The sequence below is a fragment of the Schistocerca americana genome, chromosome 4 (assembly GCF_021461395.2).
Source record: "Schistocerca americana isolate TAMUIC-IGC-003095 chromosome 4, iqSchAmer2.1, whole genome shotgun sequence".
Taxonomy (NCBI): domain Eukaryota; kingdom Metazoa; phylum Arthropoda; class Insecta; order Orthoptera; family Acrididae; genus Schistocerca; species Schistocerca americana.
In genome coordinates, this window is record NC_060122.1 from 738,595,293 (window position 1) to 738,667,381 (window position 72,089).

Consider the following 72,089-nt stretch of genomic DNA (forward strand, 5'->3'; position numbering starts at 1 on the left):
AGAGGAACACACGAGCTCAGGCGATGTCCACCGCCCGTAAGCCAAACTTGTAATCTAAACGGAAGCTCTGCGCTTCGGTTGCCCGCTGCCTCAGCTCACTGAAACACAGACCACACCCGACAACAGGAGGCCAAAAAACTTTCTTAACTTTAACATTCAAGATTGACCACTAAATTAACACTATAAAATCATGTTTAAACGACAACTCCCTTCTTTAAGTGAAACAGTACCTGATAAACAAACGCTAAGAGTGGAAAATGAACTGGCTCACGAGAACCGCCGCTCACTAAAACTGAAAGACACACATCTTGGCCACCTTAAGTGGCCCTGCAAAGCTCAACACGGTAACCGTTAGAAATAAAAATTCAGATTTCCCGCATAGGACATACTGACATGGATTAACCGGTATCGTAATCAAATTAAGCACTTGCTAATAATAGTTAATGAAATAACATTGCCGGTCGGAGTGGCCGTGCGGTTCTAGGCGCTACAGTCTGGAGCCGAGCGACCGCTACGGTCGCAGGTTCGAATCCTGCCTTGGGCATGGATGTGTGTGATGTCCTTAGGTTAGTTAGGTTTAATTAGTTCTAAGTTCTAGTCGACTGATGACCTCAGAAGTTAAGTCGCATAGTGCTCAGAGCCATTTGAACCATTTGAAATAACATTCTGCAAATACATCATTGCTATGCGGAAGCAGAGCACACGCTTAGTAAGAGTCATCAAATGAAATCGAGCACTCATAACATCACGCGTCCGGCAACGTCTTACTGTACCAGAAGCGATCACAATTACAGTTACGTACACGCTCTTAGTAATTAGAGTACAAACTGGGTGCCTTGATGCTGGGGCGATTTTGCGAAGATGTCAGACAATCACTTCGCAAGACCTTAACAGCGTGTCCCTCCAAGGAAGCGGGCACATCCACAGCTCACGAGGTTGCCGGAGAATGCACAGCTCCGGCCAACTCCCACCGCCTCCAGTATAACCACGTGATAACCGCCGCCCGGCCTCAGGCACGCCGTCTTCGCTTCTGCCCGCCAGCCAATCGCCGACTCGCGCACCGCCGCCTTCTGTTCTCAAAGCGTTGTTATCCTTACTCGCGGTCGGCACTCGCTTATATCTCGAGCCGGCCCAAGCCCCAAGACAAACCTCTGTACTAGAAATCGATCGTACTCATGTCAGAGATACTACTGCCGCCGGTCCCACCACGGCTCAGTGTGCACATAGTCTTTGCGGGACCTTTCTGGAACACTCCTTGGTTGATTGTGATTGACTCGTATAGCAAGTTTTCTTTTGCTGTGCCAGTGAACTCGACAACGTCACGTAGCACAATTCAGGTATTGTCATCGATTTTTTGCCTCGAAGGTTATCTGAAGTAATAGTGTCAGATAAATGACCTCAGTTCACGTCAAATGAGTTTGAAACATTCTGTGAACACAATGGCATACAGCATCTAACAAGTGCACCGTTCCATCCACAGTCAAACGGCGAAGCGGGACGTTTTGTCAGAACCTACAAGCAGCAGATGGCCAATCTTCGCTGCGCTCACACCAGGGATCAAGCATTGCAACTGTTTCTCGCCTCACATCATTCGCACCCACGAGATGAACCATCGCCAACGGAATTGCCTCACGGCCGCCGCCATCGGACACGGCTAGACCTGCACCTCAGCATCCGGTGCCTAGGGAAGACTGTAAGTATCGCTTCGCGCAGCATGGTGTTGTGTTTGAAAGGGTTTTTAGCGTAAGTAGACGGTGGACGCGAGGCGAGGTCGTCCGTTGACTTGACGCTTGCATGTATTTTCTTTCAGGTCCAGATGGCTCGCAGCGCCACCACCAAAATCAACTTCGCCTTTGTCACGTACACGATGATCTTTTAGGCTGTTTTCCTCCTGAGCCGTAGTGAAGTTATCATTGAAAAGCGCGCCGTAGCGCGTAGCGTGAAGCAGTCGCCCTCCGTTTTCTGGCGGTGACGCCGTTGTCGCAGTTGAAGGCTTCAGTGTCTCCCTCTAGCGGGAAAGGGGAAAAGTGGGCTGTTCACGTGGGTTGAAGAAGTGGCTGGATGGGCTCTCGTGGAGAGTTGGCAGTCGGGGGCATCAAGAAGCGACTTCTCTGCCGGTGCTAGAGGGACAGCACGCAGATCGCGGAATCAGCGTAAGCGACGCGAGCAGTGGCTCCTTGGTATGGGGCGTTAACTGCTCGTCGCGAAAGGAATCTTCCTGAGCGTGGGTCCGCGAGGGGCCTAATTTGCAGTTCGGCCGTATGCTGTCGACTGGCGACGAGGTTCTGAAAATCGGCGCGCTTTCCTGCGTCCGTTGAAACGGCTGGCAGCGGGCGGATCGGCAGAGCATTTGGAGATGCTGCGTTGGTTCAGTTCTGGGAGTCGTAATGCACCAGAAATTGAGTATTGATTGTTAACAGATTTTATGAAGTTTTGGGGGTTTCCCGCCATTCAATCTCGTCTGCCCACCTGCGGGAAGGTGGTAATATTAGAAAGGGTGGTCCGTCTGTCCCGATTGAGGACCTACGGGTTTATTCGACTGTTAGCTTCTGCCATGTCTGTGAAGGTCTAAGGCATCAATGGCTGTACTGTTTAAAATGCAAGGCACTATGACCCGATCCAGTCTATCGCCTGTCATAACTGGTATTACTAGACACACGTGAAAAAGGTACTCTAAGAAAGAAGAAAAAATCCTTTTGCTTCGTGGTAAGAACTGGTTCATTGTATAACGAATTCCTACTCATCTCGAAGCTGTAACTTACGTAAATTTGTGTTTATGTGTGCTAGGCTATAATCAAGCAAGGTTGTTAATGTACGTCGTAGTGGATATTTTTTATATTGTTTCTATTCAGCAAAAAGTGTTGTGTGTTTCTCCAGTTCAATATCTTTTAGGGCTTTTACTCAACGTGTTTAGGTGTTTTATACAGGTAGTTGGTTGGTAGTGTGTTTTCTTGCCATGCAAAAGTTTACCATTTCATTACAGGTAGAAATTGTTGCCTTGAAAGGAGAATGTTGTAAAGGTTCGCAAGTCCTACCTTGCTAGCGTGTGTGTTTGCCGTAAGTTAACTGGCAGAAATTTGTAAAATTTGCTTTTTATGTGTTTTGGAAATGTTAATGTTATTAACTGTGAGTGCCCCCCCCCCCCCCGCCCGTGTACATGATTCATGCGTTTTGGTTTTTGTATTTTGAGAACTTTTGTAAACAGGATTATATGTTGCAGACAGGTTAGACTCTGCGCCATTTAATGAGCCTGAGTGAGGCTGTTGTGGGCGGCCGTAGCCACGGCTGTTGTAACCAAATGGGAAATTTGTCTGCCCAAAAGTGAAGCCATATATTCAAATTGTATTCATTTATTAATGGAGTGAAATTCACCTGTAATTTAGCTCAGCTTTAAATATTATACAGCGTCGCGTTGTATACGTTAAATTGCTTGCCTTTACTTGCCTTTTACTGGCGTAAAATTTTTTATAATAATTTAATAACTTAAAAGTCCTTTCCTATCGTAAATTGTGACTTATTAGTTAAATGATTGTTGGGTTTTCCTTTTAAATATCGTAAAGCCTGCACCAAATTTGAATAAAGAGTGTTACTGAAAATTGTGTGTAATTTCACCGTTTATTCTTTGGCACCTACTTCCACTTTACATTTTGTGTATTATTTGCGATTAATAACCTTTGGTGAACCAGTAGTAATCATACGGCTCACCCCCAGATTGAAGGATCCAGAGGACATCGCGGCCACAGCAGCCGCCCGTGGCTGTCCTCACGACACCGCGGGACGACACCACGGACACGCAGTCTTCGCCTCCTCCGCCTCCTCCGCCTCCTCTCGTCCTACCGATGGAGCTGGACCGGCCCACACTGAGCAGTCGCCACCTCCTCCATCTGGATCATGGCAGCAGGAGGCGGACGCGTAACCTGACGGTACGCATTTCTCCTCCTTACACGAGGCATCACAACAACGTTTCACCAGGCAACGCCGGTCAACTGCTGTTTGTGTATGAGAAATCGATGGGAAACTTTCCTCATGTCAGCACGTAGTATGTGTCGCCACCGGCGCCAACCTTGTGAGAATTCTCTGAAAAGCTAATCGTTTGCATATGACAGCATCTTCATGGTGTAGCAATCTTAATGCCCAGTAGTGTAGATTTTGTCCCATAAATGTTCGATGGGGTTCATGTCGGGCGATCTGGGAGGCGAAATGATTCGCTCGAATTTTCGAGAATGTTCATCAAACCAATCGTCAACAACTGTGGCCCAGTGACATGACGCATTGTCATCCATAAAAACTGCATCGTTGTTTGGAAATATGATGTCCATGAATGGTTGCAAATGGACTCCAAGTAGCCGAGCACAAACATTTCCAGTCAGTGATCAGTCCATTCCACATAAACACAGGGCGCACCATAATGGAGCCACCTCAACCGCGAATTTACTTTCAAAATTTTTTCTTAAAGAATTTACTTTATTTACTAGCGATTCATCAAGAACATTAACACATTTAATCACACTATGTGAGCGCGGAAGTAGTTGCCTGATAGTATCTGATAAAAACAAATTTCTTGCAACAAATGGAAATTTTATTCCTAGAAAGCCTTTCCTATTTCCGTCTCACGGCGTCGCAGCTCGCGCCGGCCGGACCGATATCGTGGGTTGACTCTTGTTGCTCGCGTGTCGACCGCGAAGCCACTACCCCTCGCTATACGGCGCGGCCCACTGGACTCACGTGGCGACCTCACATGCGCCGACGCTCAAGATGGGCAAGTCATCTTATGTCTTAGTGCCCGGCCGACCAACTGATCGATCCAACCGCCAATGACCATTGCCTGAACAAACTCGAGCACACTGACGGCCTAACACATACTAGCACTCCGGACGACAGACAGACACTGACTGCCCCACACTGACCAAGTTGACCAACTGACCAGACTCGCCCCCTAGCGAGCTCATAGCGCCCCTTAAATGCACGTGAGCAGGCTACCTTTCCCCTTTCCCACCAGAGGGAGACACCAAAGCTGCGATTGCCACAACGGCGCCACCGCCAGAAACGGAGGGCGACTGCTTCACATTACGCGCACCGGCGCGCTCTTCAAAACAGCAATTTTTACCACGGCTCACCACCACCAATTTGCACAATGCCTTTTTCACAACTAGGGTTCACAGTTTTCTGGATTCTGCACCTCACTTGAAATCTACCAGCAGCTCTTACCAGCTGAAACCGGGATTCACCTGACCAGGCCACAGTTTTCCAGTTGTCCAACGTGCAGTCGACATGGTCACGAGCCAGGAGAGTCGCTGCAGGCAATGTGTTAGCACAGGCACTCCTCATCTGCTGCCATAGCCCACTAACGTCAAATTTCGCTGCACTGACCTAACGGATACGTTCGTCGTATATCCGAAATTTATTTCAGCGGCTATTTCATGCAGTGTTGCGTGTCTGTTAGCACTGACAATTCTACCAGACGCCGCTGTTCTCGGTCGTTAAGTGAAGGTGGTCAGTCATTGCGTTCTCTGTGGTGATAGCGGTACACTTTTGACACTGTGTATCTCAGAATGTTGAATTTCCTAACGATCTCCCACGTGTCTAGCTCCAAGTACGATTCCGTGTTCAAATTCTCTTCGTGCCTGTCGTGCAGCCGTTGAAAGTCGCGAGCTCTTTCTTCTTATCTCGTGTTTTCTACTGAAAATCTCGTGCTTGTACTCTTGTTAACTTTACTATTACAGAGGTCGCCTAAACTTTATTTTTTTTTAAATTGGTCCTGAGCGCAACAAATAACTTACTTGGTCTTTCTGTTGCCACTGCTTGATCTGCTGCATTCCATTATTTAACAAAAACATAAAAAGACCTATTATTCATGTTGAGTGCAATGCATGTTCTGTATGGCGGCTCCTGCTGTTGCTGCGGCTGTTGCTGCTTACTACAACTACATATAATTCAAGAGAAGGGGTTTGGTCAAATCTAAAGTCGATAAATGATAACCCAAACAAGTAATTCCTTTTTTCAAAAACTATATTCTGAAAGCGATTCTTTCTCATTAAATTAACAAAAAGCGCTAGAAGCTCTTTGAACAATCGCTTCGTATGTAAATCTGCCTCCAGTGGCATTAAAGCAATATTACAAATTAATCAAACTCTTGAGACAGACTGAAATACTTCTCAATTAAATACACAGTGAAACAATTCCCTGACAATAACAAAAGAAATCAATGACAAAAATCAATACTTCATCTATTCGCCTAACAATGGTTTCCCTTAAGAACTCAACTCCTATCATTATCAAAATTACTGTCTGCTACCACGCACATACGCAAACGCTTTTCTTTAAATTAATAAGCGCACTGCAAATTATAAAAAATATCAACTCAATTCCAAATCCTGTGTCGCTGCAGACGGACACGGCAGTATGGCAGCTCGGCGACGACCCCTCGCTCAACACACGTGCGCACCACAGCAGGCGGGATCCTACACTGGCCTCCAAACCGCCACTAATTAATCCGTGCGCTGCGAAGCGCGACAACAATATCTTTAATTCCAGAGCTTGTGTATGCGCGCTGTAGCCAACCTTTAAATCCTACGAGAATATTGCCAACTCTCACTGTACTGGATATCATTTCACATGAACCACACAAGTGGAAATGATAGCTCAGCCAAATCACTGACCTTTTCCACTTCGTACGTGATAATCCCGCCATCTGTATATGTGCATATCGCTATCCCATGTCTCTTGTCAGCTCGGTGTAAAGTAGCATGAAGTTCATCGCTAATTGCTCTTCACGTATCCCGAACTGCTCGCTGCAGAGAGGCGCAGCAAGTGACGCAACTGGGTGGAGCGTCACGTCAAACACTGCTCCTCGGCACCACACACTTTCTTATGTGGACATCATTATACCACGTGATAACGGCCACGGGCTGTCGGTGGGGATTCCCCTACAGAAGGCCGTCGTGGTACGCGTCCCACTGTCACGTGGTGTAATATTTCTGGCTTATTCAGCCATCATATTAGGCTCCAGGAAGCTATTCCCAGGGCAGTGGAGATGCAAGAAGCATAGAGATGACCCAATGTGGGATGAGGTGCCGGTGACAAATGTTAGATTCGGTACCATTCCCGTGAGAAAGACCGCCGGCATGATGCTGCTGTGTTCGGCGGTAGGGCACCAAAACGTTAAACTTTAGTTGTTATTATTAATTAAAGCTGTCATCCAAATTACTTCATTCTTTAAATAAATATCTCCCAACAGCCAGCTATCAACCAGTCATTTCAAAATTATTAAAATCAAAGTTTACTATAACAAAAGACTGACGATATTACTGCCGATGCACTGCGGTGGCGTTCGGGTCACGACTTGCTGGCTTGGCGCGCGAAGTGTCTCGGGCAGTCCGGCTCTCCAGTTCTGACCGTTCCAGTAGACAGACATGTTGTCTGTGGCAGGATGTATTTAATGTTATTTTAGCCAGATATAATTACTGTGCAAAGATATGTTCAATACGTTGTGACCAAGAATAGTTTCTCGTGTCTATATCAATAAAAACGCGAGTGGCGTCCCAAATGAGTTATAGTTTATTCGTAGCAGCAGTTCCTTGCGAAGTTAATTTCAGCATCAAGAAAAAGAATCCACGACCTGCGTGCTGTTTTCTGCGCTGGGGACATCATCATGAAGACAGCAGGTTAGTGAAGTGTATAACAACTTATGTATTCCACATAGGGCAGTGGAAACAACTAGGCACCTCACGTGTACTGCATGCACAGAACAAATGTGCTCAGTGACACGTCATCTGCAGTAATGCAGAGGAGGTAAAGAAGGATGAAAGTATTAACTCTATCTCACTTTTATTCCTTTTTTTCTTGCCGTAGTGGGCCCCCTATTCTGTCGCGCTATGTCTCCGCCCTTACCTCGTGCTGCTCCAGTAGAATGGCATTCTTTCTAGCTGTGCTCCTTCCACGAAAATCTCCGCTATGAGCCCCTCGTCGTACTGTTTGTCACAAAAATCAAATTTCTCAGTTTCGATAAGGCTTTCAGCGAAGTGCACGTCAAGTCGTGGGCGCTCACATGAAGGTCACCCACCTACAAATACCAGGGAAAATACTCCTCTGACTTTACTCGCATCGGTGCCTTTCCTTTGGAAGGGTCTGATGTTGCTACTGGATCTGGAAAGCGCGCAAATGGCCTGGATCTCCGCGCATAGGTTCCGCAGAAGCAGAAAGTGGACTTAAAAAAATGTGTTTCTGCAAATTGGTTCACAACACAAGACGCATTCAAAGATATCTACAGCGGACGGATATGAAAACTACTGCACGGCCAGTCTATTATCACATTCGTCATGAGTTGGGAGAAGGGAAAATTGAAAGTACTTTGGGAGAGGACCAGTTTTTTTTTATAATGGGCAGTCAGATGAAAAGGAGACACATGGGAAGAAAGCAAGTAAACTCTTTATTTCGAAAGAAATCGTCATAACAATACATTTATCTCACTTTGAGACGAGACGGTCAAAGCCTTAGTGGAAAAATGTTTGCCGTTGCATGGTCTAACAATACCACCACTTGCAAAGTAGGTTTAAAATCAGATTAATAATATTGCTCACACAACATATGTTCGCTTTATAAAGCAACAACAAAGTTATTGACTGTGGATGTTATCGTCAGAATGGAAATAATGAAGTCACTGTAAAAAAGTCATTAATTTTGGCATTTATCTTGAATGGATTCCCACGTAGATTTCGTCGAAGTTGTTATGGCTCATCTTGTTGATTCTAGGGTGATTCCACTTTGACTGCTAGAAGGTCCAGATCTGTATTTTAGCAATATTTGAAGACCTAATAAATGCGTTTTTCAGGAAACTCTTAATGATCAAACAATCCCAGATCAGAACAATGGCATGGTAGAAATAATTTTTGACTTGGTGTACACGATCCACATTTTTGTTAAACTTCTTGTGAATTCACATATATTTCTTCTCAATTGTCACATCATCAAGAAAATAGTTTTGTATCAATCTTCATATACACTCCTGGAAATGGAAAAAAGAACACATTGACACCGGTGTGTCAGACCTACCATACTTGCTCCGGACACTGCGAGAGGGCTGTACAAGCAATGATCACACGCACGGCACAGCGGACACGCCAGGAACCGCGGTGTTGGCCGTCGAATGGCGCTAGCTGCGCAGGATTTGTGCACCGCCGCCGTCAGTGTCAGCCAGTTTGCCGTGGCATACGGAGCTCCATCGCAGTCTTTAACACTGGTAGCATGCCGCGACAGCGTGGACGTGAATCGTATGTGCAGTTGACGGACTTTGAGCGAGGGCGTATAGTGGGCATGCGGGAGGTCGGGTGGACGTACCGCCGAATTGCTCAACACGTGGGGCGTGAGGTCTCCACAGTACATCGATGTTGTCGCCAGTGGTCGGCGGAAGGTGCACTTGCCCGTCGACCTGGGACGGGACCGCAGCGACGCACGGATGCACGCCAAGACCGTAGGATCCTACGCAGTGCCGTAGGGGACCGCACCGCCACTTCCCAGCAAATTAGGGACACTGTTGCTCCTGGGGTATCGGCGAGGACCATTCGCAACCGTCTCCATGAAGCTGGGCTACGGTCCCGCACACCGTCAGCCCGCCTCCAGTGGTGTCGGGACAGGCGTGAATGGAGGGACGAATGGAGACGTGTCGTCTTCAGCGATAAGAGTCGCTTCTGCCTTGGTGCCAATGATGGTCGTATGCGTGTTTGGCGCCGTGCAGGTGAGCGCCACAATCAGGACTGCACACGACCAAGGCACACAGGGCCAACACCCGGCATCATGGTGTGGGGAGCGATCTCCTACACTGGCCGTACACCACTGGTGATCGTCGAGGGGACACTGAATAGTGCACGGTACATCCAAACCGTCATCGAACCCATCGTTCTACCATTCCTAGACCGGCAAGGGAACTTGCTGTTCCAACAGGACAATGCACGTCAGCGTGTATCCCGTGCCACCCAACGTGCTCTAGAAGGTGTAAGTCAACTAGCCTGGCCAGCAAGATCTCCGGATCTGTCCCCCATTGAGCATGTTTGGGACTGGATGAAGCGTCGTGTCACGCGGTCTGCACGTCCAGCACGAACGCTGGCCCAATTGAGGCGCCAGGTGGAAATGGCATGGCAAGCCGTTCCACAGGACTACATCCAGCATCTCTACGATCGTCTCCATGGGAGAATAGCAGCCTGCATTGCTGCGAAATGTGGATATACACTGTACTAGTGCCGACATTGTGCATGCTCTGTTGCCTGTGTCTATGTGCCTGTGGTTCTGTCAGTGTGATCATGTGATGTATCTGACCCCAAGAATGTGTCAATAAAGTTTCCCCTTCCTGGGACAATGAATTCACGGTGTTCTTATTTCAATTTCCAGGAGTATATTTAATTTCCACTCTAACCAAACATAAGACTTGACTGTTCTTTTATAAATCGAAATAACAACATAACTTCTGCAAAGTGAAACAAAGACTGCTATGTGCACATTTGCGCCAAAACGGTTACAAGTAAGTCAAAGATTATGACAGTCTCACAGAAATGAATACACACAAGAACCATATCACTGCAATATATCGATACATCGGAGTACCTGTACATTAACAAAACCAAATGTGAATATTGTCACAAAAATATGTCTGTTACTTCGTAGAAAAGTAGTACGATATTACTGATATCGAGAACTGGGATTGGAGTTCCGTGATGGTCACATAAATAAAGAACCATTACAATGTTCCTCACGTCACCGAGGTTGCTTCGAATACGATGCAGAAGTTTTGCTGTGAAGCCCTTATACGTCCTCAATACAGTCCTTATCTCCTCCCATGCAATTTCCGTATTTTTGGTGCCCTGAAGAAAGGTATTCGTGGCCGTCGACTTGCTTCGAACGAAGAATTGACGCCTGGGTACAATCATCGTTCCGCAGGCAACCGCTAGCATTATTCCATTAAGGCACTGATAGTCCTTTCTCACAGTGGGATAAATGTATCAATAGTTTGGGCGATTACTTTTGAAATAATAAACAGTTCACTTACTTTTTTGCATCTGTCTCGTCGCCATATGACTGCTCCTCGTAGGAGAGGTAGCTGCACTCTACATCCATTTTTAACGATGCCTTAATTTAAGAAGAAAAAGAAAACACACATTCCATTCAAGATCTTAGAGAACGATTTTGATAATAATATTTCTGTGCTTAGGCATTGTGGTATCAAGTACAGGGATATAAAAGTAAGCTACCCTCTTTATGAGAGGCAGATAACCCAGCACTGTCAGAATGGCAAGAGGTGAAAAATCAGGAAAAGTTAACGTGTGGCGTTGCTCCCGGTATTTAATTTGGTGAGGAAAGCAAACATTTATGGCGAAGTTGTTTATCGCGATAAAAAGTACAGCATCATAGGACGTGCTGATTGCATAAGCATTAAAAGTAATTTATTCGAGTGCTTAATGAAGTTGAAAATATACTAGCTGACGGCTGTAATCCAATTATAATCAAGAAGTAATGGATGTGTGCTGCAGATGGATATGCTAAACTTTGACAAGATACTCTTGAAGAAGTTGTTGAATTTTATTATGTCAGAAGTAGAGTAAAACGAGAAGGAAAATGCAAGAAAGGCATAACAAGAAGAACTGCAGACGGCTGAAGAGCTTTCCAAAAATGAATCAGCTACCAAAATACGAAATGTAACCCTTGAGGCCACTGCAAGATCCATGAGTTACGTTTGGAGCGCAATTCGTGTAGAGGCGAATCATGGATGCGAATCATGGATAACGGGGGAAGACAGAGATGAAACGATTAAAACCCTTCGAGATATCATGTTAGCAGAATTTTTTATTATTATTTTTATTTATTTATTTATTTGTGTCATCGATTTTCCGACTGGTTTGATGCGGTCCTCCGCATATTTGCTCTCCTGTACCAAGCTCTCCATCTCAGAGTAGCGCTTGTATCTTACGTCCTCAGTTATTTTCAGGATGTATTCCAATCTTTGTCTTCCGTAAGTTTTTACACTCTACAGTTACCTCTACTACGAAAGTAGTTATACTTGATGCCTTAACACATGTCCTTTGGCTTCTTCTTGCCAGTGTTTTCTTTCTTCGCCGATTCTGCTGAGCACTTCTTTATTTCCTGTCTTATCAGTCCACCTGACTTTTAACATTGTTTTGTAGCACCACAGCTCAAACGATTCAATCCTCTGCCGCTCCCGTCTTCCCACAGTTCATGATTCACTTCCACACAATTCTGTGCTCCATATGTACATTCTCAGGAATTTCTTCCTCAAATGAAGGCTTATGTTTCATACAGTGGACTTCTCTTGGCCAGGAATGCCCTCATTGCCCGCACTAGTCTGCTATATATGTCTCCCTGGCCTTGTCCATAGAGGGTTATTTTCCTTCTAAGGTAACAGAATTCATTAACTTCGTCTACTTCGTGACCAAAGATTCTGATGCTAAGTTTCTCGCTATTCTCATTTCTGCTGCATCTTATTACTTTTGTCTGTTTCAGGTTTACCCTGTCTATATTTTGTGCTCATTAGACTGTTCATTCCATTCAACACATCCTGCACATCCTGTAACTCTTCCTCTATTTGACTGAAGATAGAAATGTCTTCAGCGAATCTTGTCATCGATATTGTTTCATCCTGAATTTTAATCCCACTTTGACCCTTTTATTTTCTGTTTACTTCTTTGGTGAATAGTTTGATCAGTAGGGGGGGGGGGGGGGGGGGGCAGGATGCGTGCCTATCACATATCCTGTTTCATCCGAGCACTTGGTTCTTGTATGTCAATGTTATTGTTCCCTGACTGTTCTTTTACATTTTTTTGCTAGCCACCTTTTTCCTGTAGGTTACATCTATTTCTCTAAGAATTTCAGACCTTCCACCATTTCACATTGTCGAACTTTTTTTCTATATCGACAAATCCTGTGAGCATATCTTGATTTTTCTTCAGCCTTGCTTCCACTATAAAGCGCAAAGTCAGAACTGCCTCTCTGGTGCCATTACCTTTCCTAAGGCCGAAGTGATAGTCATCTAATAGATTCTCAGCTTTATTTTCCATCGTTTGATATATTATTCTTGTCAGTACCTTGGCTGCGTGAGCTGTTAAGCTGATTGTGCTCTAATTCTGTCATTTATCTGTCTTGCTGTCTTTGGAATTGTGTGGATAATATTTTACCGATAGTGTAATGGTACGTCGACAATCTCATAGATTCTACTCTCGACTTGAATTACTCGTTCGATTGCCACTTCTCGTAATGATTTTAAAAATTCCTATAGAATGTTATCTATTGCTTCTGCTTTATTTCATCTCAAGTCTCCCAGAGCTATCTGAAATTCTAATACTATATCCCCTATGTCTTCCTTTTCACATCCAGTTTCTTCTTCTATCGGGTCATTAGACAAGTCCTTCAATGTACTCTATCCATCGATCCGCTCGGTCCTCTGTGTTTATAAGTGAAATTTCCATTGCAGTCCTAATGCTTTTACCCTTAATTTTCGTTTTAGAAAAGGTTGTTTTGACTTTATTTCTCTAGGGAAGACTAGAAGATGAAATGGATTGGTCTTTTAAGGAGTGTAGACATGCTGCAAGGAGTCAACAAGAACAAAGTCCATAATAAATACATAGTGATAATATAGAACGTTTGAGCATGTAATATGGCATGAGTCGTTGGTGGAAAGGAAGGCGGAAGCGAAGATGTGAGTAAATAACGCAGATCAGTTGACGTCTTACTGAAATGAAGAGGATAGATAACAAGCGTTAGGACTGTAATATCCTTTGTTCTTTTTGACATTTCAGGGGTTCAACACAGGCACAGCGAAGTGTCAGAAATATGAATACGCATGTATTCAACAACATGCCATGAGTATTTTGTCGTCATGCTACTTTGACTTCTCTCCTACTTGTAAAGACTTTACTTCGTCTGATCCACGAAATACAGTAAAGGAATCTTACATATTTCGTGTATGAAAAACTGCTTGACCGTATCCATACAAGGTGCTTGGGAAAAACCTATAGTTTGGTTCTCGGAGTGGTTCAGCTAAACAACCATTCCAGCTTTTAATGTTTTTAGACTTATTTTTGTACCTTTTTGCATATCTTCATATTATTATACTTCAATTACAATTTAATATTAACTTTTTAACACCCTGCGTTAAATTATTACCGACCGATTGCCATTGATCACACTGGTGCGCGACCATAATGAAAATAACAGTAAGAAACTGCTGGGTTTTCTTTCAGTCGTACTTAAGACGGGCTGTTCGTTCTAACGCTTGAATGCTGTTTTCTTGGCAGTCCTGTACCTGCATTCGTACTGCGCTGTCACGATGCCAGAAAAAATATATAAAAAACGCCTTGCACGTGCGTTTAAGTTATTTCAGTCTACGAGCAAACGTTTACAAAACAATAGGTGACAATAATGAAGTCTGTGTCGCGATTGCTAGATTCCGACCAAGAAGATGACAACTAAGTATGAGATAAATAAGTATTACGTGAAATTGTGGATATTTTTTAGACGGCGCGGTGCTATGTTTAAACAGTAGGAGCTGCTTATAATGTAGAGCTGATGGAATTACTGACATCCCTTGATGAGCTCCAGGATCGTCGTGTCTCGCCTTGTGCCAGTCATGTCATACAGCGGATCGGTCACATAGGCACGCCTGTCAGTATTGAAAAAGGCTGTGTTAGACATATTGGTGGAAATGCTAACCTGCTGTTTGTTTACGATAAAGAATGCTTTCAAAATACTTGTAGGGCTGAATGCTGAACCCTGGTCAAGTATGTGAGAGCAGCCATAAGTCTGACTTCAGCCCTTTTAACGCAAACGACTTTCCAATCGAAATCGACAAGTGGAAATGCGTGCGCCTTTCGTGCCAACGTGTAAATCAGCAGCCGACCACATCGCAAGCGTGTCGGTGACGTCAATGATTGCGGCAAGTGTCGAGTTCTAAATTTCCGAGTGTGGTACGTGTTGCGCGTGCCCGAAAACATGGGACTGTGGTGGCGTCTGCTAAGATAGCTTATTCTTTCCAAGCTCACTCCTATTATAGAAATTAATTATGTGCTCTGGCGTCTTCTTAATCTTTATTGTGTTGTTTACTTTGTTTTCGTGACACACTGAAACGGTTGCACGAGATCCTGATAATTTTCCTAGTACCCTTATCCTAGCAGCTTGTGATGTAGTGGCTGTGACTGTGGGTCACGGAGCCTCGGGTTCGATTCCCGGCCGGGTCGTGGAGTTTCTCTGCTCCTGGGGACTGGATGTTTGCGTTATCATCAACCGGAAAAGTGGTGAGTCTGGACAGTGGAAAAGACTGGGGATTTCTACAGAGCTGATAATCACGCAACTGAGCACACAACAAACCAAATATCATTATCATCATTATCCTAGAAGAGAGCCGAAACCTCTGATAGTAGAAAGGTATTTTCGTTTTACATTGTGTATAAATAAGAACGCAAATCGATAAAATTGTTTTAATGAAAACTAGTTCAACACTGAAAATTCAAAATTATTTGACGAGAAAAGTAATTTTTTATGATAGTCGGCTCTTAGCAAGGGAACGAGATACAAAGGATAAAGGTGCTGTTAAATGCGTTATAGATATTATTTGATGTGTTGGCAAGTATATATTTCCTCGAACAAATAAGTGTATATGTTTTGAAATGTTTTTTTTTCCTTTATTGTAATTTCCATTCCTCATCAGGGGCAGCTGGCAGCAGCATTAGCGATGCTCTTCAGCCGAGAGACATAAATAGACAGGAAGACATGTATGTTACACAAAAAACACACACTAGATTAAAAGGCACCAGGCAAAGTATGGCCAGAGCATAAAGTGTGGAATGAGGAAAACAGCCACGTGATGGACGGCATAGCTCGGAACAGTCATGGACGAAAAACAGGTGGAGCTCACAATTAAAACCATGACACTAGGTGACACTGTATAACAGCACCGAAACACGACACAACTGCATCACACTGACAACGAATAAAAAACCTGGGAGGATCTGCCAGGGGGGCGGGTGGACAAGGATAAAGCGGAAAAAGCAGTCGAGGAGGAGGGGAGAAAGGGGGATGAGGTGGGGAGGGGCGTCGAAGGAGGACTGGGGAGGGAAGGGACAGGTGAGGAAAACAGCCAAGGAGAGGGTGCAGGGACTCAGGGAGGGAAGGAGGAAAATTCGCTCTGGGAGAAGGAGGGGGGAGGAAAAAGGGGGCCCTGGGGAGGGGGGGGGACAGGGCCAAGTTACAGTTGGAAGGATGGATAGATGTCAAGGTGAACTTCAACATCCAGGAGGAGAAGGGGCTGGAAATTGCCCTGATGAAGAAGACGGAGGGTGTGGAGGTGGAGAGAGGGAGGTGCAGCAGTGTGTGGGGGGATGGAGAGGAAGGAGGAAACCAAGGGATGGGGGGCTGAAGGCTGCAGACAGTATAAAGGATGCAGACATGTTGGAGGAAAAGGAGGAGGTGGGGGAAGGTGATGTGATCGTACAGGAGCCATGTGGGGGAAGGAAGGCGGATAAATGTTTGGACGATACTCTTCCTATTCTTTCAGTTTTCGGAAGAATAGAGAATTACCACACAACCTTCAGCAAAAACATCAACTATGAATTTGGCTTTGTGCATTTTGTTGCTATATTCCTATTTTTCGTAGAAAGGACAGTTCCTCATAACCTCATGTTCACCATTCAAGTGCCAAAGTGCACAGCAGACACACGTAGTTTTGGCACTGACATGCAAAAGAAATGGATCTCTCTCGACCGACGACGTACGGGAATAAAACGCCATGGGCGCTGCAGTAGGCTCACTTGGCTGGGTAATCAATTGAGACAAGATAGTTCCTCGTGTAAGATGGGCTTAAAGTAGACAGTGCGCGTCTACAAGGCACTGCAGGACGACTGTTTACAAACATCTCTCCCTCGTATGAGTAACGAGAATGCCGAAACATCTAAACTGGCGCACACTGTAGAAAAGACATTAGATCTCTTACAAAAACTTACGTAGAAAATTAGAAGGACGAGTTTTAAGGACGTACTATACAAATTTTCTCCAGAAGCTGAAATAAATATAAAATTGGAATGTCTGCAAAAAATGTGTGTGAAATCTTACGGGACTTAACTGCTAAGGTTATCAGTCCCTAAACTTACACTCTACTTAACCTAAATTATCCTAAGGAGAAACACACACACCGATGCCCGAGGAAGTACTCGAACCTCCGCCGGGACCAGCCGCACAGTCCATGACTGCAGCGCCTAGACCGCTCGGCTACTCCCGCGCGACGGATGGTCTACATCTAACAGTGCTCAAAAGCATAAAAGCCATTATGTAATGGAGATACGTTCTATGCAGAGTGCTGTCACTGAGTTTCTTTTGGTGGAAAACCAAAACATCCAGACATTTGTAGGCCCTTGCAGAATGTCTACGGAGACCCGACAGTGAAAAAAACCACGATGAGTTTTTGGGCGAGGCATCTGTCATCATCGCAACAAGGTCGCGCGAACCTATCCGATCTCCCGCTTGCTGGCCGGCCGCACACAGCTGTGACTGCTACAATAATGTAACGTGCGGACACTCTCATTCTTGGGGATCGACGGTTGACAATCAGATACCTCGCTGACGAACTGGATGTCTCTGTTGGTAGTGCTGACACACTCGTCCACCAGTTGGGGGACTCAAAGGTGTGAGCCCGCCGCCTAACAGAAAACCACAAAGAGCAACGAAGGACGGACTGTGTGGAATTGCTTGCACGCTACGAGGCTGATCGTGACAATTTTTGTCGAAAATCGTCACAGGCGTTGAAACATCGATTTGCCGCATCAAACCGAAAACAAAACGCACTCCTCCTCCGGAGAAGATGTTCGAAGCCGCGCCCTCGCCAGGTAAAGCCGTGGCGACGGTCTCCTGGAACTTTGAACGTGTTATTCTGTTTGATGTCCTTCCTAATGGTGCCACCATCAACTCTGAAGCCTACTGTTGTTCCCTCACGAAACTGAAGAAACGACTTCGGCGTGTTCGTCGCCACAAAAATGCAAGTGGACTCTTATTTCTGCGTGACAACACAAGGCGTCAAACAACTCTGCGCACCTGGGAAGAGCTCACATATCTTCACTGGACTGTTCTTCCACATCCACCTACAGCCCAGAACTCGTACCTTCCAACTTACATCTTTTTGGCACAAGGAGGGAAGCAACTCGCGAGAAGCTGAATCTGAATGATGCGGAGTGTATTGACGCACCAAGACGTTGGCACCGACGTCGATCAGTAGAGTAGTACCATGCGGGCATACAGGCTCTCCCGGGAAAATGGCGAAAGACCGTCGCATTGAATAGAGATTACGTTAAAAAGAAGATTCTGTAGCCAAAAGAGTGTGGAATAATATGGCTTATAGCAATCTTAAATGAAACAATCTGTTTTCAGGTGGGAAAAAAAGGCTGTGTTGCTTTGCTTACTGAACACCCCTCCTAGCACTGGAGACACTTACGCTAACTCTACATATGCTAATTCTGAAATGAAATTGTGAAGAGTAGTTGACTACCATCAGTTACACACATATTTTTTGTCTGTAGATTGCAGGTACTTTATATTTCACCTTTCCTTATTATGACTGTTGACGTCTGCAGCAATACATCTATAAACAAAAACTACGCATTTGCGTAGGAAGTAATATAATGCTAGTAACACGTGAAGAGAGCCAAAGGAACTGGTACACCTGCCTAATACCATATACGGCCCCCACGAGCACGCTGAAGTGCCGCAACACGACGTGGCATATAGTGCTGCAGGGAACTGACATCATGAATCCTGCAGGGCTGTCCATAAATCCGTAAGACCATGAGAGGTTGCAGATCGCTTTTGAACAGCGTGTTGCAAGGCATCCCAGATATGGTCAATAATGTTCATGTCTGGGGAGTCTGGTGGCCAGCGGAAGTGTTTAAACTCAGAATAGTGTTCCTGGAGCCGCTGTGTAGCAATTCTGGATATGTGGGGTGTCGCACTGTCCTGCTGGAATTGCCAAGTCAGTCGGAATGCACAGTGCACATGAGTGGATGCAGGTGATCAGACAGGATGCTTACGTACTTGCTACCTCTCACAGTCGTATCTAGACGTATCAGGTGTCCCATATCTCTCCAACTGCACACGCCCCACACCATTACAGAGCCTCCACAGTTTGAATAGTCCCCTGCTGAGATGCAGGTACCATGGATTCATGAGGTTGTCTCCATACTCGTACACATCCATCCGATCGATACAAATTGAAACAAAACTCGTCCGACCAAGCAACATGTTTCCAGTCATCAACAGTCCAATGCCAGTGTTGACGGTCACAGGCGAGGCGTAAAACTTTATGACGAGCAATCATTAAGGGTGCACGAGTGGACTTTCCGCTCCTGAAGCACATATCGATGATGTTTTGTTGAATGGTTCGCACGCTGACACTCGTTGTTGGCCCAGCGTTCAAATCTGCAGCAATCAGCGGAAGGATTGCACCTCTGTCACGTTGAACGATTCTCTTCAGTCGTTGTTGGTCCCATTCTTGCAGGATCTTTCTCCGTCCGCAGCAATGTCTGAGATTTGATGTTTGACAGCATTCCTGACGTTCACGGGACACTCATGAAATGGTCGTACCGTAAAATTCCCACTTCATCACTACCTCGGAGATGCTGTGTCCCACCGCTCGTGCGCCAACTATAGCACAACTTTCAAACTCACTTAAATCTTGATAACCTGCCATTGTAGGAGCAATAGCCGATCTAATAACTGCGCCAGGCACTTGTTGCCTTATTTAGGCGTTGCCGACCCTAGCGCCGTATTCTGCTTGTTTATATATATCTGCATTTGAATACGCATACCTATTCCAATTTCTTTGGCGCTTCAGTGTATAATGCACAATTCCGAATGGAAAATGGCACTCCAGACACGACCATGCAGCACAAAGGTAAGTGCCAAACTGAATACTGCGATAGATACCTAAGGTAACCGAAATCCGATGAGCATTACATAAATAAGAAAAATAATCAAATAAAATTAGAAAGAATCTCGATGTTTAATAAATCACCAACATTAGTTCTCCATTAAACAAAAAAAAGGTAGCCGAATGTCATTACGTTACAATAAATCTTTTTAATGAAAAAGTAAAGGCATTCAAATTTATAAGCTAATTATGTTGCTTGCAAAATTTGATCACAAATTAACATACAAATTTAATAAAAAACATTACCAAGTAACTCCACTTCTTGGTGAACGAAGGAAAACAGATTATTTCTTACACATTTAACTTAAAAAGAAACAGTGTACATGTAAGCATGACCCTAAAGGTAACTAAAAGAAGTAACGAAGTGGATATGTGTTACTGATTATGGGGGAAGATGAAGGATACACAGCAAAGTGTAGGGTAGATACGCAGTCGGCATCGAATTTTGTAAACATATACATAGCTTCTATAAAAAAGTACAACGACGCAAAGACATACAGACATAGATGAGAAAAAGAGAATTTCATGTTAACAATTATACATATAGGCAAGTGGGTGAATCAAGGAATGTAACATTCATCTTTTTATCAGTGAACATGAACCATCTTAAAAACCATTAAATTTGTTGCATAACACGCATGCCGTATAACGTATAGCTACATCAATAGCATGAGACATTACCCCCCTCTGTTCACGTCGTGCGTTGGGGCATTTGAGAGGGGGGAAAGCATATCACGAACTTTACCTGAATAGGCAACCCCGTGAGAGCGCAGACGTTATTGCACGTACAGTAGCTTACCTACTCGCCGGCAAAAAATGGTTCAAATGTCTCTGAGCGCTATGGGACTTAACATCTGAGGTCATCAGTCCCCTAGAACTTAGAACTACTTAAACCTAACTAACCTAAGGACATCACACACATCCATGCCCGAGGCAGGATTCGAACTTGCGACCGTAGTGGTCGCGCGGTTCCAGACTGAAGCGCCTAGAACCACTCGGCCACCCCGGCCGGCTACTCGTCAGCACTCATCGTAACAAAACTAGTTGTATGCGAGTACAGCCGTGGGTAATAGCTAGTATTTAATATAATAGAAACCTTAATTTTACAAATTTTGGTCTATTATTTGGTTGTAAACAAAAATTTCTCTGCATTTGGAGGACGCTCTAAACACTAAAACTCTAGCTACGTAGTTATAGATTTATTACGATTTTTTTTAAGAAAGTACGCCGTGAATGTTTTGTTTGGAAATATTTGATATTCCTGATGAATTTACATTTGGCTCAAAAATTATCGACCATTAAAATTACAATAACTAAATTTAACCTATATTGCTTACACAGTATAATAGGGGGAATACATGATTATATTTGTAGATAATTTGCTATATACAAGCCGCAAAATTTAGTTTACAGGCCTGCCACCTCCGGCATGGGCATCACGTCAAATTGCGCATCAATTTCTGATACTGGTACGTCATTCATTGCTGCTTCAACTTAATGCTAGAATTTATTGGTCGTAGTGGTTGGCGAGCAGTGGCATCTCAGTCTCTCGGAAACCTATGAAGATCCAGCCGCTGTGGCCGAGTGGTTCTAGGCGCTTCAGTCCGGATCCCCGCGACTGCTACGGTCTTAGGTTCGAATCCTGCCTCGGGCATACATGTGTGTGATGTCCTTAGGTTAGTTAGGTTTTAAGTAGTTCTATGTTCTAGGGGACATGACCTCAGATATTAAGTCCCATAGTGCTCAGAGCCATATGAACTATTAGAAACGTATGAAGAGAAATTTTCAATAGGAAGACATGGCGGCCGTGGCTACAGTCGAATACACTCTGTGGAGGTAGGACAGGACAGTACAGGGAGCACGCTGTCTTGGGTTATGTTACTGACGCCACGCACACATCGAATACAGGACACAGGCACCTGCCTCAACACGTCAGAACTGTAAGGCCTACCGTCGTAATTATGAGCTATGCAAACCAGAGGTGGTCCTGTTGTGTGTACAGTGGCACCTCACAACATCATGCAAGGTGCTAGACCGGCATGGTGATGACGAATGCAGTCTGACAACGTTCGCTCTTCTCGGAGCCTACACACACGGGCATGTCCATCGTGATGATGTGCAGAACCAGGACTCGTCTAAAAACACAACATGGTCCCACTCCTGCGTCCAGTGTCTCCCATCAAGGGGAGACACAAAACGGTCGCCGCGCTGACCATCCGTGACGCTCCAGACTACGTAACATTAGGTTAGAGAGCCGAAAAAGAGATGGCTATTACTGGTTACCGGTTATCAGTTGCCGACTAAGCGACAACCTAGATAAAGAGAGCACAAGAAAAATTCGAAGACAGGGCCGGAGGACAAACGGATTACAATGAATATCCAGAACGAAATTTTCACTCCGCAGCGGACTGTGCGCTGATATGAAACTTCTTGGCAGATGAAAACTGTGCGACGGACCGAGACTCGAACTCGGTACCTTTGCCTTACACGGGCAAGTGCTCTACCGACTCTTTTTTTCCTGATGTCGTTTTGTTTGTAATTGTTCGCTGGATATATTCGAGGCAGACGTTCCATGACACCTGTTAACGTTCATCGTTGATCCGTTCACTCAGTTTTTTTATTGCAGAGGGGAGCTGAACCCCTGGCCGAACACGCTGAGCTACCGTGCCGGCGGCGCCAACTACAGCTGAGCAGCCGGCCGCCTTGGAGTGTGTCTCCGTGAGAGAAGAGAGAATCTCCTGCCCCAGCCGGGAATCGAACCCGGGCCCTTTGGCATAGCATTCCGCCGTGCTGACGACTCAGCTATTGGGGGCGGACTCCGACTGAGCTACCCAAGCACGACTCACAACCCGTCCTCACAGCCCCAATTCCGCCAGTACCTCGTCTCCTCCTACCTTTCAGACTTCACAGAAGCTCTCCTGCTCGTAGAAGTTGGGAAGGTAGGAGACGAGGTACTGGCGGAGTTAGGGCTGTGAGGACGTGTCGTGATTTGTGCTTGGGTACGTCAGTCGGTAGAGCACTTGCCCGCGAAAGGCAAAGGTCCCGAGTGCGAGTCTCGGTCCGGCACACAATTTTAAGCAGCCAGGAAGTTTCAGTTACAAACACTATCTTTGAAGTAAGTCCTCGAGTCCGCTACCTTCTCCTCCAAAGGGTTCAAATGACTCTAAGCACTATGGGACTTAACATCGGAGGTCATCAGTCCCCTAGTACTTAGAACTACTTAAATCTAACTAACCTAAGGACATCACACACATCCATGCCCAAGGCAGGATTCGAACCTGCGTCCGTAGCGGTCGCACGCTTCCAGACTGAAGTGCCTAGAACCACTCAGCCACACCGGCCGGCGAACCAGAACTCGACCGACAGAGACTGTGCAGAAATACATCCGAAAATTTTGCTGCAGGAGACCCACAGTATCTGGCCGTTCTCCGTAGAGTAATAATGGAACTTTGATTTATACGGTTTCTTACTGCAATAACTTCAAAATAGTGAAGAGGCCTGTAATAAGCAATAACCAAAGGGTACAATACATAACGTAGAGTAATGCAACAGAGTCTGTTCTGTCATCGTACTGTACAGTGTGGAACAAATGCAGAATGTTTCCTTGCATGTATTTTTAAAAATTTTGACCATCATGATAACGACGGAATGCAAATCCAGGCACAATCGATTGTCTTACACGCTCAAGAATTCCGGGTGGTTGGCGTACTACTTGCACGGCTGCAACCAAATCCGTGCGAATATCCACCGGAGCCCCGTAAACTAGGCTCTTCACGTGCACCCATAAGAAAAGTCTACTGTTTTTATATCTGGTGGCCGAGTTGGCCATGGAACACGACCACTGCGACCAATCCATTGTCGTCCAAACTGTACTCCAATGTAGTTCCTAACACAGAGCGCAAAGAGTACCGACGGCTTGTTATGTTGAAGTCACGTAAACTGGGAAATTATCAGCGGCACATCCTCTAGGAACTGTGGGGAAATTGCAGCGTTATGCGCTATTTTCAGTGCAATACAGATAAAAATGTAACTGGGGCAAGAAACCAAACGAAATGCAGTAATTCTGTAACGAGTATGACAAAAATACTCAGAAGATATCCGAGGACATTTTGCGAAAGATTTTCGGTGGAGCTTTGCTTCACCCTGTATAACGACTTTGGGGCACTGCGAATCAAACATTTCCTGTGTGTCAAACGGTGCTTTAATTGCTGTGACCTAGATCTCTTACCAAAGTGGGGCAGAGAACGGTAAGTACCTTTTGCCAAGTGTGGCAAATCAGGCCACAAGAAGTCTGCTTGTAGAGAATCCGAAAGCGCAGGGTGCATATCGGAATCCACTGATGTAGCCGACAACGTAAAATTATCTTCTAGCAATCTAGATTGATTAAAAATTTGACGTACACTGAATTCCACATTACAGTCGAAGCCTTCGGGTTTAAACTCATCAGCGACGGACCGACGGGTAAACATCAGCAGTGTCTTGCGCTGACATTGACGACACATTTCAAGGTTAGTACAGGACAGCAGCGTACAGTCTGTTCAGCGTAAAATGAATGCCGTGAACTCCATTAACATTGAGGTTTTAATTCTGGTGATCATTCATTTCTTTTGCGTGATTTCAAACAGCCCGAGCCCTGTGTAGCACGACGCCGAGTCATCGCACAAGAGTGATGTCACACCTAGAGGACATCCGCTGTCGACGTCTGGACGGAAAACAGTCCGTGTCTTATGGCGGTCTGTGTCCACTTGGAATACCCGGTGACGACGGTAGCTCAGCACTGTTCGCGAGGGGCAATTAATTTACGTTATAGCGTACAACTCGTCTTCTCGCGATGTAGCGTAAAACATTAACTAATAACTGTGTGTTCGCCTGTGGGAGACTGACGCCCCAGACGGATCGTCAGTCACATGAGATGAATATAAGGACATCTATCGGAAGACGATCTAAGCGTCGGTAATAGCGGTTCGAATTGTTAGCAAATATGGCAGTAAGTTAAATTATTTTATAGTAATTGAAAATAGCTCACCCTCTCATATGATGAGGCTAATTTAAATAAAGGGTTATGAAAACTGCATATGACGAGACAAATTAGATTTTACTTCCAAACTGTGTTGCAATAAGCTAAAATCTGTAATATAATACGTAAATATTATAAATTTAGGTAATTGTAGGTACATATAAAATAAACCCATTAATTATTTATACGAAGAGAAACGTACAAGTTGCTGAAATACATAACATTTACGTAATTGATACGTTACGAATTTCGATTTACTTGTAATAGCATTCGTATGCAGAGACTAATTTGGCTCAAATTGTGCCCCTTCCACACCTCTATATTCTTATTGCGCTTTCACCTTGTTTCAATGTTTTCAAAAAACCTGTGAAAGAGGTGTTTCGGTCGTCCGCCTGCTTAGCTGCGTGGTAACGTGCTAGCCTCTCATGCACTGGACCCGGGTACGATTCCCGGCCGGGCTGGAGGTTTTCTCAGCTCGGGTACTGGGTTTTGTGTTCTTCTCATCATCATTTCATCCTCAACATCGGCCGCAAGTCGCTCAGTGTGGCGCCGCCTAAAATAAGACTTACACTTGGCGGCCAAACCCGACGGGGAGACCCCGGATGACAATGCCATAGGATCATTTCATTTTTCACCGGTTTTGGGCTAGTTTTAGGCCACCATCAGATGAAGTTGGCTATGCGTAGAACGGTCAGTTGACCTCAGTCGCTAAAACTGCTAGCAATTGATGGTGGGTGACGTCTGAAGAGGGCCTAAGCCTAGGCCGAAAACGGCCATTTTAATAAAATAACCATCGTGATCAAGACTGTTGTTTTTCACTGATTTTATATAGATTACAATATCGCTGTTTCCCCAAAGATGTTACCAAAAATTTTCAATATTTTACGCTGTGGTACAGTGACAATGTCAAAGGTACACTACTGGTCATTAAAATTACTACACAACGAAGATGACGCGCTACAGACGCAAAATTATACCGACAGGCAGAAGATGCTGTGATATGCAAATGATTAGCTTTTCAGAGCATTCACACGAAGTTGGCGCCGGTGGCGACACCTACAACGTGCTGTCATGAGGAAAAATGGTTCAAATGGCTCTGAGCACTATGGGACTTAACTGCTGTGGTCATCAATCCCTTAGAACTTAGAACTACTTAAACCTAACCAACCTAAAGACATCACACACATCCACGACCGAGACAGGATTCGAACCTGCGACCGTAGCGGTCACGCGGTTCCAGACTGTAGCGCCTAGACCCGCCCGGCCACTCCGGCCGGCTGACATGAGGAAAGTTTCCAACCAATTTCTCATACACAAAGAGCAGTTGACCGGCGTTACCTGGTGAAACGTTGTTGTGATGCCTCGTGTAAGGAAGAGAAGTGCGTACCATCACGTTTCCGACTTTCGTAAAAGTCGGATTGTAGCCTACCGCGATTGCGGTTTATCGTATCGCGACATTGCTGCTCGCGTTGGTCGAGATCTAATGACTGTTAGCAGAATATGAAATCGGTGGGTTCAGGAGGGTAATACGGAACGCCATGCTGGATCCCAACGGCCTCGTATCACTAGCAGTCGAGATGACAGGCATCTTATCCGCATGGGTGTAACGGATAGTGAAAGCCACGTCTCGATCCCTGAGTCAACAGATGGGGACGTTTGCAAGACAAGAACCATCTGCACGAACAGTTCGACGACGTTTGCAGCAGCATGGACTATCAACTCGGAGACCATGGCTGCAGGTCCCCTTGACGCTGCATCACAGACAGTAGCGCCTGCGATGGTGTACTCAACGACGAACCTGGGTGCACGAATGGCAAAACGTCATTTTTTTGGATGAATCCAGGTTCTGTTTGCAGCATCATGATGGTCGCATCCGTGTTTGGCGACATCGCGGTGAACGCACATTGGAAGCGTGTATTCGTTATCGCCATACTGGCGTATCACCCGGCCTGATGGTGTGGGATGCCATTGGTTAAACGTCTCGGTCTCCTCTTGTTCGCATTGACGGCACTTTGAACAGTGGACGTTACATTTCAGATGTGTTACAACCCGTGGCTCTACCCTTAATTCGATTCCTGCGAGACCCTACATTTCAGCAGGATAATGCACGACCGCATGTTGCAGGTCCTGCACGGGCCATTCTGGATACAGAAAATGTTCGACTGCTGCCCTGGCCAGCACATTCTCCAGATCTCTCACCAATTGAAAACGTCTGGTCGATGGTGGCCGAGCAACTGGCTTGTCATAATACGCCAGTCACTACTCTTGATGAACTGTGGTATCGTGTTAAAGCTGCATGCGCAGCTGTACCTGTACACGCCATGCAAGCTCTGTTTGACTCAATGCCCAGGCGTATCAAGGCCGTTATTACGGCCAGAGGTGGTTGTTCTGGGTACTGATTTCCCAGGATGTATGTACCCAAATTGCGTGAAAATGTAATCACATATCAGTTCTAGTATAATATATTTGTCCAATGAATACCCGTTTATCATCTGCATCTCTTCTTCTTGTAGCAATTTTAATGGCCAGTATTGTATAATACGTAAATATTATAAATTTATGTAATTGTTGGTACGTATAAAATAAACCCGTAAATTATTTATACGAAGAGAAACGTACAAGTTGCTGAAATACATAACATTTATGTTACGAATTCCGATTTGCTTGTAATAGAATTCGTATGTAGAGAATAATTTGGCTCAAATTGTGCACCTTCCGCATCTCTATACCCTTATATGCTCTTTCACCTTGCTTCAGTGTTTTATATAAAATCTGTGAAAAAGCCTGCTTAGCTGTGTGGTAACGTACTTGTACTGGGCCTGGGTTTGATTCTCGGCAGAGCTGGAGATTTTCTTCGCTCGGAGACTGGGTGTTGTGTTGTCCTCATCATGATTTCATCCTCATAATCGGCCGCAAGTCGCCCAGTGTGGCGCCGACTGAAATAAGACTTGCTCTTGGCGGCCCAACCCGACTGGGACACCCTGGGCAACAATGCCATACGATCATTTCATCTTTCACATGTTTCGGGCTATGCTTAGGCCACCATCAGACGAAGTTGACTATGCGTAGAACGGTCAGTTGACCTCAGTCGATAAAACTGCTAGCAATGATGGTGCAGTCTGAAGATGACCTAAGCCAAGTCCGAAAACGGTAATCTTAAAAAATAACCATCGTGATCAAGACTGTTTTTTTCACTGATTTTATATAGATTACAGGATCGCTGTTTTCCCAAAGATGTAACGAAAAATTTTAAATGTTTTACGCTATGGTACAGTGTCTACGTCATGTTTTACTGTATGATCTTGGCATCTCACTCTACGTACAAAATATCTTTCACCAAGGATTTCGAAAGCTCGTTAATGCGTTTGACAACGGTAGTTACCTGTAGTCAGATGACGGTCTTTTAATTAGAAAACTCTTTCACAGAGTAAATGTTTATTGTAGAACGCTACGTTGGTGCTTTCACTCTTAATCATGCAGTGGCATTTACTCTTCTTTATCTAATCATTATTAGAAGTTTGCCCGCCACATCGGAATTTCGAAGAGGAGCAGCTTTTCTCTATATTAAACAGTGAAGTGGGAGAAAGATATTTCGTGGACTTAATAAACGAACGAGTTTTTTATTTTATAGAAATCTCTATAGTTATTAAGATATTTTTTCAGTTTCGTACAAGCTTATGCTGTGACCAAGTACAGCTTACCTTGCCAATACGTAATTGAGTACTACAAAGTCTCGTTCTCAGCGCGCATCATGTGCAAGTGGAAGACGAAAAAGGGAAAACGGTAGTGGTACAAAGTACCGTTCGTAAGGTGTATTGTGGTGTAAGAAAGAAATGTGCTGAGATACCATTGCGACATCAGGTGATGGTATAATGTAAGCATTAAATGCGCCTAGACTAGCATACAAGAAACTACGCAAAAATGCGTCAATATTAGCGTCAGAGTTCAAAACGTGCGGCCGTTCCCGCACACGGAAACAGTCTGGAACATATATTACTTCGTAAAAAATAATCTAGTGAACCCTGTGTATGGTATCTGGCCGTTAGTCTGGCCGAATACAGAGTTGTGCAAGTTGTACTCTGTAAGTTAACTGGATGTGTTCGGCCCTATGGTGCGTTTACTTAAATATCCGGATGTATCATATTTCCCGTGAACATCTATGTTTACAAAACGAGGAACACCATAGGAATCTACTGTTTATTTGCACCTCTAACTTTCAAATGAATACGGTGACTTCCTAGAATTAAGATGAACTTAATGTAAAAATTACGGAACGCTAGGTGGAAGATGTGTGTTACAATGACTGGCGTCACGCGCAGGATCAAATACATTACCTTCATATCATAGCACAGCTGATCGTTTTTCATAAAGGAAATGAATTTCAAACTGCTCGTCCAGAAATGGTTCAAATGGCTCTAAGCACTATGGGACTTAACATCTGAGGTCATCAGTCCCCTAGACTTAGAACTACTTAAACCTAACTAACCCATTGACATCTCACACATCCATGCCCGAGGCAGGATTCGAACCTGCGACCGTAGCGGCAGCGCGGTTAAGGACTGAAGCGTCTAGAACCGCTAGACCAAAGCGACCGACGCTCGTCCAGACTGTTCTTCATAGCGAGGCTCAGATACTTTCAAAACCTACCGGGTACGACGACAGAAAAGGATTAGACCCAGTGAAAGAGTGTGCACCTGTACTGGAGGGAAGATCCCAGATTTAAACAGCAGAGCTTTGAAGTAAATATTTTTGCAAAGCCTGAAGCTCGCGATGTTCTAACGGACCACTTAGAAAGAGAAGAATATGCTTTCCCGGCCGATTATTCTTTTTCCTACTTACGTCTATTCATAGAGTTTCCCCTCCGTCCTGCCATAAATCGTCTTGAGTGCTGTAACAGAATCACATAACACAGAAATAAGGTCGTTCGGATGTGTGTTTACCACGATTGTAACTTCCCCATTTGTATTTTAACGGTTGTGCTGTATCCAGAAGTGCAAAAGATTTATGGCGTACACCTTGTTACTAAAATAATAAACGAACAGAACGATACCGTGCATCATGCAAAGCCATACTGAACATCCCGATATTTCTGATGATAGCTTTCCAATCCCAAAGATAGCAGGTGTTGACAGGTGTGAAAATTACCGAACTATCAGTTTAATAAGTCACGGCTGCAAAATACTAACACAAATTCTTTCAGACTAATGGAAAAACTGTTAGAAGCCGACCTCGGGGAAGATCAGTTTGGATTTCGTAGACATGTTGGAACACGTGAGGAAGTACTGACCGTACGACTTATCTTAGAAAATAGATTAAGGAAAGGCAAAGCTACTTTTCTAGTATTTGTAGACTTAGAAAAAGCTTTTCACAATGTTGACTGAAATACTCTGTTTCAAATTCTGAAGGTGCAGGGATAAAGTGCAAGGAGCGAAAGGTTATTCACAATTTGTACAGAAACCGAATGGCGGTTATAAGAGTCGAAGGGCATGAAAAGGAAGCAGTGGTTGGGAAGGGAGTGAGACAGGGTTGTAGCCTATCCTCGATGTTGTTCAATCTGTATATTGAGCAAGCAGTGAAGGAAACAAAAGAAAAATTTGGAGTAGGAATTAAAATCCATGGAGAAGAAATAAAAACTTTGAAATTCGCTGATGACATTGTAATTCTGTCAGAGACAGCAAAGGACCTGGAAGAGCAGTTCAATGGAACCGACAATGTCTTGAAAGGAGGATATAAGATGAACACCAACAAAAGCAAAACGATGATAATGGAATGTAGTCGAGTTAACTCGCGTGATGCTGAGGGAATTAGATTAGGAAATGATACACTTAAAGCAGTAAATGAGTTTTGCTATTTTGGGAACAAAGTAACTGATGATGGTCGAGGTAGAGAGGATATAAAATGTAGACTGGCATTGGCAAGGAAAGCGTTTCTGAAGAAGAGAAAATTGTTAACATCGAGTATACATTTAAGTGTCAGGAAGTCTCTGAAAGTATTTGTAAAGTATTTGTATGGAGTGTAGCCACGTATGGAAGTGAAACGTGGACGATAAATACTCGTAGTTTAGACGAGAAGAGAATAGAAGCTTTCGAAATGTGGTGGTACAGAAGAATTTGAAGATTATATGGGTAGATCACATAACTAATGAGGAGGTATTGAATAGAATTGAGAAATTTGTGGCACAATTTGACTAGAAGAAGGGATTGGTTGGTAGGACACGTTCTGTGGCAACAAGGGATCACCAATTTAGTATTGGAGGGTAGCGTGGAGGGTAAAAATTGTAGAGGGAGACCAAGAAATGAATACACTAAGCAGATTCGGAAGGATATAGGTTGCAGTATGTACTGGGAGATGAAGAAGCTTTCACAGGATAGAGTAGCATGGGGAGCTGCATCAAACCAGTCTCTGGACTGAAGACCATAACAACAACAACAGCATTATACGATGAATACTTATTGTAGTGGAGCCAAAGATTTTCGAGTAAGACGAAAATAAAAATTTAGAAATTAAGTCCAATGTGTACTAAAGTGTATCATTTGGAAAACTCAAACGTAGAAATCGGTGGCGATAATAAATAATGCACTGCCTGACATTAGAGCCGTAAATCTACGGCAGGTAATTTAGGCTTGTATTTCCATAAATAACTTGCTGTGGTTTCGAGGAAGGTTCTATAAATCAGATTAAGTCTAATTACTTTCCCAATCTTGTGTAATTGATTTTAGCGTTTGATAACCACGACGGAAAGTGCAACACGCGCAACGCGCTATAGACTTTGCGGGATGCCTGACTCCCCAGGCGTTCCCAGCGAGGGCTCCCCGGCGCTTCCGGGAAGGAAGAAGCGCGATACGGAAATGTCAGCTGCTAGCACAGACGCCTGCGTCACTCCAAGAGTTTAGAACTCGGTATAAATACATTACGCACAGTACACACAAGCAGTCTTTCCACCGTCATAAGTTCCAGCTGGACTAATTTGTCGCACGGTTAGGCAAACTATCTTCAAATCGCAGACGTACACATTGAAATTTACTTATTTTGTGGTACTTACATGCTGACAGAACAGAGGTTACGACGAACAGATTCGCCGTGATTTGAGCGTGCGCGCGCAGCCATTTGTCCTATGTCCCAACCATCAGTGGGACAAGGACAGATGTCCACTTACATTTTGTTGTGACTTGTTAAGTTCCAAACCATGCACACAGTAAGCAAAACCTTCTGCAGATAATGCACAGGCTATAGCACATTTCCTATAAAAATTACGAATCTATAGAGGCTTTTTCTGACTGGGTGATTGCTTGGCGCTGCCGAGCTATACGGAACACAGGAAAATGTATCTAATATATCTGTAGAGTAAAAACAAAGTTATTATGATTACATATTTTTAAAATTTTAATTACAGCATGAAAACTCTAAAGCATAATCTTTCAAAAATTCGCTATATCACTAATTCAGCAGGAAACCTTCTTATAAACAACATCTATAGCATCCTCATCTGGAGCTTAAATAAACAGATTTTTATATGACTGACAATGGACCAGTTTAGTGCGTGTGTATCTGTGTGTGTCTGTCTGAGTGTGGGTAATAATGTAGTGGATTACAAAATGTAACAAAATTTGACATTACCGGTGATTGTGTAAGCAGTCAGTCACTGTCAATTGTTTTGTGACCCTATCAAACTCTATATTTGCCGCATGTTATTTACTTATCCTTAAATTTATGTGTGTCACTCTTCCTAGTACTGGTGTCTGTACATTTAACTATCTTCATATGTGAGTCACAAATCTATTGAAAGATGCTTTTTGGTGTATGGCGGTGGTTAAGGATATTTATTCCGACATCTGAGTCACCCGCTTGCATTTATATGAAACTGCGCGCACTTCAGCGTTCTCAACCGCTTTCAGCTAATGGGACAGCAAGAGTTTTTCTCACTGGTGGATTTTACCAGCTCGAACATGACAACTGTGGTTGTTAAATTAGGTCAAATGTAATGTTCTATGGTAATCACAGCACCAAATGGAGTTGAAATCATTTCAAGTGTTTACTACACAGCAAGACGGCAGGGAGGAAAGATGTAAGCTTCATTGTAAACAAGAAAATTACAACCAAAGTTATACATACAGTAGAAACCTCAGACAGAATAGAAAGAGCTGTTTCAAAAATAGTGTTGCACGGAATCATTAAATTCCGTTCACCAACGTGTTCACATTTTGACGAGAGGGTAAAATACGGAATTTTAATGCGAACATAGCTAAAAATTGAAAAAAAATGATTCTTTACTCAGAAGCTTAGGATATAATGCCAGAAATGGCAGGGGCATACGCTAGCTGAGTTTGACTAGAAAAACAGTATGTTGATTCTAACACATTCTTTCAGAAATATATATATATATATAATAAATAGAAAAAGGCTTGGGAGGCAGTTCAAGGAAGTAAAAGTGAAACCGGCTGTATCTTAGCAATAACAAAGCAATTGTGTGCGATATGGCGATACTAAACCACTTTAGAATTGAAAGTGGTCATAAATTTTCGAGATCGAGATTAAAAATGGATAGAGAGACACAGACTCGTCAGTCAGAACACCGGAAAGGTATACATTGAGAATTTATCTAAGAATAGGGACTACAACAGATTAAACACCGTAACAATTTTAGCATGTTATGAAATGAATATTACGTAAACATTGAAATGAGGGACAATTATTAAAAAAGTACATATAAAATCTAAAAAATGTGTTGCATTTGTGACGAAGACAGAAAACAAAAGTTAAAATTGATCAAGGCAATTATCAAACAGAAAGCGAAAGTTATAAGTGAAGAACACCATAGATATTATAATAAGAACACAACAGATTATGATGTATTATACAAAACTAGCAAGAATGTCTTGAAATGGAGAGTGATGAAAAAAATAATCTAGTAACAAAGTACAAAATACTTAAGCATTCACGTTGATTAGTGGTTTGTCCCTTTCAACCAAGTCTAATTTATTCGTTCATATGTCAGAAGATATATCTGAATCAGTATAGCGAATCTACAAGGTGTTCCACTACCTTTGTTTGGGAAATAATCAAAACAAATTATTTTTGTTGTTAATATTTGCAGACATTTTTCCTTACTTACTAGTTCAATCTCTTTGCCTTGTGGAGAATAACAACTATTACTGGTCTCTTGTTACTGTTTGTTTTAACCAAATATGTTTCAAAGAATTGTTGAAGGGATCTTCAGTGGTCTGAAAGGAAGTTATTATTAAATTAATTATTTATTTAATCGTTAACATTTTGTTTTAAATTGTTTTGGTGGGATACGTAGTATGACACAGCAGGCCTTTAGGTTAAATAGTTAGAAGGAAGAAGTATGCAGATTTATCATTCACTTTTATCTTCACTATCCTCCGGGGTATGTCCCTTAGCTCTGCTGTTAGGACTCCATTACCTAAAAATCATGAAGTTTTCTCACACAGATGTTTCCACTGAAACTGATTTAACTATACTAATTGTACAGTACTTTATCTTTCTACCAGAGTAACTGGGGGATCAAGGAGGTTATGCTCTGTGGACGGCAGTAGCGGAGTGTATAGGAATGGGGGAGAAGTGACGTGGTAGACAGGTGCATTTCCCAGAACTTTTAATATTTTCACTGTTATGCGCATTATGGTATTTGTTTTAGGGGTCGTTAAACATTTGAGAAGGGTGCATGACTGCTTGTTGTAAGACGCTGTATGCTTTTGTCTGTAAGTGTAATGAACTTTAATTAATTTCTTAATGTTAACCACTTCTGGGCATTTTTAACTCAGTATGAGCTGTGTAACTTTATTAAAATACAATGCAATCAAATGTCCTGAAACGCACGGCTTAAAACTGTCATTCGTATTAATCAGTATTCATTCACCAAACTTCAGCCCATCATTTATAATTATTTCTCATGTTGCAGCCACACATTGATTTACGATTGATTTTGTCATGCTCGAGTCGATAATGTGTGACCCACCCTAATGGGAAATGCGACGAGTCATCTCATCTGAAGTGTCATACAGTAGTGTGGCACAGTACCTCCGGCCACTTTTACAATTACAAATGCAGCTCTTTTGTTTTGATCAAGTAGGGATACGGAAATAACGTTCTGTAACGACCACGCAGATTCGTATAGGGAGCGCAGGAGCGCCTCGGAGTGTTCATTAAATTCCAGTGTCAGTCGTAGCAAGAGTGTGGTGCGTTGACCCGGTCAGGTTTACTTTTAAAATTCCGAGAACACAAGTTCCGCGAAGAGATAAGCTATGTGTTACGTCGTCCGATGTATCCGGGCTCCTACGTAATGGGGATGATCACTTATAAGTCACGAGAAGCGGATCCGCCAGCACGAAAGGGGGAGTGATGTGTTGTCAGCAGAGAAGGGTTGGCAAGGACAGCTCAGTGACTTCACATGTGGACTAGTCACTGGGCATCACCTGAGTAATAAATCCATCAGGGACATTACAACCTTTCTAAAGCTGCCCAAGTCAACTGTTGTGATTGTGACGTGGAAACGCGAAGAAACAACCACAGCCAAACCGAGACCAAGCAGACCTCATGTACTGACGGACTGACTGACAGAGACCGTTGCGCTTTTTGGGGAGGGGTGGGGAGAGGGAGGGGGGGTGAAGGTTTTATAAGGTCGCATAAAGCCAGCGTGACTTCCAATGCTACCAGTAGTCCAGATAGCACAAAGACTGTGCGTATGAGTTAAACAGATTGGGTACAGTGGTAGAGAAGCTCCTCATAAGCTACATTTCCATAGTCCATGAAAAGCAACTCCATGAAAAGCGACACTTGAAATGGTGTATGGAGCAACGCCATTGGTGAGTGGATGACTGGATAGGAGTGATTTGGAGTGATGAATCACACTGTACCCTGATTCATTCCGATGGAATGGCTCTTGTTTGATGAATATCAGAAGGACGTTGCCTGGAATTGTGTGTAGTACTAACAATGAATTACGAAGGAGAGGGTGTTACGGTACGGGGGAATGTTTTGTTGTTAGGGTGTGGACCCTGTACCAGACCGATAGAAAAATGCACTCCGCCTTCAGACCACGCGTGGACTACCGGGGCCAACCGACCGCCGTGTCATCATCAGGGGAGGATGCGGATAGGAGAGGCGTGGGGTAAGCACACCGCTCTCCCGGTCGTTATGATGGTATTCTTGACCGAAGCCACTACTATTCGGTCGAGTAACTCTTCAATTGGTATCAAGAGGCTGAGTGCACCCCGAAAAATGGCAACAGCGCATGGTAGCCTGGAAGGTCACCTGTCCAAGTGCCGACCACGCCCGACAGCGCTTAACTTCGGTGATCTCGCGGGAACCGGTGTATCCACTGCGGCAAGGCCGTTGCCGTTCCAGACCGATGCAAAACCTAAATACGGAAGGGTATGACTACATTTCATAGCATTGTGTACAGCGTACAGTCGACGAATAGTTCATAGACGATGATTGTACTGTAATGAAGCAGTATCTGTGAACTATAACATTCCAGAAATGGATTGGCATGCCGAGAGTCCCGCTCTGACCTTAATGGAACACCTTTGGGATGAGGCAGAAAGTTTACTTCGTTCTGGGCCGGCCTGTGTGACCGAGCGGTTCTAGGCGCTTCAGTCTGGAACCGCGCGACCGCTACGGTCGCAGGTTTGAATCCTGCCTCGGGCTGTATGTGTGTGATGTCCTTAGGTTAGTTGGGTTTAAGTAGTTCTAAGTTCAAGGGGACTCGTTGAAAGGTCCCCTTTAGAAAATTATTAATGACTGTGGCTGATAAAACCTCTTACGTTATTTGATTTTCAAACAGCTGAGCAAAACTGAGCGTGCTAAGACATTTCTCTCTTATTCTGATCATCAGTAAACTGACACACAATATTTTTAGCGCAACGCAATCTGAATTTCAATAATCCCTACAAAAGAATGGCCCTGACTAACAATAACCTATACCTTTCATGAATCACTTACCTCACAAAAATCTTCGTTACTCGACCTACTGCAATACAGCGAGCGCAAATACTGCCAGCTAAATAAAAGATTCTAGCTACTGATAGAGATTTTGATAGAGAACAAACAATGTATGTACCTTAATAGTGTTCCACATATATATATAGTGTTCCATATATACTTACTTACTTACTTATCGCGAATGGACCCAGAAGGATCACGCAAAGCTTTCTGAAGTCGTTCCTTCTATACTTCTTTCATTCGTTCTCCATGTTTTTTTTTTCTTTCTTCTGTCCATTTTGTTCCTGGACTCTTTAGTGCTTCCTTCTCCGACAATACAATCCACTTTTCCACCATATTTCTAAAAGTTTTTCTATCTTTGACATCTTTAAGTTCAATATTTGCTTTTTGTAAATCTAATTTTACTTGGCTAATCCATGGTGTTGTTGATTTGACTTTTTCTATGTAAGTGAGAATTCTGTTGGTGAGTAGTGTGGGGGGAAGTCTAGTGACATGTCCATAAAATTTTAATCTTCGCCTTCTTATGTCTGCTGCCAGGTTTGATATAGTTTCTGTGGTTCTTCTTGATTGTTCCATATATATATATATATATATATATATATATATATATATATATATATACACTCCTGGAAATAAAAAAAAGAACACATTGACACCTGTGTGTCAGACCCACCATACTTGCTCCGGACACTGCAAGAGGGCTGTACAAGCAATGATCACACGCACGGCACAGCGGACACACCAGGAACCGCGGTGTTGGCCGTCGAATGGCGCTAGCTGCGCAGCATTTGTGCACCGCCGCCGTCAGTGTCAGCCAGTTTGCCGTGGCATACGGAGCTCCATCGCAGTCTTTAACACTGGTAGCATGCCGCGGCAGCGTGGACGTGAACCGTATGTGCAGTTGACGGACTTTGAGCGAGGGCGTATAGTGGGCATGCGGGAGGCCGGGTGGACGTACCGCCGAATTGCTCAACACGTGGGGCGTGAGGTCTCCACAGTAAATCGACGTTGTCGCCAGTGGTCGGCGGAAGGTGCACGTGCCCGTCGACCTGGGACCGGACCGCAGCGGCGCACGGATGCACGCCAAGACCGTAGGATCCTAAGCAGTGCCGTAGGGGACCGCACCGCCACTTCCCAGCAAATTAGGGACACTGTTGCTCCTGGGGTATCGGCGAGGACCATTCGCAACCGTCTCCATGAAGCTGGGCTACGGTCCCGCACACCGTTAGGCCGTTTTCCGCTAACGCCCCAACATCGTGCAGCCCGCCTCCAGTGGTGTCGCGACAGGCGTGAATGGAGGGACGAATGGAGACGTGTCGTCTTCAGCGATGAGTCGCTTCTGCCTTGGTGCCAATGATGGTCGTATAAGTGTTTGGCGCCGTGCAGGTGAGCGCCACAATCAGGACTGCATACGACCGAGGCACACAGGGCCAACACCCGGCATCATGGTGTGGGGAGCGATCTCCTACACTGGCCGTACACCACTGGTGATCGTCGAGGGGACACTGAATAGTGCACGGTACATCCAAACCGTCATCGAACCCATCGTTCTACCATTCCTAGACCGGCAAGGGAACTTGCTGTTCCAACAGGACAATGCACGTCCGCATGTATCCCGTGCCACCCAACGTGCTCTAGAAGGTGTAAGTCAACTACCCTGGCCAGCAAGATCTCCGGATCTGTCCTCCATTGAGCATGTTTGGGACTGGATGAAGCGTCGTCTCACGCGGTCTGCACGTCCAGCACGAACGCTGGTCCAACTGAGGCGCCATGTGGAAATGGCATGGCAAGCCGTTCCACAGGACTACATCCAGCATCTCTACGATCGTCTCCATGGGAGAATAGCAGCCTGCATTGCTGCGAAAGGTGGATATACACTGTACTAGTGCCGACATTGTGCATGCTCTGTTGCCTGTGTCTATGTGCCTGTGGTTCTGTCAGTGTGATCATGTGATGTATCTGACCCCAGGAATGTGTCAATAAAGTTTCCCCTTCCTGGGACAATGAATTCACGGTGTTCTTATTTCAATTTCCAGGAGTGTATATCCTCTCAAAACTCTGACATCTCACTCTCCACATGCACCACTGCCCAACGCTACGTGCTGTTCACATCCAACTGGTCAACACTAAACAAGCGAATATTCCAGCAATGAGTCCAACCAGCCACAGACTGCACACAGCACAGTCAGTATTCTCATACAGAGCGCTACGTGGCGTTACCAACATAAAAACCTAAACAACCTACTTACATATCCTCGTTACATGATGACCTCAGTTGGTAAGTCCCATAGTGCTCAGAGCCATTTGAACCAATTGAACCACTTCGCTCCAGACCCTGGCGTCCAGCATCACTACCTTCTCCTAGTTCGGCTCATGAAGAAAAATAATCTGTCACTCCTCCGCAGACTTTCACACACCTCACTGAGAACGTCCTCAGCCGCATACAACCCGTCATAATGGCAAAGGGTGGTCCACTAATAGGCGTCCGAATACGTTTCATTACATAGCGTACACATCACTGAACGACCATGACTGCAAAATCTGAGAGAATCTAACTCATATGAAATCCCATACGCACTATTCACGCATGAAACAGGGAAAGGGGGAGGAAGGTGGGAAATGACAGTGATATATTTACATTTTTATATACGCTCCACTAGTCACTGTACTTTGCGTGACAGAGGACGCTTCCTGCCAGAATCAGCGATTTTCTTTTCTGTTCAATTCACTGCTGAAAGAAAGGTAAATACTTGTAAGTTCTTTATATACCCTGATCCCTCTCATCTTCTGATGCTGGCATCACGGCCGAAGTGGCCGTGCGGTTAAAGGCGCTGCAGTCTGGAACCGCAAGACCGCTACGGTCGCAGGTTCGAATCCTGCCTCGGATATGGATGTTTGTGATGTCCTTAGGTTAGTTAGGTTTAACTAGTTCTAAGTTCTAGGGGGACTAATGACCTCAGCAGTTGAGTCCCATAGTGCTCAGAGCCATTTGAACCATTTTTTGCATCAGAACTATCGCACTGTCTTCCTCGAATATCACCTCTCGAAATTTACCCGACAGGGTTTCTCGAAAACAGCGTCGTCTTGTATCTAAAGAGTAGCGGAGTACCCGGCGCTGCCCAGGTATGTATTTATTCCAGGTCTACATTAAAATTGCTGCACCACGAAGATGACGTGCTACAGACACGACTTTTAACCGACAGGAAGAGGATGCTGTGATATGCAAATGATTAACTTTTCAGAGCATTCACACAAGGTTGGCGCCGGTGGCGACACCTACAACGTGCTGACACGAGGAATGTTTCCAACCGATTTCTCATACACAAAGAGCAGTTGACCGGCGTTGCCTGGTGAAATGTTGTTGTGATGCCTCGTGTAAGGAGGAGAAATGCGTACCATCACGTTTCCGACTTTGATAAAGGTCGGATTGTAGCCTATCGTGATTGCGGTTTATCGTATCACGACATTGCTGCTCGCGTTGGTCGAGATCCAATGACTGTTAGCAGTATATGGACTCGGTGGGTTCAGGAGGGTAATACGGAACGCCGTGCTGGATCCCAACGGCCTCGTATCACCAGCAGTCGAGATGACAGACATCTTATCCGATTGGCTGTAACCAACACTGACTCAAAGGAAGGCCTCGGCGCTTGTTCGTGACGTCACGTCAGCTAGGCACGGCGAACGCCAGGTCTGTTGCAGGCAGAAACGCCTGGACGTGCTTATCACTATAAATCTCTTATTTTTGGACAAACTGTTTGGTATTGTTTTGAATTCTGCGGTTTTATTTAGATGAAAGATTTTCTTACTATCGTAAAGCTACAAATGAAGATCATAGTTCTGTATTACTGAATCCTGTCGAAACAAGCGTAGATCAATATGAGAAGATGCTTTGCCCCATTGCATGCTTCGGAAATTTTACATTCAAGAAGCTATATTTACTTGATCCATTTTGCTATCGAAAGTTACCCCAACCCCCTTACAATGAGCTCGTTTCTTTTATTTATTTATTTATTTATTTTCGTTTGATGTCGTCACTGGAAATGTGAACTAATTTACATGTGTAAATGTCCAACTGTTGCCAGTCATTAGATTACAGTCGTTTTCAACGAAAGGAATTCTAAACAGGACACAAAATAGCTTCATACGTCGAAAATACTGCTGAGCTTAAACGTTTTTAAACATGCACATTAGAAAAGATAAATATTCCCTTCTTGCAACTGAAAGGAGAAACTTTATAAGATAAAACAATTTTAATTGATAAAACAAGTATCTCTCTTTTGCCTCTTCTTCTGTCCCCCACCCCCTCCCGCAACGTGTACAATCGCAAGATATTTTATTAACATTCAGTGCTCCTCACCCCATAGTCAACCAAGACACCTAAAGAACAGCACCAATAGTTCACAGTTTATTGTAAAAGCAACCCAGTACAAACGTAACTTCCTCAGATATACAAATAAGGTAAAGAAGCACGAATTCTGTTGCTGCTGGACCATGAAGTTGTTTCTGTATGTCAGTCCTTAAAACAGGCGGAAATTTAAGTTCAGGAGCACACTATTTGCTAAGAAGTGTAATGAATTGCACAATTAATTGAATGCAGAAATCTCTCAGAACAACGTGTGTTGGTCAACTACCGCCAATAGTTTCACATTTTCCTGTGTCAGAGAGGGAGACACCACCATTATGAGTGTGCTTGCAACAGACCCGGCGTTCGCCGTGCCTAGCTGACGTGACGTCACGAACAAGCGCCGAGGCCTTCCTTTGAGTCGGTGTTGCTGTAACGGATCGTGGAACCACGTCTCAATCCCTGAGTCAACAAATGGGGACGTTTGCAATATGGTGTGGGGTGCCATTGGTTACACGTCTCGGTCACCTCTTGTACGCATTGACTGCACTTTGAACAGTGAACGTTACATTTCAGATGTGTTACGACCCGTGGCTCTAGCCTTCATTCGATCCCTGCGAAACCCTACATTTCAGCAGGATAATGTACGACCGCATGTTGCTGGTCCTGTACGGGACTTTCTGGATACAGAAAATGTTCGACTGCTGCCCTGGCCAGCACAGTCTCCAGATCTCTCACCAATTGAAAACGTCTGATCAATGGTGCCCGAGCAACTGGCTCGTCACAATACGCAAGTGACTACTCTTGATGAACTGTGGTATCGTGTTGAAGCTGCATGGGCAGCTGTACCTGTACACGCCATCCAAGCTCTGTTTGACTCAATGTCAGGGCGTGTCAAGGCCGTTATTACGGCCGGAGGTGCTTGTTCTGGGTACTGAGTTCTCAGGATCTATGCACCCAAATTGCGTGAAAATGTAATCACATGTCAGTTCTAGTATAATATAATTGTCCAATGACTACCCGTTTATCATCTGCAAATCTTCTTGGTGTAGCAATTTTAATGGGCAGAAGTGTAATGTTTGGAGGCCTGTTTGCTTTGTAAAATAGGACATATTGTGATCTGTGGCATCTCTACCGAAAGAGAACGATGCTGGTGCACGTACAAGTGTTTCGAAGCACACCGTTCATCTTACATTATTGAACATGGAGTTCCGCAACAGACCACCTCTACGTTTTCACTTGTTGACCCAACGACATCGTCAGTTACGATCGCAGTGGGCAAGGGACCAACGGGATACGACTGTCTACAATTGGAAGCATGTCGGTTCTTCGAGTGGTTTTTGTTACACTGCGTCGCTGGTCGCTAGCCACAGACGGCGTCATCGAGGTTTACTGCGCTCGAAACGTGCAGCGCGCCACGGACGAAAGCTGGTGGGAGCAGTACAGGGTGATTCAAAAAGAATACCACAACTTTAGGAATTTAAAACTCTGCAACGACAAAAGGCAGAGCTAAGCACTATCTGTCGGCGAATTATGGGAGCTATAAAGTTTCATTTAGTTGTACATTTGTTCGCTTGAGGAGCTGTTGACTAGGCGTCAGCGTCAGTTGATGCTAAGATGGCGACCGCTCAACAGAAACCTTTTTGTGTTATTGAGTACGGAAGAAGTGAATCGACGACAGTTGTTCAGCGTGCATTTCGAACGAAGTATGGTGTTAAACCTCCTGATAGGTGGTGTATTAAACGTTGGTATAAACAGTTTACAGAGGATGGGTGTTTGTGCAAAGGGAAAAGTTCTGGACGGCCGAGAACGAGTGATGAAAATGTAGCACGCATCCAGCAAGCATGTGTTCGCAGCCCAGGAAAATCGACTTGCAGAGCTAGCAGAGAGCTGCAAATTCCACAATCAACTGTATGGAGAGTCCTACGAAAAAGGTTAGTTATGAAACCTGAACGTCAACTACCCGAGGCGATGGATCGGCCGCCAGGCAGCCCGTGACAGAGCACTTCATCACTGGCCTCCAAGAAGCCCTGATCTTACCCCCTGCGATTTTTTCTTATGGGGGTATGTTAAGGATATGGTGTTTCGGCCACCTCTCCCAGCCACCATTGATGATTTGAAACGAGAAATAACAGCAGCTATCCAAACTGTTACGCCTGATATGCTACAGAGAGTGTGGAACGAGTTGGAGTATCGGGTTGATATTGCTCGAGTGTCTGGAGGGGGCCATACTGAACATCTCTGAACTTGTTTTTGAGTGAAAAAAAACCTTTTTAAATACTCTTTGTAATGATGTATAACAGAAGGTTATATTATGTTTCTTTCATTAAATACACATTTTTAAAGTTGTGGTATTCTTTTTGAATCACCCTGTATTATGCTATGGGAGACATTCTCCTGCGCTTGCATGGAACCTGTGGTGCTAATCAAAGACACGTTGACAGCTGCAAAACAACTGCACTCCTTCGTGCTTGAGGTTCTCCCCGACGGCAATGACGTCTTACGCCTGTATAATTTGTAATTGTCCGTGTCTCGGAGCCAGAACCGTACTACAGTGGTTCGAGGAGGATTATAGTGAACTCCTGTAGATGTTTCGGCGCCAAAATGCTCCTGATGTAAATTGTATGGAACCCATCTAGGTCGCGATAGAGCGCCATCACCACGTACGCAAATCAGCGGCTCGTTATTTACGCGAATTACACGACTCGTGCGTAGTCATTTAATGCTACATTCCTCCACGAACCTACCAACAAACTATCGGATTACCGATACGCAGAATCATTGACGTTTTTCATACGAAAAACGGACAAACAAGCTATTACGCAAGTGGGCATAATGTTTTGCCTCATCGGTGTAACGTACTTCACGCGTATTGGTACCCGTATTTCGCCTGTATCTCTAGCCAATCTGGCATACAGTTTCGTTTTCACGCAACTCAATGTTCATGGCGTCATATCTCCTGAACTATGTATCGTACAATATATTTTTGCAGGTTCGTTCTGTGGTATATGTGAATATTTTCTACAAAGTATGTTGCGAATAAAATTAGTACTAAAAACGTAATAAATTAAAACATGATTCCTGACCACATGTTCGTCGAATTCATGGTAAGCGGTAAACTTCTCCCTTTAATCATTTTGTATGGGTTGTTAGTAAGAAGAAGTTTAGTACGGATTTGAAATTATGCTTTAAGTTTGTTGTAAGTCACTAAGTGCTTTAATTCTCAAATACTGGATTAATTAAATCTGAGCAGCAGTGTGTCGTACGTTACACTTCTGTTTCACCCTCACTCTTATGATTAACAGCTGGTACTTAACCCAACAGCGATTGTTTCCAAACAGTAAGTTGCAGGAGATTTTGTATTGTGGTCATCCAAAGCTGCAGAATTATATCATGATGAAAAAGACCGCTTCAGGTGTATGATACACTACTGGCCATTAAAATTGCTACACCAAGAAGAAAAGCAGATGATAAACGGGTAATCATTGGGCAAATATATTATACTAGAACTGACGTGATTAAATTTTCATGCAATTTGGGTGCATAGATCCCGAGAAATCAGTACCCAGAACAACCACATCTCGCCGTAATAACGGCCTTGATGCACCTGGGCATTGAGTCAAACAGAGCTTGGATGGTGTGTACAGGTACAGCTGCCCAAGCAGCTTCAACACGATACCACAATTCATCAAGAGTAGTGACTGGCGCATTGTGACAAGCCAGTTGCTCGGCCACCATTGATCAGATGTTTTCAATTGGAGAGATATCTGGATAATGTGCTGGCTAGGGCAGCAGTCGAACATTTTCTGTATCCAGAAAGGCCCGTACAGAACGTGCAATATGCGGTCGTGCATTACCCTGCTGAAATGTAGGGTTTCGCAGGGATCGAATGAGGGATAGAGCCACGGGTCGTAACACTTCTGAAATGTAACGCCCACTATTCAAAGTGCCGTCAATGCGAACAAGAGGTGACCGGGACGTGTAACCAATGGCACCCCATACAATCACGCCAGGTGATGACGCAACATTGAGTTGCGTGAAAACGAAACTGTATGCCAGATTGGCTAGAGATACAGGCGAAATACGGGTACCAATACGCGTGAAGTACGTTACACCGATGAAGCAAAACATTATGCCCACTTGCGTAATAGCTTGTTTGTCCATTTTTCGTATGAAATACGTCAATGATTCTGCGTATCGGTAATCTGATAGTTTGTTGGTAGGTTCGTGGAGGAATGTAGCATTAAATGACTACGCACGGGTCATGTAATTCGCGTATGGCAACGACGAATACACACTTCCAATGTGCGTTCACCGCGATGTCGCCAAACACGGATGCGACCATCACGATGCTGTAAACAGAACCTGGATTCGTCCAAAAAAATGACGTTTTGCCATTCGTGCACCCAGGTTCGTCGTTGAGTACACCATCGATGGCGCTCCTGTCTGTGATGCAGCGTCAAAGGTAACCGCAGCCACAGTCTCCGAGCTGATAGTCCATGCTGCTGCAAACGTCGTCGAACTGTTCGTGCAGATGGTTGTTGTCTTGCACACGTCCTCATCTGTTGACTCATTGATCGAGATGTGGCTGCACGATTCGTTACAGCCATGCGAATAAGATGCCTGTCATCTCGACTGCTAGTAATATGAGGCCGTTGGGATCCAGCACGGCGTTCCGTATTACCCTCCTGAACCCACCGATTCCATATTCTGCTGACAGTCATTGGATCTCGACCAACGCGAGCAGCAATGTCGCGATACGATAAACCGCAATCGCGATAGGCTACAATCCGACCTTTGGCATCACAACAACGTTTGACCAGCAACGCCCGTCAACTACTGTTTGTTTATGAGAAATCGGTTGGAAACTTTCCTCATGCCAGCACGTTGTAGGTATCACCACCGGCGCCAACCTTGTGTGAATGCTCTGAAAAGCTAATCATTTCCACATCACAGCATCTTCTTCCTGTCAGTTAAATTTCGTGTCTGTAGCACGTCATCATCGTGGTGTAGCAATTTTAATGGCGAGTAGTGTAAATATATATTTACGATCCCACTAGTTTCGTGGCGTCAGAGCCTCATGTTCAGGGATACATCTGTATATAGACAAGAGCAAAACGTAAAAAGATGCTGCTTCGGCCAAGATATAGTTGTACCATAAACGAAAGTAAGTAGAAAAATTTTATACACACCTTTATTTCATAACATAGTTTAAAAATATTTAATGTTAAAATACGGCAAAATTCGGGGAACCTCATTCGGATATCGGAAGCCTAGAATAAGAAAAAAATGGTAAACCAGATGTATGTAAAAGTATAAAACAAGTCACACGTATAGGTGATGAAAACTGACGTTAGGTTGGTAACGTAAAATAAGTGTCTACAAGTTCTATATTTGAGATTTATTTTGCAGTACCAGGTTGAGGAAGGTTTTCGTCAACTCCACATATTGTGTTATATTTTCACATCAATCCGGTTTATCGCTTTTTTCTTATTCCAGGCTTCCGTTATAAGAATAATGTGCGCTGTATTCTAAGGTATCTTAGCTTAACTACCGACTTCTTGAGAGACCGAACATGTTTATTACAACTGGACAGAGAATGCTGGGGCATCTACTCCTTATCTCTTGAGCTAAGTTATGGAATAGACATGAGTACATAATTTTCCTATGTAGTTTCCTGTACAGTTCAACTACATTTTAACCGGAACTGTGTCTTTAGACATTTTGCTGTTGTATATATACAGAGCCAAAGGCTTTGCCGCAGTGGTAACACCGGTTCCCGTCAGATTCCCGAAGTTAAGCGCTGTCGGGCGGGGCTAGCTCTTGGATGGGTGACCATCCGGTCTGCCGAGCGCTGTTGGCAAGTGGGGAGCACTCAGTCCTTGTGAGGCAAACTGAGGAGCTACTTGATTGAGGAGTAGCGGCTCCGGTCTCGAAAACTGACATACGGCCGGGAGAGTGGTGTGTTGACCACATGCCCCCTCCATGTCCGCATCCAGGGACGCCTGTGGGTTGAGAATGACACAGCGGCCGGTCGGTTCCGTTGGGCCTAAACGACCTGTTCGGGAGGAATTTAGTTAGTTTTACATATACAGATGTACCCCTGAAGCTCTAACGCCATGAAACTAATTTGATCATAGATGAATATCTAGCACAGAGCTGAAGCTTTTTTTTTTATCGTCATACAGAGAATAAGTGATAGTTGTTCGATGTTAGGTGGAAGTCGGTTCAGTGGTTTAGGAAGAGACACGGGACATACATACATACATCACCGTCATCATTTATTGGACATAAACAGGACATTTAGGCCCATGGCATAAGATAAAAATATGCAAATGCATAAACATAAAACATAACGAAATGATCAAGACATCCAGTCCACGCGAATCACAGATGTACGCACATTTTATAATATGTATGTGTTCCCCTTTACGAGAAGCACTAATAAATTTTTAAATACTAACCCGAAGAAAATAAATACACACAATTATTTTGCCTGTTGTCTGCAGGCGTACGCGTGCGCTCCGGGTTCAGGCTGAAACTCGCACGCCGCGATACCGCAGCACGCCGCTAGGGAACTCAAAACAAAAGAGCGCAGACGGAGTGGGCGTGGCCTGCCTCAGCCTGCCGCGCTGTGGCGCCACCAGGGCCGTGCTGCTGCGTCGCAGAGAGCGCGGAGTTCAGTGTCAACCTGTGCTGCATTCACGCACCTGTAAAACGTAGGTTGGTGCGTAACTTCGTGGCGTTTTCTCGTAAGTTTAATAAACACAACAGATGCACATATATTCCTCTCCATTATTTATGCTGGGGTAACTTTTCGATGTGGCGGCTGTTGAAATCACGTGATTCTGAGCGAAGAACTCGTCGAGCAATGTTCGGAGGGCATTTTAATCCGAAAAGGAAGTTCCTAAAACACTGTTCGATGCACAGTGGAAAAGGTGAAAATTTGAGGGCGCAGGACCAGGTGCCTTAGGTCGGTGCCGAATGATTTCCCAATCCAACTGCAGTATAGTGCTTTTGTCAGTCTAGAAGAAGGCGGGCGAGCGTTATCGTGGAGTGGCATCAGGCAGTCTTCCTGGTCGTTGTTCTTGCATTGCTCTTGTAAGGTGTCTCAGTTGTTGACAATAAATGCCAGCAATGACGGTTACTCTTCGGGTAAGAAATTCACTGCACACCGCACAGTCGCCGTTGCACCAGATACGTAACATTATCCTATGTGTGGCTCGGTAAACTTTCTCCGCGTAGAAATTGATGAAATTCATGTCGGGTCTCCAGGCGGAACATATCGTCATCTTGATGACACAGCATTTAGAGGGTTCCCCTGGCCGTTATTGGGACTGTATAGCGAAAGAAGCTATTGGAACCCGGCTGTCTGACAATATTATAAAATGAGATAAGAGGTATGCTTCAAGTAAGAGTTGGAACCCAGTTTTGTTTGACATTAAAAAGCAACGGTCTTCGTTTCGGTCACAAAAATCTGTCAATAGTGTTTGATATCGGTCTATCGGTTCCGCGAATTTTCACCACCGGTGCGCTGTTGTGCCTTGTGGTAGAGGGCAGTTGTGTTCGCGCAAGCGCAGTGGACCTACGGGCGGTATATAAAAGAGCCGTCGCGGGTTGTTTGGTTTCAGTTCCGGCGAGTCTGCACGACGGTTTACTCACTTCAAGACGACAGCCAGGTGGACCGCCGAAACATTGTGTCAAGATGACGATATGTTCCGGCTGGAGACCCAACATGAATATCATCATTATCTTACGTGGATGCACACACGAGAAGTTGTTGCTTCGTTTGGGCTCAACATGTTATGACTTCCCTGCACGCTGTGTGTTTCTTTACCCGATATAGGACCGAGAAACAGATGTCGTTCATAAACAGAGAATTCAGATGTTACTTTCATCTACGTCTAATGTCAACTTACAGAAATAATACATAGCTTTGCCGCTCTGTTAGCAGCTTCAGTTGCTAACTGTAGATCTGAATGTACAGATACAAAAGATGTGTAAGGCTGTCACTCTTCAATACAATGTCTGCTCAGATGATATACATCTTCATCTACACCTACGTGGACACTCTGCAAATCACACTTAAGTGCTTGGCGGAGGATTCATCGAACCACCTAAAGAATATTTAAATGTTGTTCCAGTCTCGAACATCGAGCGGAAAAATCGAACATCTATACATTTCCGCGCGAGCTCTGATTTCCCTGATTTTATTATGATGATTGTTTCTCCCTAGGTAGGTCGGCGTCAACAAAATATTTTCGCATTCGGTGGAGAAAGTTGTGATTGAAATTTCTTGAGAATATTCCACCGCAACTAAAAAAGCTACTTCGTTTGTATGATGTCCACCCCAAATAATGTCAGTGACACTGTCTTCGCTATTTCGCGATAATCCTAAATATGCTGCTCTCCTCTGAACTTTCTCGATGTACTCCGACCGCGCAGCAGTACTCCAAAAGAGAACGGACAAGCGTAGTGTAGGCAGTCTCTGTAGTAGATCTGTTACATTTTCTAAGTTTTCTGCCAATAAAACGCAGCAGTCTTTGGTTTGTCTTGCCCACAACATTTTATATGTGCTCTTTCCAGTTTAAGTTGTTCGTAAAGCTATAGAGCCCTGGCCACTCTGAAAGTCTTTAAATGTTATTCAGCAGGCAAACATACACTACTGGCCATTAAAATTGCTATACCACGAAGATGACGTGCTACAGACGCGAAATTTAACCGACAGGAAGAAGATGCTGTGATGTGGAAATGATTAGCTTTTCAGAGCATTCACACAAGTTTGGCGCCGGTGGTGATACCTACAACGTGCTGGCATGAGGAAACTTTCCAACCGATTTCTCATAAACAAACAGTAGTTGACGGGCGTTGCTGGTGAAACGTTGTTGTGATGTCAAAGGTCGGATTGTAGCCTATCGCGATTGCGGTTTATCGTATCGCGACATTGCTGCTCGCGTTGGTCGAGATCCAATGATCTTATCCGCATGGCTGTATCGGATCGTGCAGCCACGTCTCGATCCCTGAGTCAACAGATGGGGACGTTTGCAAGGCAACAACCATCTGCACGAACAGTTCGACGATGTTTGCAGCAGCATGGGCTATTAGCTCGGAGATCATGGCTGCTGTTACCCCTGACGCTGCATCACAGACAGGAGTGCCTTTGCTGGTGTACTCAACCACGAACCTGGGTGCACGAATGGCAAAACGTCATTTTTTCGGATAAATCCAGGTTCTGTTTACAGAATCATGATGTTCGCATCCGTGTTTGGCGACATCGCGGTGAACGCATATTGGAAGCATGTATTCGTCATCGCCATACTGGCGTGTCATCCGGTGTGATGGTATGGAGTGCCACTGGTTGCACGTATCGGTCACCTCTTGTTCGCATTGACGGCACTTTTAACAGTGGAAGTTACATTTCAGATGTGTTACGACCCGTTGCTCTACCCTTCATTCGATCCCTGCGAAACCCTACATTTCAGCAGGATAATACACGGCCGCATGTTGCAGGTCCTGTATGGGCCTTGCTGGATACAGAAAATGTTCGACTGCTGCCCTGGCCAGCACATTTCCAGATCTCTCACCAATTGAAAACGTCTGGTCAATGGTGGCCGAGCAACTGGCTTGTCACAATACGCCAATCACTACTCTTGATGAACTGTGGTATCGTGTTGAAGCTGCATGGTACCTATACATGCCATCCAAGCTCTGTTTAACTCAATGCCCCGGCATATCAAGGCCGTTATTACGGCCGGAGGTGGTCGTTCTGGGTACTGATTTCTCAGGATCTATGCACCCAAACTGCATGAAAATGTAATCACATGTCAGTTCTAGTATAATATATTTGTGCAATGAATACTCGTTTATCATCTGCGTTTCTTCTTGGTTTAGCGTTTTTAATGGCTGGTAGTGTATAAAAATAGGCTCAGTCTATGAATGCTCGAACTTAGAACAGCCGCCACTGGAGAGGCAGCGGCGTAATCGTTCGTGGCAACGCCCTAGTGCCGCGGTGGCGGTTGTAGGAAGCGCGGCGCGTATCTGGCGGCGCGCGTATTTGAACGTGCTGCCTACCGGATGGCGGCCGATACTCGCTCAAGCATACCTTTATTTTCGTTGTTTTAGCATAAAAACAGCATTTCTCGTCAGCAGTAAAGATACGGTGTTGTTCGCGAACTAATTGATAATGATCAAGCAGAGATGCACGTATGGCCACCAGCTGATATTGGTGATTTTGGCTCTGCGCATGCAGTACACATACCCCGATTTTTGAACCTTCGCCCATTGCGCGATGGTGGTACGGTGACAGCTCATCACATTTGACGTTGATCATTGTGGATTAGTGGGTTTATATGATCTTCGTGTAACCCCGAAGGTCTTCCTGAAAACGGAGAGTCACTGATGCTAAACAATCTTTCTAAAAACGGGAAAACCGTGTTCTTGACGTATCCTGTCCAATGGAATTATCCCTATACACGGCACAAATATTTCTGGCTTCTTCCATTCTGTCACCTACTAATGAACTCAGAACGAATGACGTGTCGGAACTGTTCCCATTTGCCCACTTGACACTCCATTTTCTACCGTCCACAACACCACTCACTATCTCCAAACGACAGAATATGTAAACTCAAGTAGCAACACTGAACTACAATAAAGGAATATGACAATCGATAAATAAACCCATTTGTTTTTGTTGTTGTTGTGGTTTTCAGTCCTGAGACTGGTTTGATGCAGCTCTCCATACGACCCTATCCTGTGCATCTTCTTCATCTCACAGTACTTACTGGATCCTACATCCTTCTGAATCTGCTTAGTATACGTATAATGATGTCGTTTGACGGGGGCCTCCCGTCGGGTAGACCGTTCGCCTGGTGCAAGTCTTTCGATTTGACGCCACTTCGGCGACTTGCGCGTCGATGAGGATGAAATGATGATGATTAGGACAACACAAGACCCAGTCCCTGAGAGGAGAAAATCTCCAACCCAGCCGGGAATCGAACCCGGGCCCTTAGGATTGACATTCCGTCGCGCTGACCACTCAGCTACCGGGTGCGGACTAATTTGCTTAGTGTATTCATCTCTTGGTCTCCCTCTACGATTATTAGCCTCCACGCTGCCCTGGTGGCAGGAGGAACAAGACTTTTGGTCAGTTGAATAAAGGGTTATAAATACAAACTCAAATAAACCCATAACAATAGGAATACCAACACGCAAATCAAAAACGTTGCATCATATGCACCGACTTAATAATAACGATAATAAGTAATGATAATAATAATAAAAACAATAAAAATCACGGTAATCTTTTTTTGAGTTGACAGAACTTATCTGTCACATTTCCGTACGGGTTACACCGATCTGTTGCGATTCTGCCAGCGTCTCTCCGAATTCTTTCGATGTCTGTCATGCTGCGTACTTCATAAGGACAGTTAACGCTGGACCAGCACTCTAGAATGGGTGGAACCAGCACCCATTCTGCAAGTTCCTTTAAATATGCACTGCACGTTTCCAGAACATTTCCAACAATTTCTAGTCTTCTATTCATCTACATTAATTTTGATTTTATCTGTTCGTCCATTTCTTATCACCAATGGGCCTTGGGTTGGCCTCTGGAGAGGACCTAAGGACCTATAAACTATTTTCGATATCTTACACTGTTCTCTTCGATAGGAAAGTACTAATACCTTATATTCAGAAAGAAATTTTCACCCCGCAGCGGAGTGTGCGCTGATATGAAACTTCCTGGCAGATTAAAACTTTGTGCCGGACCGAAACTCAAACTCGGGACCTTTACCTTTCGCGGACAAGTGCTCTACCATCTGAGCTACCCAAGCACGACTCACGACCAGTCCTCAAAGCTTTACTTCTGCCACTACCTCGTCTCCTACCTTCCTAACTTAAGTTTCGCAGGAGAGCTTCTGTTAAGTCCTTCATAAGTTCTCCCCCTCCACAAGTTTTACTGCAAATGCAAAGGAGCAGTTCCAAAACTTCTAGCCAAGTTTCTTATCTTACCATAATGAATGTAGTTAATTCATGGAGAAATATTTGTAGAAATTTTCATATCTACTTTCAACCCATGTTTGGTGGATGGAGCTAGTAGAAGACGATTGTAATCCGTTTTGTGTGGAATAGCCGTGGGGCTGCAGGGCAAGACTGAGAAATCACTCTTGTGACGAATTCTTCTGACCACATACAGTCCACTGTTAGAAAACCAACTGCAGTAAGATATTTTAGAGATTGAACTGTCCTCCAGACATCTGAAATGTTGGAGGCATTCTAGGTGTTACAGTAGTTGATCCAAGCCTCGTTTTTGTTTGCTTCAGAAATCACATAACAGCAGCATCTAGTCTTGTGTATTAAGGAATCGCTCCACCGTCTGTTCCAAAGCCATTTTAATGGGGGGGGGGGGGGGGGGGGCACGATTTGATTCCATGGAATACGTTAAGATGTCTCATTTGGAAATTTTGTGGAAGTTGGTAGACCTGATGAAGAGTGGGCTACAAATTAAGAGACTTGTCAGCAAGAAGTGGGATACAGGAGTACTAAGGAATCAAGAGGTACGCTTAAAGTTCTCGGAGGCTACAGATACAGCAATAAGGAGCAGCTCAATAGGGAGTCCAGTTGAGGAGGACTGGGCATCTCTAAAAAGGTCAATCACAGAAGTTGGAAAGAGAACCGTTAGTACGAAGAAGATGACTGCGAAGAAACCAGGGGTAACAGTAGAAATACTTCAGTTGATCGATAAAAGAAGGAAGTATAAAAATGTTCAAGGAAATTCAGGAATATAGTCACTTAGGAATTTTCATAGGAAGTGCAGGGAAGCTAAGGCGAAATGGCTGCATGAAGTATATGAGGAAATTGAACACGAAATGATTGTCGAAGGACTGACGCAAAATAAACTGAAGCTAAAAGCAAGGACGGTAACATTAAGAGTGCAACGGGGTTTCCACTGTCAAATACAGAGGAGAGAACGGATAGGTGGAATGAATACATTGAAAGCCTCTATGAGGGTGGAGATTTGTCTGATGACGTGATAAAAAAAAACTGGAGTCGATATAAAACAGATAGGGGATCCAGTATTAGAATCAGAATTTGAAAGAGCTCTGGAAGACATAAAATCATATAATATAGAAGGGATGGATAACATTCCATCAGAATTTCTAAAATCATTGGGCAAAGTGGCAAACAAAACGCCTATTCACGTCGGTGTGTAGACTATATGAGTCTGACGAGATACCATCTGACTTTCAGAAAAACATCATCCGCATAATTCCGAAGATTGCTAGAGCCGACAAGAACGAGAATTATTGCACAATCAGCTTTACAGCTCAAGCATCCAAGCTGCCGAGAAGAATAACATACAGAAGAATGGAAAAGAAAATTGAGGCTGTGTTAGATGACGATCAGTTTGGCTTTAGGAAAGGTAAAGGCACCAGAGAGGCAACTGTCGTGTTGCGGTTGATAATGGGAGCAAGACTAAAGAAGATTCCAGACACGTTTATAGGATTTTTCAACCTGAAAAGAGGGTTCAACAGTTTCGAATGGTACACGATGTTCGAAGTTCTGAGAAAAATAAGGGTAAGCTGCAGGAAAATACGGGTAATATATGTACATTATGTGCAAGAACCAAAAGGGAATAATAAGATCGGCAGACCAAGTACGAAGAGCTCAGATTGAAAAGGATGTAAGATAGGGATGCAGTCTTTCGCCCACACTGTTTAATCTATACACTGAAGAAGCTGTGATGGCAATAAAAGAAAAATTCAAGAGCGGTTGGAAGGTGAAGTGATAAGATTCGCTAATGACACTCCTATCCTCAGTCAAACTGAAGAAGAATTGCAGGATCTTCTGAGTGGAATGAACAGTCTTATGAGCACAGAATGTGAAGAAAAAAGACAAAAGTAATGGGAAGTCGCAGATATGAGAACTGCGAGAAACTTAACATCAGGATTGGTGACCACAAAGACGTAGAAAAGGGGGCATCAAATTAGACTAAAACTGACAAAAGGGGCATTCCTGGCCAAGAGACGTCTACTAGTATGAAACACAGACTTGAGAATGAAGTTTCTGAGAATGTACAGCATTGTATGGTAGTGAAACATGACTGTGGGTAGACCAGAAAGAAGAGGCTCGAAGCATTTGAGACGTGGTCCTACAGGAATATGTTGAAAATTAGTAGGTTATCTACAGAGTTGGTGAGGAAAGGAATATATGTAAAACACTGACAAGAAGAAGGGACAGGAAGGCAGACGTCAGTTACATCAGGGAATAACTTCCATGGTACTAGCAGGAGCTGTGGAGGGTATAAACTGTAGAGGTAAATTGGAATACATCCAGAACACAACTGAGGACTTAGGTTGCAGGTGCTACTCCGAGATGAAAACGTTGGAATGCGAGAGATATTCATGGCGGACCGCACCAAACCAGTCAGAAGACTGATGACTCAAAAGAAGATGGAACTCAGGTGACATTACACGCAAGTCCACAGCAGACGGTCGTTTAACAGGAAACGGTACGGCATCGTTGTTCCAGAGTCGTCAATCGGAATGATAAAATCTAGATTTTCAATTGTACTAAAAAGGCTATATCCTTCTGGAATATAAAGGAAGCTCAAGTTCGAAAATGCGCGATAGAAATGGAGATACTAACGAAGACAGTACTGCCAAGCAGCGTTACTAAACACAGCCTTCCGAAATGCCGATACAAATGAAGACGAAGTAAATATTCCAGAATTCGAATCGAGAACAGCTGCTAACACGAGTAACGTAGAAGTAAATATCCTCGGAGTAATGAAGCAACTTAAATCACTTAATAAAAACAAGTCTTCTGGTCCAGACTATATACCTATTAGGTTCCTTTCGGAGGACGCTGATGCCTTACCTGCATACTTAACAATCATTAAAACAGTGCGCTCGACGAAAGAACCGTACCCAAAGACTGGAAAGTTGCTCAGGTCACACCAATATTCAACAAAGGTAGTAGGAGTAATCCACTAAATTACAGGCCCATATCGTTAACGTCATTTTTGCAGCAGGATTTTAAAACATATATTGTGTTCGAACATCATGAATTACCTCGAAGAAAACGGTCTATTGACACACAGTCAACATGGGTTTAAAAAAAAATCGATCCTGTGAAACATAACTAGCTCTTTATTCACTTGAAGTGTTGAGTGCTACTGACAAGGGATTTCGGATCGATTCCGTATTTCTGGATTTCCAGAAGGCTTTTGACACTGTACCATACAAGCGGCTCCTAGTGACATTGCGTGCTGATGGAATATCGTCTCAGTTACGTGACTGGATTTGTGATTTCCTGTTAGAGAGGTCACAGTTCGTAGTAACTGACGGAAAGTCATCGAGCAAAACAGAAGTGATTTCTGGCGTTCCCCAAGGTAGTGTTATAGGCCCTTTGCTGTTCCTTACGCGTATATAAACGATTTGGGAGACAATTTGAGCAGCCCTCTTAGGTTGTTTGCAGATGACGCTGTCGTTTATAGACAAATAAAGTCTTCAGAAGATCAAATCAAATTGCAAAACGATTTAGAAAAGATATCTGAATGGTGCGAAAAGTGGTAGTTAACCCTAAATAACGAAAATTGTGAGATCATCCACATGGGTGCTAAAAGGAATTCGTTACACGGTTACACGATAAATCTGTCAAAACTAGGAGTCGTAAATTCATCTAAATACTTAGGTATTACAATTACGAACAAATTGAATTGAAAGGAACACATAGGAAACGTTGCGGGGTAGGCTAACCAAAGACTACGTTTCACTGACAGAACACTTAGAAAACGTAACGGATCTACTAAGGAGACTGCCGACACTACGCTTGTCCGTCCGCTTTTAGAATACTGCTGCACGGTGTGGGATCCTTACCAGATAGGACTGACGGAGTGCATCGAAAAAGTTCAAAGAAGGGCAGCACGTTTTGTATTATCGGGAAATATGGGAGAGAGTGTCACAGAAATGATACGATGATGGACATCGTTGAAACAAAGACTTTTTCGTTGTGACGGAACCTTCTCACGAAATTTCAATCACCAACTTTCTCCTCCGAATGCGAAAATATTTTGTTGACACCGACCTACGTAGAGAGAAACGATCACCATGATAAAATAAGGGAATAAGAGCTCGTACGGAAAGAAATTGGTGTTCGTTCTTTCCGCGCGCTATACGAGGTTGGAATAATAGAGAATTGTGAAGGTGGTTCGATGAACCCTCTGCCATACACTTAAATGTGATTTTCAGAGTATCCATATAGATGTAGATGTAGAGGTAGATGTAGATCGAAAGATTGTGTCTACACCAACTGTTATAGACTGAGCACGTTTATTAGGTGGAGTCTTACGACTGAATCGAAATCTAACTGAATGCTGTTAAAAGAATAATGTTAGCAAAAACAAAAATAAAGATCCAACACATCAAAGGGCAGCATAGTAGAGTAGCCCGTAATACGAATAACGTTACTGCCGTCGTCACATGTCTGCGGACACGAAGCGAGTAACATTCGCAAAGATGTTTAGGACGCGGAGGAATTGACGTAAGTTCTGCGCGTATAATGACATGCTGCTCATAAACTGTGTATTACGAGTCTATAGTCTGTGAAGAAGTTGGAACGGGAATCTTGAGTTCACTAGTAAAATGGATGGGATCACGCACAGAATGGTTACTGTTTATTCATTAGTATATTTTTTACTGCAAGTGTAATTGCTAGCCGGCCGGAGTGGCCGAGCGGTTCTAGGCGCTTCAGTCCGGACCTCGCGATCACTACGGTCACAGGTTCGAATCCTGCCTCGGGCATGGATGTGTGTGATGTCCTTAGGTTAGTTAGGTTTAAGTAGTTCTAAGTTCTAGGGGACTGATGACCTCAGATGTTAAGTCCCATAGTGCTCAGAGCAATTTGAACCATTTTTTTGTAATTGCTACAAATAACTGAAGGTCATTAGATCATACCAATAACGATCAATCTGAGTGAGTTATCTACTTACAGGACGATTTATTTGGCAATTCCGTTTAAAGGTCAAGCTTTTACATCTTAATTCAAATATTCCTGAACTATTGTTGTGGTTTCCTGTCCGAAGACTGATTTAATACAGTTGCCCACGCTAGCTTATCCACTGTAAGCCCCTTCAGCTCTGCATAGCTATTGCACCCTGCATACTGCAAGAAGTCCTGGTCTCGCCTACAACTTTTGTACCACCCCCTCCCACCGTTTCTGATACAGTCAACTTCTTTAGTAGATTGACAATTCTATAGTGCTTTAATATGATACCTGTCAACTGTCCGCTTCATTCAGTCAAGTTGTGCCATTAATTTCTTTTCTTCTCCATTCTGCTAAGTACCTCTTCGCTAGTTGCATGGTATACCAATAAAATTCTCAGCATTCTTCTGCAGTACCACATTTCCAAATCTTTTACACTGAGGAAAAAATTGGAACACCAAGAACGAGTGATGCAACATAAAAGAAAGATGATAGGCGAGGTTCTCCATCTGAAAGATAATGTCTATTCAAATTTTGGGACGGTTGAACAAGAGTGGCCCTAGTAGTGCCACTATGAGGATGCAACTCATGTTTGCTTTTACACTACAGGCCATTAAAATTGCTACACCACGAAGACGACGTGCTACAGGCGCGAAATTTAACCGACAGGAAGAAGATGCTGTGATATGCAAATGATTAGCTTTTCAGAGCATTCACACGGGGTTGGCGCCGGTGGCAACACCTACAATGTGCTGACATGAGGAAAGTTCCCAACCGATTTCTCATACACAAACAGCAGTCGCCGGCATTGCCTGGTGAAACGTTGTTGTGATGCCTCGTGTAAGCATGAGAAATGCGTACCATCACGTTTCCGACTTTGATAAAGGTCATTGTAGCCTATCGCGATTGCGGTTTATCGTATCGCGACATTGCTGCTCGCCTTGGTCGAGATCCAATGACAGCTAGCAGAATATGGAATCGGTGGGTTCAGGAGGATAATACGGAACGCCGTGCTGGATCCCCACGGCATCGTAACTATCAGTCGAGATGACAGGCATCTTATCCGCATGGCTGTAACGGATCGTGTAGCCACGTCTCGATCCCTGAGTCAACAGATGGGGACGTTTGCAAAACAACAACCATCTGCACGAACAGTTTGACTATGTTTGCAGCAGCATGGAATACCAGCTCGGAGATCATGGCTGCGGTTACCCTTGACGCTGCATCACAGACAGGAGCGCCTGCGATGGTGTACTCAGCGACGAACCTGGGTATGTATTCGTCATCGCCATACAGGCGTATCACCCGGCGTGATGGTACGGGGTGTCATTGGTTACACGTCTCGGTCACCTCTTGTTTGCATTGACTGCACTTTGAACAGTGGACGTTACATTTCAGATGTGTTACGACCCGTAGCTGTACCCTTCATTCGATCCCTGCGAAACCCTACATTGCAGCAGGATAATGCACGACCGCATGTTGCTGGTCGTGTAGGGCCTTTCTGGGTACAGAAAATGTTCGACTGCTGCCCTGGCCAGCACATTCTCCAGATCTCTCAGCAATTGAAACTGGCTCGTCACAATACGCCAGTCACTACTCTTGATGAACTGTGGTATCGTGTTGAAGCTGCATGGGCAGCTGTATCTGTACACGTCATCGAAGCTCTGACTCAATGCCCAGGCGTATCAAGGCCGTTATTACGACCAGAGGTGGTTGTTCTGGGTACTGATTTCTCAGGATCTATGCATCCAAATTGCGTGAAAATGTAATCACATGTCAGTTCTAGTATAATATATCTGTCCAATGAAAACCCGATTATTATCTGCAATTCTTTTTTGGTGTAGCAATTTTAATGACCAGTAGTGTAAATGCACGCTCTTACGATCGTGGGTGTTAGTTAGCTTTGAGATTCGACTAGGTGAGTTGACGTCAGTCAAGAATGCCTTTAAGGCGACAAAGACGCCATTATCAACATTTCACAGAGTTTGAACGAAATCGTGTCACAGGGAATCGAGATGCTGTATGTTTCTTCTGCGATACTGCAGAGAGTCTTGGCAGTAGTGTAGCCATTGTATGTGATTACTGGTAGCGATGGTCACGAGAATGTACGGTCGCAAGAAGACAGGGCTCCAGAGGACCACGCTGCCCTATCGAGAGGGAAGAACATCTTATTCGGTGTGTAAGTCTGGCGTATCTTACTGCATCTGGATCAGCAAATTTGATTAGTAGTTTGCAGCACACAGTGACGCAACCAACTATTACAAATTGGTTACTTCAAGGGCAGCTCCAAGCCAGACACCTTGTAGCGTCCATTCCACTGACCCTAAACCTCCGCCATTTGCGACTTCAGTGGTGTAAAGCGAGAGCCCATTGGTGGGCAGGGTGGAGGTCTGTTGTGTTTTGTGATAATAGCTGGTCCTGCCTCGGTGCCAGTGATGGCCATATGCTGGTTAGAAGGAGGCCATCTGACGGCCTGCATCCAGCCTGTCTGGGTGGCAGACGCACTGGAGTTATGGTCTGGTGTGCGAATTCGTAAGATAGCAGGAGCATTCTCTTGGTTATTGCACGCACTCTGACTGTAAAATTGTATATGAGTTTGATGATTCGACCTGTTGCGCTGCCGTTCATGAAGAGCATTCCAGTGGGTGTTTTCCAACAGGATAATTGCTGTGTTGGCAGAAGAGCCAACACCGTGTTACGAGAGGAGGCCGAAATGTACGCGTTTTAGCTCCCGCGGGCTGGCGTGAGGAGGGAAGAACTATACTGACGTGAGGTCTGAAACATGACAAGGAACTGGAATTCAGAAAGCGGACATAATTAGTTTGATACTTAACTTTAATCCATTAATGATGAACGTCGCTCTTCACTGTACATGATTCACAATATTATCTGTTCGTAATACATTCTTGACTAGGGCGCCTTGCTAGGTCTTAGCAAATGACGTAGCTGAAGGCTATGATAAACTGCCGTCTCTGCAAATGAGAGCGTCTGTAGACAGTGAACCATCGGTAGCAAAGTCGGCTGTACAACTGGGGCGAGTGCTAGGGAGTTTCTCTAGACTAGACCTGCCGTGTGGCGGCGCTCGGTCTGCAATCACTGATAGTGGTGACACGCGGGTCCGACGCATACTAACGGACCGCGGCCGTTTTAAAGGCTACCACCTAGCAAGTGTGGTGTCTGACGGTGACACCACAATAATGTTCACCCATGTACCTTTGCTGTACCTCAACATGCTCCAGATAGTGTCAACATGTTGACTGGGCCTGCTCGATCACCACATCTGTCTCCAATCGAGCACGTATGGGACAGCATCCGACGACAACTCCAACGTCTTCCGCAAACACCATTAACCGTCACTGTATTGACCAACTAATTGCAACAGACATGGAACTCCAGCCCACAAACTAACATACAGCACCTTAAAAACACGATGCATGCACGTTTGCATGCTTACATTCAACATTCTGGCGGCTACATCGGTTATTAATGTACAGCATTTCACATTTGCAATGGCCTATCTCCCGTTTACATTAACCTATGATCTTGCAGTGTCTTGTAAACACTTACATATGTTGCCTGGGCAAATTTATTTCGAAAATTTCATTACTCTACATTAATTAGTTTTTGGTGCTGTTATTCTTTTCCGTCAGTGTATTTCCTTCTTCTCCGAAATGCTTAACGTCCACAAGGCCAGACCAATAGATCAGGAAATGAGATCCTAACTGTTAAAGTAATATTCAAAGTTAACACATTTCTTGCTGTTTTTAGTCTGCATTTTATATCCGACTTCAGCTATTGTCATTTATTATGCAGCATAGCTAATGACGTTATCCTGAAGGGCATGATGAGATGACGAATAAAATGATTTTGTCTATTAAGACCAGTTTTCTACCATTTAGTCCCAATATGATCTTAGATCTTAGGGGCTTTGTGTGTAAAGTGACAAAATCATTAGTTATTTCCATGCCCAAATAGCAAAACACATCTAGTACTTTTAGTGTCTCAGTCCCCAATCCAATTCTTGCAGCGTCACCTGATTTGATTCAACTATATGAGCTACTGCGATCCCTTGTCCTTGCTCGTTACGTATCTAAATCCGGAAGACTCAAAACAAAATGTTCGCAGTTAATAAAATAAATGATTATGACTTCGCAGCCCACTGAATAGGCCATCTAAAGTAGTTAGCCCAAACATGCAGGATTAAAAACAAAAAGAAAATTCGTTGTTTCGTGGCGACAGGAATTAATGAAATCTTGCTGGGCTTCCATTCACTTCAGGCAACTAAAATGCCACGAGCTATCGACCGGGCTCTCCTCGGCCATTGTCAAGTGGTAAATGACCGCCACGTCGCCGTCGTCTCGCGGTTATACAGCCGCTTTACTGGCTGTGACGTCACTGGTACACTCTTCACCGCCATATAGGATAATGTTTTCGTCCCGCGTCCGCTGCGCCCGCTTCAGCCTCGGGTCCCAGGCTGTGTTGCGCTGCAAACCGCCTTCCTTATTGATGGCATTCTCAGATATTTTTATTTCTTTAGCTTTTTTTAGAACACTATCCCTCAAGTCTTCGTCTTCATAAAAACAGATGTTTCGTCGAACGGAATCCGGTGTCGATTTTCTAAAGAATGTTCTGCGACGGCTAATTAATGAGGATAGCGTAGGCAGCTGAGCCACAGTGCCTACGGGAAAACTAAATACACGGTATCCGCACGCTCTCACCGACTACCATCCGGCACAGAAACGTAGCGTTCTGAGTACCCTCGTCCATCGTGCTAAAGTCGTCTCAGACGAGGAAAATCTGCCACTAGAACTCCGAGAAAGGGCTACCAACACCGCCAGGTATTACAGAGTATTTCTGGTGAGACGTGAAAAAGAAACACCCCCGAAGAAGAGAGCGAGAAACTTGCGTTTTCGCCTTTGTGTGGCACAGTGCCGGGAAAGATCAGCCGGGTCACGAAGAGACACAACATTTGAACAGTATTCAGAAGCCCAGCAAAAAGTACGACAGCTCATGAAGCCTGTGAAGAACGATCTAGGGTTTACAGTATCTAGAGCGTACAAGACACGATGTCAGTGTGGCTGCTACTACGTCGGCCAAACAGTACGCACTCTATTCAGTTGCAAAATATGAGTAACAATTATCCTTATCTACAAAATCAAGAACATATGTAGTTTAGATGGAGAGAAAGCGCTTCTTTAAACTGACAACAAGATACGATGTCCACTGTGTCTGCACCTTGTGGTCTAGCGGCTAGCGTTACGGGGTTCCGGGTTCGGTTCCCAGAAGGGTCTATTTTCCACTCTCGGAGCCTGTGTGTTTTTTTGTCATAATTGTTTCATATCATCTTCGTCGATGCACAAGTAACTGTGGTGACATAAAATAGAAATAATTGCTCCAAGCGATCTAAAAACGTCAGGTACCGTATCTCGTCCAAAAATGCCATAACATCATTTCATTTCTTGTCCAGGTCAAACTGCACCAACGTCTATTAAAAAGCAAGATAAACGTTAGTTTTGTGGTCACAGTTAAAGCTTAATCGCTGTTGCCTTATTTCTGTGCCGCACCAACGTTAAAAGTTGGTTAGCAAAGTGCATTGAGCTTGTTGTGGCGTAGCAAGACAGCCACGCCACGGAAGTAGCCGAAAGGCACGCGTTTAGTTCACACAGGCAAGAGATAGGTCTGTAACAGGATACGTAATGAATGCTATAAAGAAAAGTACGTAGCTTCTGGAATACTTAACTTTAATCCATCCTTGTTGTATACATCGCTCTTGACGATACAAGTGAGACTCTTTAGATACAAGCTATGTAAGGCTAATGGCGCCTTGCTAGGTCGTAGCAATGGACTTAGCTGAAGGCTATTCTAACTATCTGCTCGGCAAAGGAGCGAGGCTTCGTCAGTGTAGTCGCTAGCTACGTCGTCCGTACAACTGGGGCGAGTGCTAGTCCGTATCTCGAGACCTGCCTTGTGGTGGCGCTCGGTCAGCGATCACACAGTGGCGACACGCGGGTCCGACATGTACTAATGGACCGCGGCCGATTTAAAGCTACCACCTAGCAAGTGTGGTGTCTGGCGGTGACACCACAGAGCTAACCAGGAATTTCACCGCTGTTAGCTCCGTCTGTTAGAAAGGAAAGCGCCCATTAAAGATTCAGAGATAATGTTAATCGCTAGCTGTGGTATGTATGAGTGTTTTCCAGTTTGTTATCGGAACGTGGGTATTATTACTGCGCTATGGAGAGCAAGAAAAGGGCTCCAGATTTCTCAAAATTTGGAACTGATGTCCTTTTAGAGCTGTTCAGTAATGCGAAAACTTTAGAGTGCAAAGAAAAAAAAAAGAAAGAAAATGAAAAAGGCACGGGTGGCTGTAGTGTTTGAGAAAACTGGAATCATGTTCCAAATATAGCAACATAGTCTAATTCCTCTCCAGGTAAGATTAAATTTCATTTGATTCATTAAATAATTAATTTCTGCACGGTCAGGCCACCGAGTGACAATATTCCGTACTATTGCTATACTATTAAACTGTGGTCACTAATGGTTTGGCAGTTAAATGAAAAATATGATTTTCTATTGCGGAAAAGTCCCGGATTATATCTTCCGGGAGATTGAGTCGTTACGTGAGTACAATCCATCAAAACGCGTTGAGGTAACCGGGAATTTTACCGGGGGTAACGCCATCTGTCAGAAAGGAAAGCGCTCACCACACATTCCATCGCTAACTGTGGTATTTATGCGAGCTTTTCAGTTTGCTGTCGTAACGTGAGTATTGTTACTGCGCTACGGAGAGCAAAAAAGGGCACCGAATTTCTCAAAATTCGAAACAGATATCCTTTTAGAAATGGTTGGCTGTAATTCGAAACTTTTACTTTGAAAAAAAAAAAAAAAAGAAAAAAACGAAGAAGAGAAAAGAAATTAAACGGGTATAGTGTTAGAGAGAAACTGGCAGCATGGCCAAACAGAGCTACACAGTTTAATTCCACACAAGGTAAGACTAAATTTTATTTGATTCATAAATTAATTAGTTTCTGCACAGAGGCAGACCACCGAGCAACAACATCCCACATTATAAAAATTTGTGGTTACTCACGGTTTGGCAGTTAAATGAAAAATATTATTATTTTTAACTGCGAAAAAGTTCCAAATTATATCCCTGGGAGACTGAATCATCTGTGTACAATCCGCTGTACCAATAACTCTAGCAAATCCATCCAGTACGCTGAAACAATCCATCACGAAGTGTAATTTTGCTGTCGGCCGATGTGGCCGAGCGGTTCTAGGCGCTTCATTCTGGAACCGCGCGACCGCTATGGTTGCAGGTTCGAATCCTCCCTCGGGCATGGATGTGTGTGATGTCCTTAGGTTAGTGAGGTTTAAGTAGTTCTAGGTTCTAGTAGACTGATTGAAACGTCCCCTTTGGAAAATTATTAATGACTGTGCTGATAAACCTCTTACGTTATTTGATTTTCAAACAGCTGAGTAAAACTGAACGTGCTCACTCATTTCTCTCTTTACTTATTCTGATCATCAATAAACTGACACACAATATTTTTAGCGCAAAGCAACCTGACTTTCAATAATCGCTACAAAAGAATGGCCCTGACTAACAATAACCTATACCTTTCATGAATCGCTTACCCTACAAAAATGTTCGTTACCCGAACTACTTCAATACAGCGAGCGCCAATACTGCCAGCTAAATAAAAGATTCTAACTACGGAAGGCACTAACTACTGATAGGCATAGTTAGCAAATGAAAGATTTTGATAGAGAACAAACAATGTATTTACCTTAATAGTGTTCAAAAGTCATCGTATATAGATATCTATCAATTCATGACACCCATCTTTACAAATTTCGATTTTCTGGAGGACACACGTCCAGGTCGTCCGCTTACTGTTCAACTGTGTGTGAAATCTTATGGGACTTAACTGCTAAGGTCATCAGTCCCTAAGCTTACACACTACTTAACCTAAATTATCCTAAGGACAAACAGGGGGACTCGAACCTCCACCGGGATCAGCCGCACAGTCCATGACTGCAGCGCCTGAGACCGCTCGGCTAATCCCGCGCGGCTCGTCAGCTTATAGCAACCTCTCAAAACTCTGACATCTCTCTCTCCGCATCCACCACTGCTGGCGGCTCACCTCCAACTGCGCAACGCTACGCGCTGTTCACATCCAGAAGTCCCACAGTGCTCAGAGCCGTTTGAACCGACGTAAGGCATGTTCAATACGCTGCCCACCGTTTTCTGCAGATAGTTGAAATCGGGAAACAGCATGTTCCACAACATATCAGAGTGTCTCAGGGGTCACGTTCGGAATGCGTTGCGCAATGCCTGCCTTGAGTTCAGCTACGGTCGTAATTGGAGCACAGAAAACACCATCTTGCAGGTAACCCAGGGTAGCCAGAAGTCACACTGATTAAGATCAGGTGGTCTAGACGCCCAGGCTGTAGGGAAATTATAACTATAATTCTCGCACTTCCGCAATGTCTGTGCAGCAGTCGCTTCAGTGACTGTGCAGTGTGTGGAGGAGTGCCATTTCCCATAAAAACGACCTAACCCACACATACACACTTTCGAAGGCCAGGGCTCATCTCCTCGGAAAAAAAGTACGTCTATACGTTAAACGATGCTGTCAACGCGCTTTGCAGAAAGTAGTGGTACCGGTTGATGTGCATGCGGATTTTCCATTGCCCATATTCTTTGTTTCTGCGCACTGAGATGTCGTTCAAGATGAAAATGGGCCTCGTCCGTTCACACAATGTTCCATGGCCTTTCATTGTTCGATTCCATGTGAGTAAGAAATCTCAGACGGAAGAATTCTTGCTGGCAGATCAGCAGGAATCAACTCCTGAATATAGGCGACTTTGTATCGATAGTAATGCAGGATTTTTCGTAGAATTTTCTGCACCGTGCTCGCAGGAATGTCCAGCGTTCGGCCAATTCACTGTACAATGCATGTTTGCATACCATAGCTCGATCCCTCCTGCAATACGGTGGCTACATCTTCGACAGACGTAGGATCATCTGCTTCCCTCTCTCTGACCATTACGCTACAAAAGAACTCGTCTTTTTTAATTTTGTCAACATTTTCGCTAGACCCTTAACAGACATATGACCAGTGCCTTTATTCATATCTTTGAGTGTGGAGAACTTCTGCAGGACTACTGGTGTAAGAGGTATGCGCTGCCAGCGGTATGCAAGGTATAAGAGAATCGCTGACCAGAGAGCAGTGTTCACTGAGTACGAACTGTGTAGCTGTAGCAGTTAGTTGTTGCTAGTCGCTAGTCTGCGGTTGTCTGCAGTGTGTGTCTGGTCTGGAGTCTGCTCTAGTCTGGTGTATCATGTTGGCTGGGCCGGTCGCGGTGCAGCGATGTCGGAGCCTGAATATTATTGTATAAGGTAAAAAAAAAAAAAAGCAGCCTCGCGCATATCTAGTAATATTATGTAAACTCCCATGTATATCTTTTAAAAATGTCCTAATAATAACGAGCATTCATTTCAATTTAAAGAATTTAATTTTTTTTTCTTCCAATGTATGACCACTCTGATTGTTGCAAAAGAAAAATCATTTGCTTCCTTTCACAAATAACAAATGTATACGCCAGCATTGCACAGAGCTGTGCCGAAAAATTTTAGGTAAGAGCAGATATATTCGCCGTTTGTATTGAGGTAAGAATGTTTGCTTTTTTATTCAGAATGATCTTACAGGGCCATGACGCAGCACTGCTGTCGTTTTAAAATTTACCGGGTTACTGAAGTTATTTTTTTTTTATTTCGAGGTTTAGGAATTTTTCTGTTTCGGGCTTGCATTGAGTGAGAGGAGAGTTTTGTGGGTGCATTAAATGGGAACCTGTTTTGTTCTGAGGTTACACTAAAATTAGAATTTCATTCACTATTCATATTTAATTTATTTCAGAATATCGTGTGGGGAGGTTACACTTGGCGACATCTGGCCAGGATCGTATTTCTTTGTGAAGCTCTGAGAAGTAGTCATATATCTGCTCTTATTTACTTAAATGTAGTTTGCATCTGGCGCAACGCATTTACTGATTTATCACACTTTCTTTCACAGATCATCGGCAATTTATTGCTCTTTGTTGTAATTGTGTTTGTTCCATTTTTGCTTCGTCTTTGTTTCATTTTGTGCTTAACTTTTATTTGTGAAAAACGCCGCGAAAAACTGTTAACAGTACATCGCGGTGTGCAATGAGTGAAATAGCCGACTCGAATAGCTTGACCGATAATATTTGCGACACTCAGTGTAATAGTGATAATCCCCTAATTACAGATAATCAGTGCGTACCGACCACTAATATTGATTTTGATCCTAATGATGAGCAAACAAATCCAATTATGTCCAGAGTAAATGTAGCAGTTGATGACGCGGCACGTTCCGTTTTAATGAACGCTGCTCAGTTTGACACATCCGGTTTGCAAGACTTGAATAGAGAACAGATAAATTTTTCTCATGAAGATGAACAATGTAGTCAAAATACGTCAGATTTATTTGATTCCGAGGTAGTGACCAACAGTGCACATCCAATCGGCGAACCTTTTCAAGAATCAGAAACTGACCAAATGGTTACAGAAAACGTCACAAATGCAGATACACCAACACATAGCATAGAAAAAAGAGTCGCTAATTTTGGTTTGGATCAAATTATGGCATTATTGCTACAAATTAATGAAAACAATAAAAAACAAGACAACAATTACAAACAACTTAATGAAAAAATAGACAACAATTCCAAACAGTCTACGAAAGAACAAGACAACAATTTCGAACAACTTAATGAAAATTTCAAACAACAAATTAATGAAATTAATGAAAAAATAGACAGCAATTCCAAACAGTTGAATGAAAAACAAGACAGGTCGATCGAACAAATTAATGAGAACTTTAAACAGATTAATGAACAGATTACAGCCGTTGCCGCGCAATGTCTTGATACTAAAGAACAATTACGTGAGGAAATTAAGGCTTGTGCTAGAAACAGTAGTGAAGAAATTAGATCTGTGGCACATGAATTAAGTAATACACATGCAGCCACTGCTAAATACTTAGAGACGAAATTAGTGCAGTCGCTAAACAATGCTCTGAAAACACAACACAGTTACGCGACGAGTTTAAATTAATGTCAGCAGAACTTTCACGCGCACTGGATGCAAAAGTAGACGCGAAATATGACCAAAAGAACAGCCAAATTGACGAACGTTTTAATCACCACCTACAAAACAGTGAAACGCGTTACCGTAAATTTATACAAGAACCGAATAAAGTAAAGCGACAAGTCATGGAAACAATTACTGCACAGAGACAGGAAGATAAGCGTAAATTGTTTACAAAAGCAAAAACATACGTAGACAACAATATTGCTACAGTATCAGACGAAATTAATACTATCAAACAGTTGAACACCGAATAACATGATGAAATCTCTGATCTTAAAACAAGAACAGATAACTACACAGTAGACTTTCAGACAGTGACCGACAGACTGGAACAATTAGAACTAATACAGGATCCCGATGCCATCAAAGCAGACGTTAAAAAATTGAACGAAACCACACGTAAAATACAAAAACAAATTAATGCTTGTGATAATAAAAACGATGATCAGGTAAAAATACTGACTGAAAAATATGATGAATTGGCCAGTCGTATTGATGTCATCGAAAGTAATAATGACACCAAATCGGATGATACTTCACCAGTTTCGTTTAACCAAACATCTGAATTCCAAAATTTACAGCAGACGATCAGCGAGATAGATTCGTCCAATAATAAATTACGTAGAAAATTGTCAACTTTACAGCAAGAAGTGACAGAGATGAAAAATATTTCAGCCCTTAACACATCACAGCATACGCCACTTTGCGAACATTTGTCAGACTTACACAGCCAGTATAATTTAGGTAATTTACAGAGAGTACGTGACTTAGATTCCGAACAGTCACAGACAAACAGATTATCATATAATCGTGAACCTGTTCAGACGTACAGAGACGATAATTTTGATTACAAGCACTTTCTATCCATGAGAAAATTTAAAGTATTTAAAAATGACAGAACACAGATTCACCCCTTGGATTGGATACAACAATTTAGCTTTGCCTTTCCACCGACTTGGCCTGTAACACACAAACTTGAATTTATTTGCAGTTTTTTGGAAGGCGAACCAGCAACTCGTATGAGACCGATCGCGAGACAATGCTATTCGGTAGAAGAATTTCAGAATGCTTTTCTGTCAGCGCATTGGTCGAAGACGACACAGAGCGGAATCAAGGATCAATTAATTAGTTTACCGAATTATGAGAACTCAAATTTTTCCACTGTCACGCAATTTTTTGAACACATGGTCCAACAAAACCAGTACTTAAGTGAACCATACAGTGAATCTGCACTTATTCAATTATGTATTTCTAATTTACCACTATCATTAAGAGTATCACTTTTAACGGGTCAGCAGAAAGAAAATATTTCGGCACTCAAGAGATCTGTTACTGCTTTTGGAAGTTCAGCAATCAGATTGTTCTTTCATAAACAAAAATTTTTCACATCATAACCAAGGCCAACCAACATCCAGTAATTACGATCAGACACGCTATTTCAATAGCAAAGGTAATAGACGCTTCAGGAACGACAACCACCAGAACTTTAACAACAGACAGAATTTTAATTATCCGTATCGTCAAATTATTAGCAACAGGAACCACATTTTGGTAACAATACGGGTTTTCTCAACAACAGCATCAAAACCAGCCGGTTAGCATACCTAACCAACAATGTAATATACAAGGTCAACCAAGCTTTAATGTTTCGCCGCCTTCACGTATAGCATCGGCTCCGCCAAATAGTAACGCACAGCAACAAAGAAATAACTACGTACAGAAAACAAACCATTTCAACTCATATCGCAATGCACCGTATAGAAATGACTATCGTGACAGACGTAAAAGTAATGAACACAATTTTCAGCGTACGTTTAATAACAGTCGGTCTTATCAGCAGCAAAATCATCCGCAACAACAGATTATCATGAATGAACCAGACAGTAGATATCATCCTGAACGTAATACGTCAGGAAGAAATAACAGAACAGTTCAAATAGTCGAAATGCCACAGTATCCTCCCGCGAATAACAGCACGTCAGAAAGAATTTGACTAGAAACAGTGCAGAATGAATCTTCCAGCAACGTAAGCAATACTTCAGATACACAGAATCTTGTTCACGAAAATGTTATTACTTTTGACGTCATCCGAGACACTCTTTTGCAGGAAAGACCAGTTATTCAAAAAACGATTTCACACCCTGTCATTGAAGTAAAGATTAGATCATCCAAATTTTCAGCAGTAATCGATTCTGGATCATCTATGTCAGTTATAAATGAGGAAACTTTCAACGAATGTAACAAAGAGAATACCTATCCTATATTACCATTAGGCAAAACTAAAGTAAAAGGAGCAGTATCTGGTAAAGGAGTAGATGTAAAATTACAGATACATTTATCATTTTGTATTGCAGGTCATACATTTCACTCAAACTTTTGGATTGTTCCCTTATTGACAGCAGACGTTATTTTAGGTACGAATTTTCTGGTACAACACGACGCAATTATTGACTTTCAAAATTCCTATTTAATGTTAAAGGATGAAAATGTACAACTGGCATTAGAATTTCAGCACTCTTTATCTGCAGGAGAACAAACAATTAATCGTACAGAGGTCATTTCTGCAGCACGTAACAGACTGTCATTCCACATTCTTCACGGATACGTACGTACACAAATATAATAATCCAGA